This window comes from Carassius carassius, chromosome 48, assembly GCF_963082965.1.
Source record: "Carassius carassius chromosome 48, fCarCar2.1, whole genome shotgun sequence".
NCBI lineage: Eukaryota > Metazoa > Chordata > Actinopteri > Cypriniformes > Cyprinidae > Carassius > Carassius carassius.
This window is the reverse complement of record NC_081802.1, coordinates 3647249-3719337: the sequence shown is the minus strand read 5'-3', so window position 1 is coordinate 3719337 and position 72089 is coordinate 3647249. Positions and strand designations below refer to the sequence as shown.

The 72089-nt window shown below is 36.7% G+C and overlaps 3 protein-coding genes across 4 annotated transcripts; 1 reads left to right on the top strand and 2 right to left on the bottom strand.

Moving 5' to 3' along the window:
• Positions 1-50301: 50301 nt before the first annotated feature.
• Positions 50302-52576, bottom strand: LOC132131363 (SLAM family member 9-like). The gene is made up of 4 exons (XM_059543387.1): positions 52501-52576; positions 50964-51299; positions 50526-50825; positions 50302-50351 (listed from the first exon to the last, which is right to left on the bottom strand). Exons 1-4 carry the CDS (start codon positions 52574-52576, stop codon positions 50302-50304), a joined length of 762 nt encoding a protein of 253 aa, XP_059399370.1.
• Positions 52577-59028: 6452 nt separating this feature from the next.
• Positions 59029-64594, top strand: LOC132131729 (uncharacterized). 2 transcript variants are annotated; one of them, XM_059543822.1, is made up of 14 exons: positions 59044-59097; positions 59774-59934; positions 60018-60231; positions 60531-60606; positions 60889-61163; positions 61253-61390; positions 61868-61947; positions 62092-62172; positions 62250-62464; positions 62652-62745; positions 62829-62991; positions 63078-63178; positions 63310-63460; positions 63823-64594. In XM_059543822.1, the coding sequence occupies exons 1-14, from the start codon at positions 59062-59064 to the stop codon at positions 63946-63948; spliced, it is 1911 nt and encodes a 636-aa protein (XP_059399805.1). In that variant the 5' UTR covers positions 59044-59061; the 3' UTR covers positions 63949-64594. The 2 variants fall into 2 exon arrangements, with proteins under 2 accessions (XP_059399806.1, XP_059399805.1); XM_059543823.1 differs by lacking the exon at positions 59774-59934 and having other exon boundaries at positions 59029-59097.
• A 3-nt stretch (positions 64595-64597) lies between these two features.
• LOC132131732 (uncharacterized) lies at positions 64598-68442 on the bottom strand. The gene is made up of 7 exons (XM_059543827.1): positions 68352-68442; positions 66194-66894; positions 65864-65909; positions 65674-65765; positions 65370-65480; positions 64982-65258; positions 64598-64890 (listed from the first exon to the last, which is right to left on the bottom strand). The coding sequence occupies exons 1-7, from the start codon at positions 68385-68387 to the stop codon at positions 64684-64686; spliced, it is 1470 nt and encodes a 489-aa protein (XP_059399810.1). The 5' UTR covers positions 68388-68442; the 3' UTR covers positions 64598-64683.
• Between the last annotated feature and the right edge of the window lie 3647 nt (positions 68443-72089).

Below are 72089 nucleotides of genomic sequence, written 5' to 3'. Positions count from 1 at the left end.
GTTGAGCAAATCAAATATGCTAAATATAGAAACCTGCATACCTGATGTGCAAGAAATAATGAAGATCATTCTTCCATATCAAGTAAATCTAATGGATGAAAAAAAAGATAATAGAACATTAAAAATAACTCATTTGTGTTCCGAAGATGAATTAAAGTATTGTGTGTTTGATATCACGTTGTCTTTATTAATTTTGAACAATCTCAAAACTCAATAATAGACTAAATACAGAAGTTTAAGTGAGAGTGATCACACAGCTGGAGCTGGTACTGATGGTAATGATCATCTTCTTATGGCAACAGATGCATACTCTACGTGAGTCTCCTCTTCAATTCTCTAAAAAAAAATACATTAAACAACACATCACACAAGATATAATAATAACAAATTATAATGGTAAAAATGTGGCATCCAGAAAATATTTGCGCTCCTGTTTCTGCGAAGGTTATTTGAGGCAGATTGAGATTCTCAGTGGTTTAGCTTCAAGCCTTTTTTTTTAAAGAATACTTTAGACACTGTTTTTTTAACAGTAATTGAAAAAACAAAACAAAAAACTGACAACGAAAGCAAATTCAAGGCCTAAATTTCAGTTTCATGGGGGGCGGGGGCGTGGGGTTGTTTCGGGTGGGAAGCGTGGAATCTGAGATCGCGTGCAGTTTCTGACGCTCACGAAAGCGTGAACTGGCTTTCATATGTGCGTGGTTTTTTTTTTTTAACTTTCGAAATCAATCACGTTCAGTAAGGAGGTAGGGGGGTACGGTAATACATTTGGGGAGGCAAGGCCCACTAATCTTATAATGCGAATTAAGGTATAGAATTATTAAAAGAGCAGATAAATTACTTAATTATTAATTGTATTGTTCATTATTTTTATTTATTTATTTCACAATTTTATGTTAATATGTAATACAAGTTATTTGATAACAAGGGCATAGTCAGGGCCATCCTCAGCTCATGCGGGGCCTGGTGTGAGGTACCTTAAGCACGGGGTCCCCCAAAGGATGGTCCTGGGCTTAGTTTTGCTTTGAACATGGTTGGGGGGGGGTTGAAATGTGTGTATTTTTGTAAGATTGTCTACTTTTTGTAAGACACCTATTAATAACTGGTTAATAACATAACTGCAATAAAGTAATAGCCTAGCATGCAATAACTTTTACAAGATATATACTGTAATGTATTTTATATAATTTGGGGACTCATAGGCTACAGTTTGACTGAATGTTCTAATTCAACATGCCATGGGAGGTCAATCTAACTTAATGTTTTCTCATCTTGAAATTGCTCATGCTTTACTCCTTAACAGTTCACCATGCTCTTGAAGGCCAGGATTTCCCAACACTCATAATTAGAACCCATTTACACATGGCGTACTTGCTCTTATGAAAATGTACTACAGTATAGTACATATAACATTTGTTATAATAACAGAAACAATAGATAAAACATGCCACAGTTGACATACTAATCTAACAGATTGTGCTATTTGTGGATCTCATGTGATTTATATGTTACTGTCCAGCCCTTGTGCCAGTAAACACACCATCATTTCATCAAGTAATAAGTATTCTTATGGTACTATTGTGAGTGTACAAAACTGCACATGTCTAACAGTTTGCAAACATATAAACGTGATACAAGCTGCATAGAACAATTCACAGTTTTTCAAATGTATAAATACCTGCAGAAGTGTGACCGTCTTTGAACAGACCTGTGAACCATTTCATTGGCTGTGAAGTAGCATGTGGAATTTCACACTAGAATTTCCAGCCTGTTAGTGCAAGCTATGTGGTCTGTTATGTTGCATTTTGTTGCAAAATGCATATCTTGCTGGAAAATGCAAATCTTATAGCAACATATGGCAATAAAAAAAAATTCTGTTCCACCGACACATACCATATTTGACATACCATAAAAGGGGAAAGAATGGTGAAAAGTCGGTGGTGAAATGGTGAAAGAAATTGAAATCAGTACTAATCAGATTTAATACCCTATAGATCGATAGAATTGACTCAACACAGATTGAATGAACTTACCGATTGTGCTTTTCTTTTGTAGAAAGTTGGCTCAGCATAAGTGATCATTTCTTCACAAGTCTCAACTGTTCAAACAACAATAAATGCATTAAACAGTCAATCTTAACTAGATCTGTTTTTTACAAAACGTGTCATTATCAAGGCTCAAATGGAAGTATTAATGCATTTAAAAAAATTTGAATGGGAGTATTGAATTTATACAATTGTAAATTATTTTAAGTTCTTAGCAGAGTGCAGTAATTATATTTAAAAAAATGCACAAGTGCGCAAGTTAATTAATATAGATTATCATCATCAACAGGTTGCATACATATCAGGTTGTAAATAAATCATTTTTATTATTGAAATAATGTAGAAATTAATTTCTGTGTGTGTCTTTGCAGTGTTTTTAAGACCGTTTATGTAACTGAGATGAGTAAAGAATGCGATCTAGTGCAAAACCCAATAAGCACACATTATTTCAGTCTCTTATAATAAAAGGAAGTAGATGGCATTAACTACAATATTATTAATTTGAGTATAATAATGTAAAATTTGGGCTATTAATTGATTAAAATATTTAGAGTGCATTTTTTCATATGTCTTGTTTAAAAGCAGGAGGTAACACTTGCCTTCGCTGTCAGTTTCTTTACATTTCCTGCAGAAGGAGAAGATCACGACTGCAGCGACAATCAACAGAGATCCAGCAGCAGAGATCAGCACTGTGTAGAATAAAGATAGACCTTGATCTGTAATTATCAAAACAAACCATTTAGTGTTAGTGAATTAGTGTGTCTGATCTACAACTGACAGTAAACTTTATAAATCAGCTCAGTTAATGAAGTGAAGTGAATTGAAAGTGACATAGAGCCAAGTATGGTGACCCATACTCAGAATTCATACTCTGCATTTAACCCATCCAAAGTGCACACACACAGCAGTGAACACACACACACACACACACACGGGCCACGACGTCCCCATATTATATTAGTCAACATTATTATAAACGCCATCATACCTGCACATGTGTGACAGAGTTGAGTGTCGTCCAGATGTTGAGTCTGGTTGCTGATGGGATTGTTGAGCACACAGCTGTAGCTGTTTTTATCCTGATATTCCACCTCCAGAGGTAGAGAGAGACTGATGCTGAGATCAGACACACTGATGCTGGACAATAAACTGTTTCCTTTGTACCAGGAGAGAGTCACATGACCCACATTCACCACTGAACACACCAGTGAACAATTCTGCTCTGAGGATGAGGATGATGGTGATGAAGAACATTGTGAAGAGTTACTGCTGATGACAGGAACAGACAAACGAGCTGAAAACATGAGAGAATAAAGAGAAACCTTAATAAATCTTATCAAGAATCTTATTTTCACTTAATCACATTAATCATTAATCACATAATGATTTGAGTGAATGTTAAAACTGATATTTGAAGGACAAGACAAAAGATCTCTTCTCACCATAGACGGAAACACGGAATGTTTTTGATGATGCTTTTTTTCCAATTATCATTACTTCATAAACTCCAGCGTGTTCAGTTGAGATGTTTGTGATGGTCAGAGATCCAGTTTGATTGTTCAGCTTCAGTCTGTCTCTGAATCTCCCATCAGGAACATCAGATGTGGCAAGGAATTGCTTCTGTTTGTTAACTTTAGCTATGAGAGTTTCATTTCTAATTTTCCACAGTAAGTGGTCGTTTTCACAGATTTCAGGAAAGTCATTGTGTAGTAGGACAGAATCTCCCTCCGTCACTGACACTGACTGTATTCCATTTGTTTCAGCACCAAACACAGCTGAAGAACATGAACACGGACAAATGAAAGCTTGTTTTGCTTTATAAACCTTGAAATCAGCTGTTTGTATTGTTTAAATATAAGATCAATACAGCAACATATATTTATTGTATTTTAATCATATCTTCTGTACCTTTAAAATCAACGTGTGAAGTTATTAATTTAAAGAATAAATACATGATAATAATTAATACAACTTAATTCATTCTCATAAACAGATCAAGACATAACAGGCGTCCTGCGTCTAAGTCTCCTTTAATTCGCATGGGGTTTCTACAATTGTTATCCAGTGAATTTTCATGACTTCTGCAGGTTTACTGCTGAAAAAATATTTCTTACATATTACTGGAGAGGATATGCGTTTATTATTCTTGAAAAACATGTATGATTACAAAAGATGCATGAGATTTGAAAATGAGAAATTTATATTAACAATAGAAGGCTTTCCGAATTTCGAATTAAAATTCTGTAAAATAAATAAAAATAAAACGGCACTTCTGTAAATAAAACAAAAATAAAAAAAAGACCTCAGCAGATGAAAATAATCTGATCTGAATTTTAGCAGTTGCTTTATTACCAGGAAATAGAAATTAGGCCATATTGTAAAACTGTATTCATAAAATAATAATAATAATAATAATAATAATAATAATAATAATAATAATAACAACAACTTACTGATCAGGTGCCCCCAGCAAAAATGAAGCAAAAATATATGAAACATTTTTTTTAAACTGTTCACAGAAAAGTATGATCTAATAAGACCATCTACTGAAAACTCTCAACCTGTTCATTTGGTTTGTAAATCCTCCCACAACAGCATCGGCCCACCTATCTTACATGCACATGCTCTGAACTAAAAAAAAATAATAATAATAATAATGAAACAAAAGAAAGAAATGTCATGATTTTTTCTTTTTTGGTTTATGTAAGTAGATTTCATGACAAAACAGAGCTCTGGTTTTAAAATGGTTGTGTATACAGAAAATATTTTTTGTTTTAGTGTGTGAAAAAACAGCGCACACAGTTAAGACCATCTGCCATCTCACAATATCTGTTTTACTGACGTTCATCTTCTCAGTCAAACTGAAACCTGCTGTGGTTGATTTACATTTTTTTTTCACAGATGTTTTGGGTTGGCAAACATCTTGTGAGAGTGGAGATTCAGCGCACAAGTGTTTATAGGTGAAGAGTGACTTTGTGGTCTTCAGAAAAAGGAAAAAAAAAAAAGAAAAACATGATGAGACACTTTATTTTACACAAGGGGGAACAGTGATTATTTTGCTCATATTTAATAAATCAAGTGTTAGGTCATGGAGGCTACATCAGTCAAGCTTGTGTAACAGAGTTGAATATAAAGTTAATACATATATACGTAAATATAAAGCTATTTTGAAGACTAAAAGTGCAAGGATCCTGGTCCCCGGTCTTTTTAATCTCAGTACACACAAAAATGTGTATGTCATTTACCTTATTGTGTTTTTTTCACTACAGGAATTAGTGTGAGCATCAGGTGGGCAAGTATGTAACACCGTGGCTTCCTGAAGTGAATAATATAGGTGATTGTGTAGGTTTCACTGCTAACCAGATTTATTTTCTCTTTTAGGAAACTGGAATTTGAGTTTTGCTTCAAGTGGATTAAAATGAAATAAAGAACTACAATAATTGAAAAAAAAAACAAGTTTCAGTATTCTGTCCTGTATACTAATAATGCATATTCCAAAGTGTTCTCAAAACTGCTCTTTCAATATGAATTTAGACCAAGTTACCTTCTGAGTTGTACCAAAGACTAATAGCTCAATGAATGCAAATGGGCAATACTTTATAACAATAATGCAACTCAACAGATTCGGATGAATCAGTGCCTTCTTTTGTTAAATCATTCTTCAAACAAAGTTCAGTGCACATTTACAATACAAACTGAATAATCAGTGTGATGTGTGTAATGAGTGTAGCAGTCAGTTTAATAAGTGTACCAGAAAGAGACTTAAGAAGATGACGAGAAGACTTGCGATGAAAAGTGAAGAGTTGACTTTAGATGAGTAATACAGAACTGAGATGCACCAGCTTTATATGTTACCCTTGGGAGATCTCATCAGGAAACATGGTGTTAGCTTTCACTGTTATGCTGATGATACTCAGCTCTATATTTCTTTGCGGCCCGGTGAAACACACCAATTTGAAAAACTAATGGAATGCATAGTCGATATAAAAAACTGGATGACGAGTAATTTCTTACTGCTAAATTCTGAAAAGACTGAGGTGTTAATTATAGGACCTAAAAACCCTGCATGTAATAACCTAGAACACTGTCTAAGACTTGATGGCTGCTCTGTCAATTCTTCGTCATCAGTTAGGAACCTAGGTGTGCTATTTGATCGCATCTTTCCTTAGAAAGCCACGTTTCTAGCATTTGTAAAACTACATTTTCCATCTCAAAAATATATCTAAATTATGGCCTATGCTCTCAACAGGGCCGGCGATTGCTATAGGCGAACTAGGCGGTTGCCTAGGGCGACAAATATGTTGGGGGCGCCCTCTAGGGTCGCCGTTAAGTTACGTTAGGCAAGTGCGCAGTTGATGAAGAAAATTAAGCGGTCTAATAAACCCAGGGCTTAATTTATGACGGAACAAGCCGGATCCGGATCCGGCACCTCCGAAATTAGATCCGGCACCTCATTTTGGCAAATCCCCCTCCTCCAGGGGCGGCATTTCAGTATGGAAGACAGAGATATATGCCGTGAAAAACTATCCAAAATTCATATCTCTATTATAATTATTGTTTAACCAACGCGCACAGCCTGGAAGAGACAGATCTCCGCTTATTCGCAAAGTTAGGGTAAACAAATAACTTTGAATAGTACAGCATTTCTTTACTCAAACACTATGTCTGTAAAGGCTATTGTTTTTGTGTGTTTGAAGACTGGAGAAGTAGTTTTTTTTGCCATCTAGCCAATATAATTTTGTACGTTTAAAATATCCTGTGCATAAGTGCTTAATCATTTATATCATGGGATTTTGGCCAAGTGTATTAAACAGCAAAAAAAAAAACTTAAAAAAATAGACGTTAGGCCTATATCCTAACCTGTAAAAGGTGATAATGGCACATAATGTGCTGTACTTTCCTCAGATGTGGATAAAACACAGATCTCCTCATTCGCCGGCCAAAGACCTTGTTAACTCTATTTGAGCTTGTTTTTTCATATAGCCTAATGTTAATTACAAGTGTCTGATACATCACCAACACTGACGACGCAGTGTTGTTTAATTACTGATTTGTTCCCCCTATTCTTTCTTTTTCCCCCTGTATTTTAGTAGAGTGTGCCATGAAACTGTTTTATTTGTCAACACCCATCAGACATGGAAACTATGGAAAATAATGTAGTTTGTTTTCATGCGACAAGAGTGAGTCGCAGCGTGCAGGTCACTGATGCGCTGATGAGAAGCGTGCTCTGAGAGAGTTCATGGATTCAAATGACTGATTTAATCTTAGACTTTGTGTGGATTTCTTTTATTATTCAAACCTACAGTACAAGCTATGTTGAATAAATGCAGGATTTTCCCTCATTCTAAACTTGAAAGCTGCGAGATTTATTAAAACCATGTGACACATAGTCCCCCTCAGAAAGGTTTTTAGGCCTGGAAATTGTTGTTTTAAAATCGCATGGCATTTCCATGTTCTTCATGACCTTACAGACCCTATAAAAACAACTGATGCACGCTCTTAATCACTTAAACTGGTCCACCAATGAGATTGCGCGAGTGCTCAACTACCTCTCCCTTCTGTAATCGCATGCCGGATCTGTTGCCCCGTTTTGTTCCGGTACCTCGCAATTTACAAATTAAGCAATGTACGTATTACTAGCAAACGTAAATTCACTGATAACCTACATGGTTACAATTTAATTTAACACCACTGATCTGGCTGTTGCAGCTGAAGGGGCCACATCTAGCACTCCAGGTCCCAGTGAAACACAGACCACTGAGACCAGGGATACTCAACCTGGGGGGCGCAAAACTCAATCTCGCCTAGGACAACCAAAGGGCTAGAGCCAGTCCTGGCTCTCAATGTCAAATGCAGAAATGTTAATCCATGCATTTATGACCTCAAGGTTAGATTATTGTAATGCTTTATTGGGTGGTTGTTCTACACACTTAGTAAACAAACTACAGCTAGTCCAAAATGCAGCAGCAAAAGGAAGACCATATTAGCCCGGTCCTGTCAACACTGCACTGGCTCCCTATTAAAAATTGTATAGATTTTAAAATATTGCTTATTACTTATAAACCTGAATGGTTTAGCACCTCAGTATTTGAATGAGCTCCTTTTACATTATAATCCTCTACGTCCGCTACGTTCTCAAAACTCAGGCAATTTGATAATACCTAGAATATCAAAATCAACTGCAGCCTCAGATCCTTTTCCTATTTGGCACCTAAACTCTGGAATAACCTACCTAACATTGTTCGGGAGGCAGACACACTCTTGTAGTTTAAATCTAGATTAAAGACCCATCTCTTTAACCTGGCATACACATAACATACTAATATGCTTTTAATATCCAAATCCGTTAAAGGATTTTAAGGCTGCATTAAATAGGTAAACCGGAACCACTTCCCATAACACCCTATGTACTTGCTACATCATTAGAAGAATGGCATCTATGCTAATATTTGTCTGTTTCTCTCTTGTTCCGAGGTCACCGTGGCCACCAGATCCAGTCTGTGTCCAGATCAGAGGGTCACTGCAGTCACCCAGATCCAGTACGTATCCAGACCAGATGGTGGATCAGCACCTAAAAAGGACCTCTACATCCCTGAAAGACAGCGGAGACCAGGACAACTAGAGCTCCAGTTACAGATCCCCTGTAAAAACCTTGTCTCAGAGGACCACCAGGACAAGACCACAGGAAACAGATGATTCTTCTGCACAATCTGACTTTGCTGTAGCCTGGAATTGAACTACTGGTTTCGTCTGGTCAGAGGAGAACTGGCCCCCCAACTGAGCCTGGTTTCTCCCAAGGTTTTTTTCTCCATTCTGTCACCGATGGAGTTTCGGTTCCTTGCCGCTGTTGCCTCTGTCTTGCTTAGTTGGGGACACTTCATCTACAGCGATATCGTTGACTTGATTGCAAATAAATGCACAGACACTATTTAACTGAACAGAGATGACATCACTGAATTCAATGATGAACTGCCTTATATTTAAATTTATACACAATTTGGGGGGAAAGTGAAAGTGAAAGTGACATTTGCATTGCAACCTATTTTCAATTTCTTTCCCTTGACCTATTACCTTGATTGTGGGGTTGCGATTTGACCTGCACTTCAGGAACTACATCTTGTTATGTTATAGTGCTCTTGCAGTATATTCTTTTCCTATTCAAACTCATTTGTTTTCTGCTGTATCACAACAAGATCTGGGAATTCTGTTTTAGAATCTGACTGGTTTATGGGCATTGGTTTGGTTTTACATTTCGTGGTAGGTGTTGATTAAGGAAATGTGCAATGACAAATCTAATCATATGTACAACATGTGTTGGACCCCCTTTTTGAGGCTTATTAACAGTGATCCTGCCTCAATACAACATAAAGTGCCCATTCACACTTGTACTGAAAAAAAATTCTGCTGGTATGTTTGTGATTATGTAGCAACACAGAGTCACTCTGTGCTCATGCTCTGGAGGACTTGTGGTCATACACTTTCTTTTGTCTCTTAGAGGCTCTTTCGCATGACTGCATTAGTAACCTCTGTCACAGTCTTTAATCGGCTATGGTGGCTCTTCATTTGCATCCCTCTCTTCTGAGTCCTTTCCACCCAGGACATCCAGTGGAAGATGCAAATGCCTACCAAACATTAAGTAAAATGGGAACTACCGTATGAATGAGTGAACTTGACTGATGTATGACATCACTAACTCTGGTTGGTGAGTTTTCCAATCACTTTTTTCCACATGTGGCAACGTTCTCAGCATATTGTGCATGGTGCGGCTGTACATCACTTGAGCCTCAAAGCATCTTCCCAGGTTGGAGTGCAAACGAACTGGACACCCACACTTAATGAACCGATACTTGATGAGGGGATTTGTGATAGTGCATGCCATGTGGTTCTTGGTTGGGACAGCAACTGTAAATCAGGTAAGCATATATAATATGTTGAATATGTCCTACGGATATTTCCAGCTTGAGCAGTGAGATTTCTGCATGTCATCCGTGCTCAGATTCCTGGAAATACATCCTTTGCAAGGTCACCTCTTTCCTTGGACATATTTAGACATGTTAGGACAGGCAACTTCAGTCCTGGAGGGTCACTGTTTAGCTCCAACCATCAAACACCCCTTGCTGTACCTGTCATGGTTCATGGGATCACGATTTCATTTGTGCTTTGTTTTATGTGTGTGTGTGTGTGAGCGTGGTGAGTGGGTGTGGCTTATTATCATGAGCGATCAGCTCTAGCTGTGGCTTGTGTGCCGCGCTATATAATGTGCTTTACCCTGTCTTGTGTTGTCAGATCCTTGGTGTTTGTCCTTTCACTCGAGGTCGTCAGCTCCTCCAGGGTCTGGATCTTTGGTTTCCTTCCTTCTCCTCCATGAGGATTCGTCGAGGTGGTTGCCCATTTCGTCCCTGCGTTTCGGAGACCACAAGCCCTCAGCGAGCCCTGTGTTGTTGTTTTCCGTTTATGTTTTGGCATCATCCAATGAACTGTTTGTTTCGCATCCACCTCTCATTCCCCAAACACCAGTGGACAACGCTCACCAGCGTGAGCCCAGATTACCCACCCCTGAGATGTATGGTGGAAAACCTTATCTCTGCATAGCCTTTCTGACCAAGTGTTCTATGTTTTTTTTTTCACTCCAGCCTCTCACGTTCGCCACAGAGGATTCCAGGGTGGCCCAGGTGCTCACACCTTCAACAGGGCGATCAGTGTAGTTAATACCGATGGAGCCTGGAGTTTAACGAATACTTCCCTATGGACTCCTCGGGGTGCAATCAGTCATCTACCAGAGGGCAAACCCATGAAGGTGGGGAGAGCTCGGCTTTCCGGGGAGAAGAGAGAACGGTGAAGAAGAAGAGAAATATTCATATACTGTGGGGCTGCAGGACATTTTCTGGCCTAGTGTCCTGTAAAAGGGGAAGCCCGACAACAGCCTCAGATCTGTTGTCAGGCTTCCCCTTTTAAAGGACACTCAGCCAGAAAATGTGGAGTCTCGCTGAACAAAGCCTCATCAAATACTCTCCTGCTGGTAAGAGTGAAATGGGCGGCCCGGGACTGAGAATGCAAGGCATTAGTGGACTCAGGAGCTGAAGGTAATTTTCTGGAAATCTGATCGTAGGATTTCAGTCAGGGCACTCATGGATAGTCTCTACCTTCTGTGACTCACTCCACTAAGCCTTTGATACTTATCACATCAGAGAATCACATGCAAAGGATTACCTCTTTCATCATTGACTCTCCTCTTGCACCCATTGTGTTGGGTCATCCCTGGCTCTTCCAACACAACCCTAGTATTAATTGGGGCCAGAATTCCATGTCAGTCTGGAGCGAGTCATGTTATGCGCCCTGCCTTATGTCTGCTTGTTCCTCTTTGTCTTGTTCTCTGTGCAGGATGAGGTGGTGAACCTGCCCACAGAGTACCATGACCTGAAGGAAGTGTTCAGTAAGTCCAGGGCTGCTTCTCTCCCTCCACACCACCCCTATGACTGTGCTATAGATCTAGTTACAGGTATGTCTGCATAAGTGCAGGTTATATTCACTTTCGGTTCTTGAAAGGGAGGTCATGGAGAAATATATTTCTGATTCTCTGGCAGTGGGCTTTTTCTCAAGCTGGGGCAATTTAATTTTTTTTGTCGCGAAGAAGGATGGCTCTTTGTGACCTTTCATTGACTACTGAGGCTTGAATGACATCACGGTAAAGAATACTAATCCTTTGCCGTTGATTTCTTCAGCTTTCGAGCAGTTGCAGGGAGCATCTATCTTTACTTAATTCGATTTGCGTAATGCGTATCATTTGGTTCGCATAAGAGAGGTGTATGAGTGGAAGTCCACGTTTAATACCCCCAGGGGGCATTTTGAGAATCTGGTTATGCCGTTTGGGTTATCCAACTCTCCCGCGGTTTTCCAAGCACTCGTTGACGATGTGCTGAGAGACATGGTCGATCAGTTCATGTATGTCTACCTGGATGACATGTTGATTTTTGCTTCTAGCGGCTCTTCTGACTTCCTTGACCTCCTCTTAGATAGTGTTCAGGTGGTCCAGTGTAGCCAAGGCTGCATTTTCCAACCTCAAGAGCTGCTTCGTTTCGGCTCCTATTTTTATTGCCCCTGATCCCACACATCAATTCATGGTGGAGGTCGACTCGTCAGACGTGGGGGTAGGTGCGGTCTGTCTCAGCATGCTGCTTAGGATGACAAGGTTCATCCCTGCTCATTTTTTCTCATTGATTATCCCCTGCCGCGTGCAATTACAGAGAGTTGCTGGCCATTAAGTTAGCATCGGAAGAGTGGCATCATTGGTTAGAGGTTTCAGGGGTTCCCTTTATTGTCTGGACCGATCAAAATTTTGTGTGCAACTTTTCTAGTTTCAACGTATATGAAGATTGTTTGGCAACAGCATTGATTACTCTGACACGAGTGATAGGTTTTGGGTCATTTAGTGTTGGTGATTTGGACTTTTGGATTTGGAGTGTTTGGACTTTCCATAGATTTCATCATAAAAGTTTGCAAATGCACAGAAGCTAGATTTTGGGTACACACAAAAGTTTCCAGAGTTATAAAACCATGTGTACGCCAAAATCTGCGCAAAAATCCCAGTCAGGGGAAAATTGTGCGTATGTTCATCTTCACCCCGTCTCCTCCCCAAAATGCCCATATATTGTGTGAAATGAGTGTACCAGTCTAGCAAAAGACTTAAGAAGATAATGAGAAGACTTGTGATGAGAAGTGAAAGGATGACTCATGATGAGAAGTGAAAAGATGACTTTAGATGAGCAATAGAGAAATGGAAGCTTTAGCGCAAGTTCTACTAGGAAGACTTAGGCCCAATCCCAATTCTATTTTAGAATCCTCAAAAAATGCTTACAATGCAGAATGAACAACAGTGTTCTGAATGAAACTCACAGCTCCACCAATTCTCTTTCGTGCCCTCAGCCAGTCTCTTTACACTGTTTACCATTTCTTATGCAATCACCTGGACTTTTGCTTAAATTGTGTCCTGTGGTTTCACATTGCAGTGTTGCTATACACTTAAACTCACGAGACTTGAACTGTCCATCCATCTGTCTTCCAATACAGCTCAGATGTAAAAAAGACTGCTCTCAATGGGGAAACCCATCAAAATAAATGTCCCTTGGAGAAAAATAACTCAATTACACTTGCATCAGCTGACGGTCAACTGATCCATTTCTACCTATAGATGTACAATCACAGCACTGATAGTGATCTTTTCATTAGGTGTGTTCAACTCCATGCGGAGCTGCACATACCATTCCGTGGCTGACTTACAGCAGTGCATGCCGGCTAGAAATGTTGTCTGACTTGAGACATCACTGGAGAAATGTCACTGTAACATACTGTATGGCATCAAAAATACTGTGTGAGTGTTTCGAGAGCATTCAGCTGACTCAGTTGGTGCAGCTTGTCCAGATCGTGGAATTGGCACAATTGGCAAAACAAGCTTTGTGTTTATTCTGACACCTTTAGTTCAACTAATGCTCAAAAATCTGTGCTTCTGTAACAGTAAAAGCTATTTTACTGTAGTTGCAATGCTACATTGAGTCACGTTTATCAAAACCACTGATAAAAGTATACTTTATTGGCATTTAAATAGTATAGGCTTGTTTTGAACTTGATTCTTGAACAGATGGCACTGTATTACATGATTGCTGCTTCATGAAAACATTTCTAAAACATCTATGTATTTGGCAAATACTGCATTTAATTAATTTTATCTAAGCAGAAAGTGTCCGACTTCATGTATCTTCTTTCAACTCTGCCCCTGACGGCATAAAGCAACTCTTGCTGATTGGTCAGTGCAGTGCCTCATGAAGTTGAACACACCTATTTTGTTGCTCAGGTCCTCCTCCATCACCAGCTCCTCCTTTCATCCTCAGTCAGGACTCTTGACATTCAAGCTGTCATTATCTGGATATAAGTCATTACATTTGAGACTGTCCATGATATCTTGTAATATGTTGTTATGATGATTTTATCCAACCAAATCTTCATAGGTTGGCAGGGAGTTCTTATATGTAATGATCAATGTTGGAACCTATGTATATAAATGGGCTTTATGATAAGCAGTTGTAAAATACATCTTTGAGACTTGTAGATTTGTCTGATGAGTGATTGAGTAAATCAATGATTCATCTGTATCTCTCACTAGCACAATCATCAGAACTGCTGTAAGAACTTAAGTTTTAATGTCACAGGTGATAATAACTGAATTGTTAAATGCATTTTCCATTGAGGTATATGTTAAAATACAGTTTAGGTTGAGCTTTTAGCTCTGCATTATAATCACAATGTGTTTATTGTTATAGCAGTGACTCAGCATGACTTTTAGTTTCAGTTTCTGTTTCAGGGACTTTTAGTTTGTATTTCATTTTTTCCCCCATTCATTCATTTAATTCTTGTTTTCTTTTGTTCTTCTTAGCAGTTTGTTGTCATTACTCACTGTCCTTTCCTGCATGTGTCTTGTTTAGGACATTATTTTCTTGTGTACAAATGCCATTGGTTCCTTTCAGTTCAGGATCTGGTGCATTGTTGCTGCAATTAGATACACTTGTCCTTTCCTGCCTCAACGTGATATTCAGAGCTGTTTAATCTCTTTATATGTTGAATGGGGGTTAAATGCAACAATCATAGCCTAGGCAAATGTTGAAGATAATTGAAAGCTGCTTAAAAAGTGAATAACAAATATTTCCTGTACTTCCTTTAATAATATAAAGTGAGTGAAGTGGTGACATTCAGCCAAGTATGGTGACCCATACTCAGAATTTGTGCTCTGCATTTAACCCATCCGAAGTGCACACACACAGAGCAGTGAACACACACACACACTGTGAACACACACCCGGAGCAGTGGGCAGCCATTTATGCTGCGGCACCCAGGGAGAAGTTGGGGGTTCGATGCCTTGCTCAAGGGCACCTAAGTTGTGGTATTGAAGGTGGAGAGAGAACTGTACATGCACTCCCCCCACCCACAATTCCTGCCAGCCCAGGACTCGAACTCACAACCTTTCGATTGGGAGTCCGACTCTCTAACCATTAGGCCACGACTTCCCTTTCATCCACCACTTCCCAAATTATATATTGAATAATCTAATGTTATATGTAAATATGATGGTTTAGCAGCAAATGCTGTTCTTGAGGGATGAATTTTCCTTATGTGTGGCTCAATAATTAATTTTTAATCCAGCAGAGGTAACATTTCCTTATTCATCATTCATGTTCATTTCCCTTAACTTATGTGAATGTTTTCTTATAGGATAGTGGTGCAGAGAACTTTCCTGAACAAAATACTCAAAAAGCTGTCCAGTAATTGCACAGCGGAAGATACAGTGCAATGTAAAAATAATTGTATTTATTTATTTATTTTTTAACTGCTAAAGTTAAAAACCTGTTAAGTTCTATAACTATATATGGAAACTGTAATAGATTTATACATTTACCATAAAATGTTAATATTTAGAATAAAAATGAACAAATCATCTTATAATTTACAGAGAAAATCCATAAAAGAGATGAGAATTCCCAGTTAGTTTTTCCATGACAGCTGTACATAAGGGTTTTATTTTACAACATATGTTGTTATATGAATGTTTACTGCATTATTTTAGTTTTGTGCCTATTTCACTTTGTGTGCACCTTCAGTTTTTTCTTCAGCTCATGGAAAATGTTCTTCAGCTAATCATGATGCACTTTGATTCCTTATGTTGCTTTCACACCCATCCATTTTAACCCGAACTCAACCCGAATCCCTCGAGCGCCCCCTAGCGCTTCCACACAGTTTATTCTCTTCAAAGGACGCCAGTCTCTCAGAGTAGACTTCAAACAATCCCAAACCCATGTGGAGTAAAAGTGTGCTTGAGAGCAGTATGCATGTTAATGCAAAACACCCCATTTCAAAGAATGAACTATTTTTTTAAATGTAGCCTATTGTTCCTTTGAAAAATTTTCAAAACTTTTTTAAACCCATTAGCTACTTATTTCCAGCAGCTGTTATTGTTTTTAAAACTCATTTTTTGAGGAAAAACAAACAACACAACTAGGCTAATTGTAACAAATAATTGTAGCCTAGTGTAATAATGCTCCACACTGATTCTTTCTTCCAATAAACCAGTCACAAGTAGCGTGCAAAATATTTGTAGCTCCATTTGTGGCATCTAATGGCGCGTTATCTCAGAGCCACGCCCTTCACGAGGGTAACTTTTCAATATTCAGAACCCGCAAAGTGAAAGTGAAAGTGAAAGTGAAAGTGTTGCTCTTCACAGCTTACTGAAGTGAGTGAGCGGTTTTCCCGCGGAATTGGGTTAATTTACACTGCACCACTGCGCTGGTTTTGGCGAGTGTCACAGACTGACGGTTGCTTTTCTGTGTTTACGCCTTGGAAATAAAACCAAAGGTTCAAAAATCAAGTATACGAAAAAAAAAAAAAAGAAAAAAGTGAAGCCAATAATCATATGTAGGCTACTTTTAATATTCCTCTTAATGTTTCACTAAAAAAAATTGACATTTGCACATTTTACATTCACAGAGTTGCACAGAAACTGTGAGTTTCGCATTAGCAGCAGTGGAAAAAGACCTTCAACCACAAGCTATTCACACCTTTAACGTGCGCTCACAAATGCACATTAGCCAGTGTTTCATCATAGGCACTCGTATGCACACACTGTTTAAGAAACTGATCAAACCACATCTCTGTGTATATTTAAGGGAAAAAAATCACAACACTCCAAACACTCCCAGTGGGAATTCTGTGAAACAGATCATTTATGTAATTATGTATGTATTTATGTCGGTTTTCTTCAGAAACGTGGTTTGATCTGCTCAGTGGACAGACACTCTGTGCATGAGAGAACTGGTATTTAGGACATGAAGTCTGTATGTGAAGCTTCTTCCTGCTTTTATGCACAACTCTGACACTTTGACCTACAGGACCAGTGAAACATGACGAGAAAGTGTTGTTGACAAAGAGGTAGATGTACGATAAATAATAGAAACACAATGACCATATTTTAACTCTCTCTCTCTCTCTCTCTCTCTCTCTCTCTCTCTCTCTCTCTCTCTCTCGCTCGCTCTCTCGCTCTCTCTCTCTCTCTCTCTCTCTCTCTCTCTCTCTCTCTCTCTCTCTCTCTATATATATATATATAGAGTACAGACCAAAAGTTTGGACACACCTTCTCATTCAAAGAGTTTTCTTTATTTTCATGACTATGAAAATTGTAGATTCACACTGAAGGCATCAAAACTATGAATTAACACATGTGGAATTATATACGGAATTATATACATAACAAAAAAGTGTGAAACAACTGAAAATATGTCATATTGTAGGTTCTTCAAAGTAACCACCTTTTGCTTTGATTACTGTTTTGCACACTCTTGGCTTTCTCTTGATGAGCTTCAAGAGGTAGTCACCTGAAATGGTCTTCCAACAGTCTTGAAGGAGTTCCCCGAGAGATGCTTAGCACTTGTTGGCCCTTTTGCCTTCAGTCTGCGGTCCAGCTCACCCCTAAACCATCTCGATTGGGTTCAGGTCCGGTGACTGTGGAGGCCAGGTCATCTGGCGCAGCACCCCATCACTCTCCTTCTTGCTCAAATAGCCCTTGATGCCTTCAGTGTGACTCTACAATTTTCATAGTCATGAAAATAAAGAAAACGCTTTGAATGAGAAGGTGTGTACTGTATATATATATATATATATATATATATATATATATATATAATTCCATACTGTATCCAGACCCTGGAGCACAAACCAGTCGCTGTGGTATATGTTTAGCATTTGCCTAAAAAAAAATTTTCTGGGTCACAATTATCTATTTTCTTTTATGCCAAAAATCATTAGGATATCAAATAAAGATCATGGTCCATGAAGAAATTTTGTAAAATTCCCATCATGATTATATCAAAACTTTTTTTATCAGTAATATGCTTTGCTAAGAACTTCATTTGGACAATTTTGAAAGCAAGTTTCTCAATATTTAGTTTTTTCTTTGCACCCTCAGATTCCAGTTTGCAAACTCTTAGTAAAGGACCTTGAGAATCATTCACCTGCTGTGCAAAAACAAATAAAATAAAATAAAATAAAATAAAAACCCCAGTTGTATCCAACCTTAAATTCTGCTTACTTATTATGTCATATCTATTAGACAATAAAGACATCATCTACAGTAGTAGATTTTCACTGATGATTGACTGTTGAGATTTGGTAAAACCTCTAAACTGATACATATTATTGACATCAGTGGGTCCATTTTCACACTGTCAGTCAAAATCCAATTATTTGTGCATCCTATTGGAATCACATCTAAATGACTGACTGTCCACACTGTGTACAATATCACACAATCTGATTCATGTGTCTTGTTTTCCAGAATATCTGTATACCAAGTCATCAGTGTCCCAATCTGTAGAGTCAGGGTCCTAGTGCCCCAAATTAATTTACAGGTTGTGCACAATTTCACAGTGTGCTTTTTGTTTTGCAAAACTTCAATACCTTCACTAATTCATTCAGACAGTACACATACACTCATTTATAACGCTGCTTAATTATACTAAAAAGTCTCCACTAGTCTGCACCAGGCCACAGTGAAAGAAGGCATGAAACATTATCACTGGACCACAGACTGTCCAACTGTAAATGATTCAATAAATGCTATATACTGGATGAAAATGTGCACTCTTCTCTTACACACTCAAAAGAATGTACTTTTTATTCATGAAATGAGTACATAATTTTAGGGCAATGTACAAGTAGATTAATTTATTTATTTTAGTGATGCATGAAATAAAATGAAAATTCTGGGCCGAAAATTGAAATCAAAACTGCCTTTTGATCATTTAAATAATATAAAATAATTTTATGAGACTTGCATTAACTTTAATTCAACTCAATCATTTTAATGAAACTGAATTTAAAAATAAATACAAGCCAATAGAATACCCACATTTTTATTGTAATTAAGTCAGTAAACTTAGACAGAAAATATATTAATATTGAGATAACAATGTCCATTACAATCTTTCAAATGAATGATTTTTGAACATTACAGGCCTCTATATTATTACATCCCTTCAGTCATGGCATCAAGCAATGCTTCTTTGCTTTCTCTAGTTCCTTAATCAAGTGTCTTGTGTAAGCAAAATAAAAATAAAAAAAATCTCTAAATGATTCCTGAGCTCTTTGAGTCTTACTGATGCACTTTTGATGGCAGATGGTGGAGTGAATCATGGAAAGGTAGTTCTCTTTCTGTCGGTCATGTTCTACGTTCTACGCAGAGCGGGAATATAAGGAATTTATACACATAAAAACATGATATCAGGGTTTTAAAATAAAACATTTTCAAAAAGAACAACAGGCCTACAGTACGTCAAGATTGTTTAAACCAATGGGCATTAAGCTGTGGGAAAGCAGAAGATCAGAGACATAAAGTGGTCTCTTTAGACAAGCACCCAAAGCACGTGAAGTCTTTTTTTTAACACTAGATGGCGCGATATGTGATTAAATATTTGATATTAAATAATCATCAATATTTGGAAAAGAAAAGGTATTGAATATTGTATTGTGTGGTAATACAAGCAAGAATTGCACAACTATACATTAAATTATAACCTTGACACAAGATGAATAGGAAAAATGACAGTTTTGTAATTAAAAAATTATTTTGATAATAGTTAAATAATTTTAATACTCTCTTCCCTTTAACAGTTAATCAGTATATTTACTTTCCTTTCTTCTGCAGTTATTCTAGTTGTATTTTATTAGTTGGTCCCTGCTGTCTGACACTTTTAATATTTGTATTTATTTATTATAATATGTAATGTGATCCAGCACACTATGAAAGTTGATCTGGCTCCTTCATCCACCTTTAGATTCTCGAAGCCATAAGAAAACAATCATCTAGATGACCTGTACTCAAACGTCTTACACTCCATCGATAGAAAGTTAACCGTAAAAGGGTTTCTTTTGGAACTACATTAGCAGGCGAAAGTTTGTGAACCCTCTGTAGAATCTCAGCTATTTTTTTCTTGTGTACTAAATGTAAACATCTTTATGTAAGATATCTTACTCAGGACAGTACTAAATAAAAAAATAACACGCATTTTGTATGATTTCCTTTATTTTGTTAAAATTATACACATTTCACAGATTCTGCAGGGGTTCACAAACTTTTGCATAGCAAAGAAAATATGTGATACTGATGGATCATTATCATTCAGACAAAAACACAAGCTGAAACTCACTGCTGAAATCATACACACACACACAACATAAATGAATAATAAATGATCTTACTGATGCATGCGCTTTTCTTTCGTAGAACATTGGATCATGAATCATGACAGTAAAAGTGATCTCATCTTCATAAGTCTGACCTGTTTGGACGACAGAAATAGATTAACACTACATGACTCAACTTTTCTTTTTCTTTTTCCTTTTTTGTTCTTGTATGAGTTATTGTTAGGGCTGTCAAAGTTAAAGCGTTAATGTACACAATGAATTCAATAGTTTTAATGCTGCAAATTTTAGAACTGCATTAATGAATTGAATTTAAATGACCTTATTTTATGCTACAAGCAGAGTTAAAACGGCAAATAACAGACTCAGTTTTTGTTTGTGAGACGAGTAAAAAGCTGCACAAGCTAGATCAGTCAACAAAACAATAACCACACACTTTATTAGTAACTAAATGGTGTTACGCTGTCAAAAAAAAAAAAAAAAAAAAAGTAGAGGTACAAAGAAGAAATTAGGGTGAGGACTATTTGTACTCTAAAAGGTACAGTTTTGTACTTTTCTTTCTGAGAGTATACATACATAAATGAAATTACATTATAATATGGGCTATCAATTAATCATATAATCATATTAATCATATAATCATACTTCATATATTTAGAGTAGATTTGAGTATATTATTGTTTGTTATAACACTTGCCTTCTTCATCAGTTTTTCTACATTTCCAGCAGATGCAGAAGATCGCAAATCCAGCGACAATCAACAGAGATCCAGCAACAGAGATAAGCACCATCAGAAACACAGAGTCTGGAGGAACAGAAGAAGAGTAAAAGACTGACGGTCATTAATGTAAGTGATTGAATCAGTCTGATCTACAACAGAAGACAGAGATCAGCTCAATGAATAACTTGTGGAAGAACCTGAACATGTGTGACAGAGCTGAGTGATGTCCAGATGTTGAGTCTGGTTGCTGATGGGATTGTTGAGCACACAGCTGTAGCTGTTTTTATCCTGATATTCCACCTCCAGAGGTAGAGAGAGACTGATGCTGAGATCAGACACACTGATGCTGGACAATAAACTGTTTCCTTTGTACCAGGAGAGAGTCACATGACCCACATTCACCACTGAACACACCAATGAACAATTCTGCTCTGAGGATGAGGATGAGGAGGATGATGAAGAGCACTGTGAAGAGTTACTGCTGATGACAGGAACAAACAGACGAGCTGAAACAAACAGAAATCCTGGTAAATTTAGTCAACAATCTTATTTTGAGCTCAATGTTCAGTGTTTTTACAGTCAGTTTGTGTTTTTATCTCAAAATAAAAAATAAATAAACATTTCAATATGTAAACAGTTATATAAATATTCTGGTTTCAGCACCAGTTAAGCTGACTTGATAGGATTTGAGGCATAATGTAGATTACCAAAAAACAAACAAATAAATAAATACAGTGAAATACTTAGAATGGAAGTCAACGGAGCCCATCAGTAAATGTTAAAATACCGTAGTAAAGACACAGTACATAAACAATAGCTATATAAACAAAAATCACTAAAATAATTTATCCAATTTTATAACTTTATTTCCTAGACATTTTAACTCCTTAAACCTTAAAGTTATACTATAATTACAATTTAAACCGTTTACAGCTGAAATAATACACAAGGTTTAACAAGAATTCATGTAAATGTCTTTATAAAATTATAGCCTTCACATTTCTGTTTTTAAGTCTTCCAGAAATTCATTTGACGTTAGTGCCTTCATCATATTCTTGAGATTTGACAAATGACAAGACAAATGATCTCTACTCACCATAGACAGAAACATTAAATGTTTTTGATGAGAGTTTAACTCCACTCATCTCTAGATTATAATCTCCAGTGTGTTCAGTTGAGATGTTTGTGATGATCAGAGATCCAGTTTGATCGTCCAGCTTCAGTCTGTCTCTGAATCTCCCGACAGGAACATCAGATGTGAAGAAGATTTGCTTCTTTTTCTTCATTCTAACTATGAGAGACTTTTCAGCTCCAAATCTCCACAGTATGTCGTCTCCTTTACGTATTTCAGTAAGATCAGTGTGTAGAGTAACAGAATCTCCCTCCGTCACTGACACTGAATCACCAAACACACCTGATCAACAAACAGAGATTAAAGTAATTACAAAAGTAGGACATTTTAATTAATCAGCTGTTATTATTTCATTTCTTTTTTGACTGACTAGAAGAACTTTTCGGTTTAGCTCTTGAAGATAAAGAAAAATAAATATGTAACATGTCAACTGTTGTCTTTAAACTGCTGCGCTAAACTGTTAACTTCTATCTTTACAGAGAATCAAACAGACAGAGAAATAATTTCAGTGCTTATAGATTGCAGAAATATTATTATAGTTTTAATATGGCAGCAGCATTTATGAAAAAAAAAGAATACAGATGTATTTGTTCTGTTTTGGCTTAGTTTCTTGTCCTGTGTTTCCCTTTTGGTGCCTGTTTGTTCCAATGATTATTATTGCGTTCACCTGTTGTTAGATTAATTATCATATTTAGTCTGTGGATATACAGTATATTCCCTTCTCCCTCCTGTTTTGTGGATTATTGAATAATAATAATGATGATAATAATAACATTCAAATGAAATGCATTACTCCTAAAAGAAAAAAAAAAACATATGTTTGCAGTCATGTAAGTCATGGCAGTTTACTTTAGAGTAATGGAGCACTGGGAATAAACTTAATCTACCTTAAATGTAAAGTAAAACCAGGATCAAAATGGTTTATGGTTTATGGTTTAAATGTACATCTGCTTATTTCTAAACAAAATGTAAAATTTGGTGCAACAGAAAGATTAGATATGCCTTGATTTAATCTCAATTTAAGATTCTTTTTTTTATGGTGCAACACATGCTTACTCTTTAATTTGTTTTAAATTCTCTGCTGTAGAGAAAAATCTATGTATAAATTCACATAATTTATTGAAAACAAATATAACAAATATTATTTTGAACAGAATTTTTAAAAATGGCCTGATATTTGAATGCACCTTAAAATAAGTTTTTGTCATTCTGAGTCTCCATGCAAATCATTTACATTTACATCCCGAAAGGGTGCTATTAGTGTTTAAAATCTATTTTTTAGTACAAAAAGTGTAGCACCACAGTTTTAACCTTTTTTCTGAGTATAACAGAATATTTTATTCTCCTTTATTACTCTGTGTTTTTTTTAATAAACCATAAAAATGTTTTTATAACTTACCAATCAGACGCCAGCAGCACAAACAGAACAAAACAAACATATAAAACATTTTCGTCAGTATTTCAGCGTTTGATCTGATGAAACTATCCGCTGAAAACACTCAAGCTATAATGAATCCTCCCTCAACAGTTTGACCCTCCTAGTTCACACGCAGCATTTGCATATCATATAATGTTATAATTCATCTGGGCCTTATTACCTCTTCTTAATGGACAAAACAATATTTTTATCGTTTAACATACTTTTTGTTAGGTAGCTGCCTGACTTTGTTAAATGGCTAAAAGCAGAAGAATGTTGTGTGAATTGTGTATATAATATATTTCACTGTAAAGAGCATAACTGCAGTTTTTAAAGTTGTTGTTTATCAGTCTTAGTGCTTGCACTGAAAAAAAAACAATAAGTAGATTTATAAAGTTTTATTTTGTATTAAATTAAGTCAAATCTACTAAAATAGGTTAGGTACATTTAGCAAAGGAATTGAGTAAATTTCACAAGGCAAGTTAGAGTTTCATGATTAATAGCTATCTAGCCACTTTGTTAAATACGCACATACTCAAGTACATTACCCTCAGTTACAGATGATATAATTTACTCAAACAAGTTAGCACTGGTTAACAACCATGCTATTAAATCATGTGGTTCTTTTGCAAACATGTAAGTAAGCAAATATACAACTTGTTATCCTTTGAAAATAATATGTCCACTCGATATAATTATTATCCAAATGAACACTGAGACCTCGACACTTGGTACATCATACAAAATGACGCTAACAATCAGTGAATAGTGTTTAAGTATGAATTGGTCATTTATTTAAACCCAATGAAAAAAAATCAACCATAAAACAGTGTAAGTACAGTGAAAAATTTAACATTTGTAATTATTCATGCCCCAGTGCATGATGGGCAAAATGGGATCATAACTTTGATATTTACTTAAAGAATCCTTTGTTAAACATAACAAACAATTCCAAGTATGCTTATAATTTCAATTTTAATTTCAACAAGCTTAAATGGAATAGGAATATATAATTTACTTTATTTTTTTTATTTTTTTTTTTATTAATACCATAATCTAATATAGGAAGAAAAGTGGCCATCACCAGGTATTCTCTAGCGCGAATGAATAAGCATGATTTTGATCTGTAGAGATAGCCAAGCTTTATCTTAAGCTTAGAAACCAGATTGCTAACATGGGTTCTGAAACATAGTTTAAAATCAATGATTACACCCAAATATGTATAACTGTTAACTAATTCAATTTCATTTCCTTCAAAAGTTGAGATGTTTGAAGAAGAAACTGGAAGTTGTCTTGAGTTTGTGAATACCATTATTTTTTACTTTTGTACATTTAAGACCAGCTTAAGCTGTTTTAAACGGTTCTGAACAGTATTAAATGCAGACTGCAAAAGTTCAAGGGCTTGTGCAGTAGATGATGCAGTACAGTAAATAACAGTGTCATCAGCATAAAAGTGATACATAGCATTCGATAGATTTTCACAAAGTTTGTTTATATAAATTGAAAATAATATGGGCCCTAATACTGAGCCTTGAGGAACCCCCTTGGAAATAGGCAAAAATAAAGACACAGAGCCAGCTATCCGAACACTTTGGGTTCTACCTGACATATAATTTGCAAACCAATCTACCGAATGCTTAGACAAGCCAATGCTCACTAGACTGTTCACAAGAATGCCGTGATCAACTGTATCAAAAGCCTTCGAAAGCAATATCAATTTATCACCTTCAATGCTTCAGATATGGCGCTATGTTTTTTCCTAAACCCTGATTGAAAAGGTGATAAGATATAATTTATATTTAAAAATTAATTTAGTTGCTCACCAACCAGGCACTCAAGGAGTTTAGCTAAAATACACAGCTTAGAATTTAATTCTTGCTTGAACTTAATGTAGAAATTACATTTGTTTATAAGTAGTATTTACTTCACCACAAAATAATTTTTATCAGTGTGGAAAAAACAAAGTACAAACACAGTGCCAGTTTTACTGAAGCTCATCTTCTAAGTCAAACTGAAAGCTGCTTTGGTTTGTGTTCTTCAGAAATGTGGTTTGATCTGTTGCATGAATAAACAGCTTGTAGATGAGAGGGGGTTTACAGAGCATGTGTGTTTAGTTTGTAGGTCAAGAGTATCTTCCTGTCCTGGAAAAAAAACAAAAAAAAACAAAAACTAAAAAAAAAACCCTGACACTGTTTTGACACCAAGCTCCAAGAAGTAGGAATGGAAACCCTAAATTAATTATTAAATGAATTACTAAATTTAATTATTATTATTTTTTATGTAACTTTTGGACAGCAAGACTATTACATACTTAATAAACTAGTCAATAAATAAAGTTTGTTAGCAACAGTGCAGCATAGAAGCACTATTTTTATTTTATTTTATTTTTTTACTCAAAACTGATGAAAACTAAATAAATTATTAACAGCCATCAAAAAATAAATTGTAACTCATACATTGCATTTATTCTCAAAATTGACCAGACATTGACAGAAAAATAAGAATATGACCTGTGAAAAAAAAAAGTTAGCAAGAATACTTTGTACAAAGACATATTGAGCTGGAAATAACTTCTGAAACTAGAACTGTTTAACTGCAGGATCACTGCATGAGTATAAGATCATGATGCATATGCACACAAAGTATATATGATACTTTCTTATTCCACAGTAATATCACTGTTTAATTTGAGCATTATGTGTTTAATATTTAGCAGTAAAGCAGATTTTCTGTAGAGCAGAAGTCGACGGTTTTATGTGAGCGGGAATGGAAAAAGCCCTTCAACCACACGCTACTGACAGACACACTTTTCACACCTCACACACACTCACAAACAGACATCAAACACAGACATTGAGCAGTACACATGCTCACTAATACGTTTTCTGTCCAACAGATAAACCACATTTGTGCACACACGTAAATAAAAGAATACATGAGAACACAGCAGGGTCTCATAAGTTTTGTATGTTTTTTTATGTTTTTTAAACACATGGTCTCTTTAAGACTTTAAGAGTCAAACATAAAAATGCTTCAGTGTATTATATGATTTACTTAATTTGTTAAAAGTCTTTGTATTACAAGGCAGATTCTTTTTAAGTGTTTAGGAGACTTTTCAGTCTTTAAGTATAACACGTATCCAACATAGATGTCACACAGGGTCTTGAACTTAGAAAAAGACTGAAGTTTGATCATCTTCTCATTTTGATTGGTGCATAATCCACATGATCGTCCTCTTGAACTTTCTAAAAACACATTACAAAAGATATAAAAATAGTAAATGTGGCATGTTCATCCTGAAGATTGATTGAGATGTAATGTGATATATATACAATAAGTAATAAGTGTTTCTTGCATTGTATAAAGATTGTATGGCTTTTATAAACCTGTATTGTGCTGTGGTGATGGATCATTATACAGGCAAAAACAAGTGCACACACATCTACATCTGCTGAAACGATATAAAGTCTCTCAACATAAATGAATCAATTATCTTACTGATGTCTGTGTGTTTCTTCTGTAGAACACTGGAGCAGCGTAAGTGATCTCTTCTTCATGACTCTCAACTGTTTCAACAAGAAAAGATGCATTAAAACAACAAAACTCCATCCGAACTAACAATCAACCAACAAAAGTCATCATTAGAGATTTAATTTGACTCATCCAGCTGCATCCTTACACATGTAAATATTGTTTATAAATGGAGAAAGCTTGTTATTTTTTTTTATTAATCCAGACTTTTGTTGATGATTTGCCTTTACAGTATTATGATGCAGTTTAATGTGCAGTGTGTGTGTATGTGTGTGTGTGTGTGTGTATCAGTGACATGAATAAAGAGTGCTACCCAGTGTCATTATATACAAATACATGTGTAGTTTAATAATAAATAAAAAAATAATAATAAGTTAAGTCTCTAGAAATGTTCTGTTTATTCTTATAGAAATGATCTAGGGGGTGTTAACTGTGGAATAATGAGAACAGTTTTGACTCAATTCTAATTAGGACTATCACTTGACTAAAACATTTAAAATACACTATAATTGCTAAAGTCAGTCTATAACACTTGCCTTCTTGATCAGTTTTTCTGTGTTTCCTGCAGAAGCAGAAGATCACGACTGAAGCAACAATCAACAGAGATCCAGCTGAGATCAACACGATCAGAAACACAGAGTCTGGAGGAACAGAAGAAGAGTAAAAGACACACAGTCATTAATGTAAGTGATTGAATCAGTCTGATCTACAACAGAAGACAGAGATCAGCTCAATGAATAACTTGTGGAAGAACCTGAACATGTGTGACAGAGCTGAGTGATGTCCAGATGTTGAGTCTGGTTGCTGATGGGATTGTTGAGCACACAGCTGTAGCTGTTTTTATCCTGATATTCCACCTCCAGAGGTAGAGAGAGACTGATGCTGAGATCAGACACACTGATGCTGGACAATAAACTGTTTCCTTTGTACCAGGAGAGAGTCACATGACCCACATTCACCACTGAACACACCAATGAACAATTCTGCTCTGAGGATGAGGATGAGGAGGATGATGAAGAGCACTGTGAAGAGTTACTGCTGATGACAGGAACAGACAGACGAGCTGAAACAAACAGAAATCCTGGTAAATTTAGTCAACAATCTTATTTTGAGCTCGATGTTCAGTGTTTTTACAGTCAGTTTGTGTTTTTATCTCAAAATAAAAAATAAATAAACATTTCAATATGTAAATAGTTATATAAATATTCTGGTTTCAGCACCAGTTAAGCTGACTTGATAGGATTTGAGGCATAATGTAGATTACCAAAAAACAAACAAAAAACAAACAAATAAATAAATACAGTGAAATACTTAGAATGGAAGTCAATGGAGCCCATCAGTAAATGTTAAAATACCGTAGTAAAGACACAGTACATGAACAATAGCTGTATAAACAAATATCACTAAAATAATTTATCCAATTTTATAACTTTATTTCCTAGACATTTTAACTCTTTAAACCTTAAAGTTACATGTATACTATAATTACAATTTAAACCGTTTACAGCTGAAATAATACACAAGGTTTAACAAGAATTCATGTAAATGTGTTTATAATATTATAGGCTCCACATTTCTGTTTTTAAGTCTTCCCAAAATTCATTTGACGTTAGTGCCTTCATCATATTCTTGAGATTTGACAAATGACAAGAACAAATGATCTCTACTCACCATAAACAGAAACATTGAATGTTTTTGATGATTTTTTCGCTCCTCTTATCTCTAGATGATAATCTCCAGTGTGTTCAGTTGAGATGTTTGTGATGGTCAGAGATCCAGTTTGATCGTCCAGCTTCAGTCTGTCTCTGAATCTCTCATCAGTCTCATTATATGTGAAGATTTGCTTCTTTTTCTTCATTCTAGCTATGAGAGACTTTTCAGCTCCAAATGTCCACAGTATGTCGTCGTCTTCATGTATTTCAGTAAGATCAGTGTGTAAAGTAACAGAATCTCCCTCCGTCACTGACACTGAATCACCAAACACACCTGATCAACAAACAGATTTTACACTGATTAAAGTTTCTGAGAGTTTACAAAGACTAAAATCAGATTATTTTTTATGGTTTGCATGTGAACTTGAAAACAACCAGAATAACAGCATAAAAAACAAAAACGAAGTGAAAGGTGAGATATATGAACAGACTACTGTTAAAATCACCACACAATTTTAAATACAGATAAACAAATCAGAGATTATAATTCTGAATAAAACTTGAATCTGTGGTTTATTATGTCCACCATGATGGATTCACCATTAATTAATGAATTAAAATGGCAGCATATTTTTGTGAAAAAATAAATGCTAACCACATATAACAAACTATAACAAGCCTGAGATCCCCTTTACAGTATTATTATCACTAAATGTCTGTTTTAAACAAACACATGACCCAGCAAACAGTAATACTCTGGATTTTCATACAAAAGTTTCCAGTCTATTTAATTCATAAAAACATAAATGCATTAATCTCAGATATGAACTCAAAGCAAACAGGTTTCCAAAAACAGCAGTGTTTGTAATCATACGACTTATTAAGGAGCTTACTTTATAATAACTGAGAGATTAAAGTTAAGCTCTATTAAATGTAAAGTAAAACCTGGATCTAAATGAAGGTTTAAATATAAGTCTGCTTATTTTTATTTTTTTAAATAGTTTAAAGTTTGGTGCAACATAATTATTAGTTATGCCTAGATTTAATCTAGATTTAAGATTAATCGCGATGATGCAACACATGTCAAATCTTTCATTTATTTTAAAGTTCTGTGGTAGATGAAAATCAATGTATAAAGTTACATGATTTATTAAAAACTAATGCATGATAATTATTGAAGATTAAAAGTGCCAGTTTATTTGTGTTTGATATATTCAATACATATTTTAAATAAATGACGCCTTTAGATCAGTAGACAAATCAGCCTCACTGAACCCGTCTTTAATAATGTTCTTACACTGAAAAAAAAAATCTAATTTGAACAGTACTCTGTCAGAAAAAAAATATGAATACATAATAATAATAATAATAATAATAATAATAATAATAACACAAAAGCACTGGGGCAGTAAACTTTCAAAGTGTAAACTTTTGTACCTTATTTATCTTTAAAAGGTGCATAGTAGTATCTCAAGTATCTCAAGTATTTTATACCTAAAGTGTTCATATTAAAGTGTACCGCCTCAGTGACAGTTATTATACCTTTTTACTGTATGTCTCAAATTGTAGCAGCCGCTGTTATTAAAAAAAAAATGTTTTTATAACTTACCAATCAGACGCCACCAGCACAAACAGAACAGAACAAACACGTGAAACATTTTCTTCAATTGTTCAGTGTCTGATCTAACAGAACTATCTGTGAAAAACACCCGAGTATGAATCCTCCCTCATAAGAGTTTGTTCCTCCTAGTTCACACGCTGCGTTTGCATGTGATATAATGATTTAATTCAGCTGGCTGTTATTCAGAATTGAGCTGTATATCTGTTGTGTATTTCAATTATCAGTTTTATTGAATAGAAAAAACCAAAGTACAAAGTAAAAACCGTGGATGGTCTCACAGTGCCAGTTTTAATGATGCTCATCTTCCGAGTCAGACTGAAGGCTGCTGTGGTGATTTATTTAGAGATGTGGTTTGATCTGATAGATAGATAGATGGATAAACAGTTTGTGTGTTAGACTGCTCACTCAGAGCAGAGGTGTTTAGTTTGTAGGTGAAGAGTTTCTTTCTGTCCTGCTACTACTGTATGAACAGCTATTTAAGACTGTTCTGGAGATTTTTTTTTTTAATAATTTTTTTTCTGAGGTTGACAGAGGAAGAAGATGAAGATCCAGCAGATGGCGCCACTCGATATTGTGAATGAAACTGATGAGAGTAGGGCAGTGTAAATATGAGACAAAGATTTTGGCAAAACCATTTCTCAGTCAATCTCTAATAATAGTAATTGTCTGTTTTTATCAATATATTTACAAATCAAGTCTGTCTTCAGGCCCTATAACAGGACTAGCCTGTGTTGTTGTGCTGATGTGATTCACTATCACTGCAGTAACAAGAGCAGGACAAAAAGAAGCTTTTGGAACCTTTGCTTCAAAAATGATTCGAAGCGCTGGAAACTCACGCTGGTGACCCATGCTGGCTTTTTCATTTCTATCTTGCAATAAGCTAATCAAACGGACACTCTCCATATTTCACGTGGTTGGCTATTTGCTGCAGGTCACACTTACAGGTGCACAGGCTCCAGAGTTAAACTCTGGATCAAACTCTGAGCTGACAGAGAGTGTTTTATTGAGCATTATGAAACTGATGAATCTGATCTAAACCAAGTTGGATTTGTTAGGTTTTGTCAACTCTAAACCTACTATGAAAGAGTTCCCTTTTCAAAACTGGTCTCACATGTTGCGTAAAACTCTGTGGGGAAACTCCTGTTTACTGAACACTGAAGTCTGATTGGTTCATGTTTGTGTGTCTAAATGTAAAAATGGCATTTCACCTCACCAAAATAGGAGGAGTTGGCAGGCTATATGGGTTTGTGGTGAGTTACCAGGCTCGAGCGATCTGATGCTGGCACAGGTCCTGCGTGCTTCACTCTGCCCATAGCAGTTTGATTCGCTGGTGCATTTCACACATGAGGATCATTGCCCCTCGTCTGCAGCGACGAGTTTGATCTCTTTCGGCAGATCAGAGGAGGAAGCTGTCGCTGACGGCTTTATGTCACTGGTAGCTTTAGATGCAGACGACTAGGTTTGTTTCGGAGAGGATCCTGGCACCCTTCTCCCCAAAGAGTCACCACGGGACAGACAGTGAACTGATCTGAACCCTCGCCAAGGCTGTGGAGGAACTCGTCTTAGATTGTTTGGCTCCAGAAGAGCCCAGCCACAGCTGCTTTGACAATAGTTCCTGTCAGGACGTTGTAAATGAACTTACCAAGGCGAGGTACTCCCTCTACTCAGAGCAAATCCACTCTTCTGCTTCTGCCACCTTCACCTTGATGGAACTGAAGAAAAGGGATATGACAAGTTCCCCCCTCTGAAGATTGAAAGCCAAGGCCATGCACCCATCCAAGCCCTGCATGACCACTTGCGGGCCATGCTGGCTCAGCGCTGGACATGAAGGCAGTGCTTCAAGTGTTTCAAGCCAAACATCCCTCTGTGCAATAGACGAGTCTGGCCTGAATCCTGAGGATTTTAAGGAGCTGCACACAGCAACTGATCTGGCTCTGCATGCTACTAAGGCTACTGCTCAGGCAATCACAAGAGCATGGTGGACTTGGTGGTGCTTGAGCTGAATCTAACCGAGATCAAGGATGCTGACAATCACTTTTTTTCTCGACTCCCTAGTCTTCCTGTTATTCAGCCCTGCTGTGGACGGATTCGCAGAGAGCTTCACTGCAGTCGTCTACTTGAGTCGTCGCAGTCCATCCACTAGTTCCTTCCTAAATGCTCCAGCTCGGCAGCTAGTTCAAGTCACCAGAAGCCTCTGTCTTCCCAGCCTCTGTCTAACCGTCTCCAGCTCAGCCTATGCCCAGATCAGAGCCTGAGCTCAGACAGCACCCTCAGATAGTTAACCTCCACCTCTTTCCTAAGCGCCAGGGACCCAACAGGTCACTGGTGTCCATATGTATTTCCAAGTCGGGAAAACTATTTTCTGAAGTAAATAAAAAAGTGCTGTTAGATAAAGAGGAGTATCACCATGTCTATACCAGATGAAACACTGTGATCTCTGCAAATCCATTAGCCCTTGTCAGGAGTAACACATGCATGTGGAGTATGTCATAAATAGTTTATGTTAAAGAAAGGCCTGCAAAATTAAATAACCCTTCAACACGTAAACACTGTATATTAGTATTCACAGAAAACCGAGGCGCAAACAGTACAAACACTAATAGTAAATAGGTTAAAAACATCCTATCGTATCCTTTCGATCTGCTCATTACTGAAGGTAATAATAATAATGACGGTTGGGCCGTTATTCAGATGTCTGTTCACTGACTGCCTGCTGCACATTACACACACAACTTTAATCAGCAAGCTTCAATCAGATTAACTGACTTCAACACATCTTCTTGCAACACAGTCATGAGTGATCTTATCGTTTTTCTTATTTTTGGTTGCTGAATCAGTTCAGACTTCCTCCTGTGTCTGGACTGCATTAACAATAATACAGATGAGTTATAAACAACAGAGTTTGCATTCTTATGTCGATTTCAGGATTAGATGCAGTATTTGCAGTCCTAAAACAATTGTCTATGTTTCCTGCAGTGGCAGCACATCCCAACTACAGCAATCATCAACAAAGATCCAGCAGCAGCAACAACAACAACAGGGATCAGCTCTATCCTGGAGGATGAGAAGGATAGTGTGAAAGATTCCACTGGAACGGCTAAAGAGTCTTCAACGAAAGAGATCAGGTCAGTCAAAAATCACTAATATCAGCACTGCTGTACCTGAACATGTGTGACAGAGCTGAGTGATGTCCAGATGTTGAGTCTGGTTGCTGATGGGATTGTTGAGCACACAGCTGTAGCTGTTTTTATCCTGATATTCCACCTCCAGAGGTAGAGAGAGACTGATGCTGAGATCAGACACACTGATGCTGGACAATAAACTGTTTCCTTTGTACCAGGAGAGAGTCACATGACCCACATTCACCACTGAACACACCAATGAACAAAATGATGAAGAACATTGTGAAGAGTTTGTCTGCATTGATTTATGATTAATCCAGGCTTTTGCTTACCTATTTTTACTAGTGTATTTAAGTATTTTTGTCCAGGTTCAAAATGGGTATGTTTTTTTTAATTCTTTTATTTATCACCTAGGCTTGTAAAATGTAAGAATTTATTTTTATTGCTGTCAGAATCTTGTATTTGACCCATCAAAAAAGCCTTTAGAGTGAAATAGAGTTCTTCCCAAGGTAAGATAACCCTGACTAAATACTCATATAGCTGTAGGTACTCTTCCATCTGTCTGGCTTGCTAATTTTCAAATGAAAAATGTAATATTGAGTGCAAGTTTGTTCCGTTATACAGGATAGATCTTTATGTAGCAGGGAAAGCACATCTTGTTTATGTTTCCCCCATGCCATGGCACCGTATTTTATGGTTCCTCTATTGGCCAGTGCTGTGGTTTATGGTTCCTCATGCTGTGTATGGGGGAGAAGAGGGACATGATGCTGTGCTCTGCTTGACAGGATGAAATATCGTCACACTTAATCCTGATTGCTGTGCAAGGTGGCATAGCAGTCAAAAAAATGCAGCACCATGCAGCTTCCGAGTTGGTCAATGCAGTACATTAAGACGAGGAAGTGAAGCTAAGATATGCACATGGAAGTTTGTCATTTGCAATCCTTTAGGAATCATTTTTAAGAATTGGGAATTGATTAGATCATGAAATCAGCCGTGCAAAGTTTGCTAAAAACCATGCCAAAATTTTGGAATTTGTTTGCAAAAAAAAAGAAAGAAATTTCAGAAGAAGAGTAAGATTTTTAAGCTAACATCTTATGCACCAATAAATTGCATCAAGACCAGGATCTTGTGTTAATTATTGATATGGTCTTGATTCTTTGTTCAGTTTTAACCTCAGATCTACTACTAGTATTATTACTCCCTGTATTGCTGCAAAACATTACTTCATCTCTATGTTTAGAGACCATTAAATATTGTTAGCTTACGTAACTAGGTAGGCTGAGGATGTTTGTGTCGATGTGCGTTATCAAATACCTTTCTGCCTCTCTGAAGGGAGCAGAAGAAAAGTGAGAAGGAGAGCACAATCACTCCACACCAGAGAGAGAGATCTCCTCTGGCAGGGGAGTGCATAAGAAGAACAGCTCTAACCTTCCCAGCTGACAGCTTACTATCTGCATGTCTCCTCAGTTCATGTTCAAAAAGAATTTGATTTGAGTGAACCTTCAGTTAGACAGAGGGAATTAATTCCAGCTCCAGCCACTTGGCATCTGCCTTGTCTATCAGTTGAAAGCTGTTAAACTCACTGTGCCTCTTGTCACATCTCTATATTTCAATTTTGCTGATATAAAAGGAAGAAATAGAATATATTTTTTCACCACTGCGGCACTGCAGGCTGTCCTTTCAAACCAGTCACCTTTCAACTTTATGACTAGCTGATGTAGCTGGATGTTACATAATACCAGGTTGACCATGTTTTCTTTTAAAACATGATAATATGACTGCACTTGCAGATCTTCCACATTCTTTTGCCAAAGAGCGGATTCGACATCACACTGACCTGACACAAGCGTTCCAATGGACAAATCCATCTGACGAATGGGGAAACGGCAAAAAAATAAAAAGTGATTCCTGCAATCTTGTAGAATAATTAAACAGGCCTTTATAGCAATACTTTCTTTATCCTGAAATGCAGCTATATTGGTTTTTTTAACAGCTATTTTGGATGAATAATTTGTCACAAAGGAAACTGAATGTATTACTTTACTTTGAGGTGATGTTACAGTGTAATTACACAAATAATTACTAAGCACTAGAGTTTAAGGTGAGTTGCTTATCATTACTGTTATTGTTATAGCAGGTACATGTAAATACATCACCTTAAAACTAAGAGCGTGTTTATGTGTGGATATATAAATGTGACCCTGGACAACAAAACCAATCCTAAGGGTCCTTTTTTTTTTTTTAGTTTTTACATCATCTGAAAGCTGAATAAATCAGCTTTTCATTGATGCATAGTTTTAGGATAGGACAATATTTGGCTGAGATAAAACTATTTAAAAATCTGGAATCTGAGGGTGCAAAAAGTAATCTAAATATGGAGAAAATCACCTTTAAATTTGTCCAAATGAATTACTTCGCAATGCTTATACTAATAAAAAAATAATACGAAATATGTAAAATTGGAACATGATCTTTACTTAATATCCTAATTATTTGTGGCATAAAAGAAATATCAATTATTTTGACCCATACAATGTTTGTTTTTTTTGGCCATTGCTCGAAATATACCCCAGCGACTTAATACTTTTGTGGTCCAGGGTCACAAATCATATACAGTATATGCTAAAGAACCACATTTAGATGGATTGGTTGAATATTTGAAAAGTTTTTATTGGAAAATGTGATTATCATTTTTAAGTGTGACAACGACAATGTTGTTGCATCAGATATGAAAACGAGTTGCATCTGCAAATAAATAATGCTATACTTTTTCTCTAACCTAACTTTTCTTGACCTTTTTCCCCTTTTATTGATTTAAACTACCAGTCTCAAGGTCATTTTATTGGATGTATTATATATTTTGTTATATAATGCAGACATTCATAAATCTTTAATTTTACATTATTTTGGGGGTCACTGTAGGTCAATACATCCCAAGATCCCCCTTTATTAATATATCTCATTGCATGCCAACTGATATTCTACCGCCATTGTGTGAGTTACCCAAAATGAACTTTCTTTTTCAACCTCTCTTCTCTCCTCTACAGGGGGAGGAATTAAAAAGCAGAGCTGCAAGAGTTGCAAAAAAATCTTTTCCCTGCAGCAGTGCTTCTTACGAAACAGATCATCGAGTTGAAGGGAGAGAGAAGGCAATGAAAGGGAGGGGTAGAGCCAAGGCAGAGGGAGGAGAGAAGAGGGCACACGTACCCGATCAGAGCACAACAACCACCAGTCCGCCCTGAGCCTAGGGGAACCGAAGGCTTCTCACTCAGTCAGCAGGACAAAGTACGCTGGACCAGGAGCTTCAGACCGCCGTGCTCAGTCTGGAGAAACCTGCCAGCGAGGCACAACCTCAACACATGATCATAGAGCAGCAGGAAAAGGCAAGACATCATTGCTCTGATTATCTCTCTCGTTCAAGCTTGCTCTCCGCACACACTCTCACTCATTCTCCTTGACGCACACACAGACACACTCCCTCATTATCTTGCATGTGAGTGAGGCTATTTCTCTCCATCTCAAGCAGAAACCTCTGTGCTATTCTTACACAGCTGCAACGTTGCTCCAGCTTGCTGTTCTCAAAGGGGACGGACGACAAACCTGTGCTTTCCTGCGTGGCGTGTCATTTAGAGACTTGTGGTTCAGTTCTAATACTAAAACTTAGTTAAAGGCAAAGTGTGTCTTTTTTATGATGTTAAAACACTTTTATATCCTATCTTCTATAGCTTTAAGACAACTGTCAAGACAGTTTTTTGTAGAATAATTCACAAAATGACTTTGTTGAGCATCCTGACAAGCCCAACATAGCGATATTGACTTAACCAATGGCATAAGTTTGGGACAATACTGACTGTTTGTCGACCAGAGGCAGACGGGATAGTGTTTAACGCTATTATTGTTTGCAGTTTTGGTACCACAGAAAATTTACTTTTAAACTTGTGGTAACTGCCATTTTCCCATGTGTAGCCATGGTAAAAAAAATTGTTTACTCCAAAGATGAAACACTGATACATTTCTATCTTATGTTCTACAGGAATAAAAAAAAAACACATGTGGTTGTGTAAATGATGCAAATAATTTATATATAAATCAAAATACAGGACTGTCTTTTAAAGGTCTTTTTTGCTCACCAAGGCTGCATTTATTAGATTAAAAATACATGAAAAACAGTAATATTGTGAAATAACATTATAATTTAAACTTACTGTTCAAATGTTTTTTAATAAAATATGAAAAAAGCTTGCAAAAAATACAGATTTTTGAGAAACACCCTTTAATCTTTGGGTTTAGTTTGCTGGATATAGCAAATGATCATAACATTTGAAACAAGATAATGGTCTATGTTTAATTTCATGAAGTGTGTGATTAATCACAATTAATCAGAAAAAGTGTGATTTAATTAGATTTAAAAAAACTATATAGATTGACAGCCCTAATATATATAGTGTATGTGGAAAAGTACAAAGTTAACACTGTTTATCATCTCACAGTACCAGTCTTCTGACTCAAACTGAAATCTGCTGCAGTTTGATTTCTTCAGAAATGTGGTTTGATACACAAGTTTATTCTTAAAAGGGTTTCTTTGTTTCTGTTTTAGAAAAGAATTAGTTGGAAGCATATGTAAGGAATTTCTGCTAAACAAACCTTTCACTCCTTCAATCCCGAAACATCTCGAGGTGGTGGGGCAGTGGCAGGGCATCTCCCTACTGCCCCCTGCAGCCAGCCCTAGGATACATTTGTGCTCACATCTCGTCTTTTCTCTGGAATCAGAGCCAAAACTCCCCTGTTCTGCCTCCTCTGTCAGGTCTTTGAGGGCCTTTTTCAGTTTGGAGTCTCTGATTTCAAGAGACGTTGGATGGATGCTCCAGTGAAGCCCCTTCACCTGACTTCTACCGGGAATGTTAATTCCCTCCACCTGGCTTGTGAGCGTACAATGGACAAGTCTGCATACTATTCCCTTTTCAGACTCTATTCCTTCTTCCCATGGCACTGTCAGTTCTGCCAAGATGACCAACACAGCAGAAGTGTACCAGAGCATGATGTCTGGCCAAGGTTGTGGTGATCTCTTGAGGGAACTTCAACTGGGGTTCGAGATTGGCACTCATGTTCCACCACAGCAAACATTGGTCCGACGGCGACATCGTGTGGCCGGCCAAAAATAGTCGGGGTAGGACGGCATAAATCGGTAAAAATATGTAACACAGAACATTTCCTAAAAATGCATTGGCCCTCTTTTCTTTCTTTATCTTCTATTTTATTCTGTATTGCTTTTTTATTCATTCTTTTTATGGTTGATATTATGTGATGTATGTTTATACTTTTGTATGCTTTTGTGTTCTGCATTAATAAAAAATAAATAAAAATAAATCATGACCCTCTGTGAAATCCTTGTGGAATATGCAAAAGCTGTGCTTACACCTTGATTAATATTGCAATAATTAATTAAAGTGCACCAAGTAGTTTTTAAGAGGTTTTAAAGAGGTTGTGAATAGACGTCCACTGACGTCTTTTACACGTCTCGTCATGGTTTGTGAAAAGACGTCCAAGCAAGACTAGCAGGGAAAAAAAATATATACAAAGTAAATATATTCACTTTATCTTGTTAAAAAAAATTATAATCACAAAGAGTGGTTAAGTGATTGCAAAGCAATGCTGCAATTTAATCATCATTTCAACCTGTTTTATGTATTTGTGTTATTATTTTTATAGAATCTATGCATATAAAATGTAAAACAGATATATACCCGATCACAATTTCGGTCTGAGTTGTATGTAATTGCCAAAACGGTGGTGCCAAGATGTAGACACAAAGCATATTAATATATTTCGTGATATTACAAAATCCCGTGATAGGATAGATTATCTCGCGAGATCTCGCTTTTTCCCGGAAGTTCCGGAGCAGGCAACCATGAGGAGAGGACTCGAAGAGGACTCTTGGAGGGAGATGTATCGATTTATATTATATAAAATCTACTGTTGGGTAAGTACATTTTGTATTTGTGACACAAAGTATGCCTAAAATTAGCTAACGTTAGAAGGCTAAAAGTTACTTATATTTATGTATTTTTTATTGGTACGCTTTAATTAATTATTCAGGGGACATCACATCCCACCTGTCTTATCAGAAATGTCCTGTTCTCTTTCTCACAGTTACACACCCAGTTAAGAGTGTTTCTCAACGGCAACACATTAAAACACAACATCTTTTCTGATTACCTTTTTTATAATGTTTCATTCATGATTCATTCATCTTGGTCCAAGGTTTTTTTTTAGCTGTAGACCATAAAGATATTTTGAAAATAAGTGCATGTAATTTATCTCAAATTTTTTATTTAATCTTTTTTTAAAAAGAAATGTATTCTCTTCCCTCAGATGCTGTGAAGAGATAGAGTCTCTGAGACTGATGCAGCGATGGCAGAACACATGAAGCTCGCTCCAGGAAGAGATGAGGGTGGAGGTTACAAGAAATGAGCCAAACAACTGTAGTGTGTTTAAGCGATAGTTCACCCAAAAATTAAAATAGTCATAATTTTCTCAACCTCATGTTACGATCATAATAATTTTTCCTACAATGGCAGTTAATGGATTGAGATCTGCCAGGTTACAAATATTCTTCCAAATATCTTTGTGTTTATAAGACAACGGTGAAAGTCAATGACAAGATTAATAAAGACATGATAAAAAGAAACCATCTTTTAACATTCCAGTAGAAAACACGTGAACACATTCTCAGAAATGTAATATTTGAATTCATGTCGGTTCTATATAGTTTAACATCATTTACGCTACTTTGATTTTATAAATAGCAATGATTTCAAACATATTTAATGATGAGGGTTTTATGTTTTATGATTTTCTTGTCACATGACAACAATGGCTCCTGCAAGGTGTATATGCCACATGTTCGAATATTAATAATATTCTTAATATTATATGATTAAAGTATTTAAAAATAAATGCAATTAATATTGATTTATATTATTATATATTTAAAACATTAACAAACACTGCGAAAATATAAATTTTTGACAATAATAATGGACTTGAATCTAGAGTATTTCAGCACTTTTTATTCAGTGATGACCCTCATTAAATCATATTTCTGATGAAAATTGTAGGCCTGTAAACTTATTTCAGAAATCCAAAATGGATACAAAAATTACATTGAAAACACAAGACTTTTATCATCTTGAAGATTCGTTATTGTCCCAGTAAAGCAAACGTGAAAACAATATCGTCAGAACATAGAATGGTATACAGGTTTGAAACATGAGGATGAGTAAATGACAGAATTTTTCCTTTATATAATAATTCAGTATTTTGTAATTGGTATTTTAGTTTGGTTAATAGATGCTAAACTGTTCAAAAACAATAAAATGTGCTAAATCAGAACGTGCTTCTTTTTGCATATATCCTCAAATAATGTGTTATTATTTGTGATGTGCACTTGATTAAGATGTTTTATGGACGTTCAAGTCTGACTGAACCGATCTAGAACTTTTGTCAAGATGTGTTAAACCTCAAGACATAATTGATTGCCTTTCACGATGTTACACAGTGGGTGTGCGATTATTTTATATGCTGGCTTATATGTACATACACTTAAACTATGCAGCAACGCATTTAAACATCCCGAAGACGACGACGTCAAGAAATCGGCGCATTTGGGCGTACAGAAGACGTCAAAGACGTCGGTTCAACTTTCATTTTGGAACTATTTTTCAACCATGACGGGACATGTCAGACGGACGTCTTTTCAACGGTCAAAAGACGCCCGAATGTTTGCTGGGTACGAACTCCCGAACTGATTCAAATGATTCGCAATCCCCAAACTGACTCAAATGATTCGCGAACCCGCTTTGAACTCCCGAACTGACTCAAATGATTCGCTAACCCGCTACGAACTCCCGAACTGACTCAAATGATTCGCGAACCCGCTACGAACATCCGAACTGATTCAAATGATTCGCTAACCCGCTCCGAACTGACTCAAATGATTCGCGATCCCGCTCCGAACTCCCAAACTGACTCAAATGATTTGCGATCCCCAAACTGAACCAATTATTCGAGAACCCGCTTTGAACTGCCGAACTGACTAAAATGATTCGCGAACCCGCTACGAACTCTCGAACTGATTCAAATGATCCGCGAAGCCGCTCCGAACTCCCAAACTGACTCAAATGCGATCCCCAATCTGACTCAAATGATTCGCAAACCACGAACTGACTCAAATGATTCGCGAACCCACTCCAAACTTCCAAACTTACTCAAATGATTCGCGAACCAGCTCCAAACTCCCGAACTGACTCAAATGATTCGCGAACCCGCTTTGAACTCCCGAACTGACTCAAATTATTTGCGATCCCTCAAAGGGTGTGTGTTTGTGTGTGATTTATTGTGGAATAGATTATAAGGGGACTATATGCACATGTCAGTGTATGGGATGTTCACTGGTCTCCACCCTCACAGCTTTAAGGATGAATTAGACAAAATGAAGCTGAGGTTTTCATTTAAACAATGAGACATAATTTAAACAATCACACCATCTGCGTCACACACCCCTAAAATCGTTTCAAAACCTCTCAGATGAGACTGACACAATACACTAAATACAATATCAGCTACACTGATTCACATGGCATTCTTTAACATGTTTTTCACATTGTAGAATAATGATAAATAAAAAAGTAGTAAAAATATAAAATAACACCTTTAATCTAATTTATCATTATATGATCAGATCTACACAACGTATGTCAGAGAGAATCTGTCAGTTTGGATCTCCTTAAAGCAGCCAAAGCATGTCTAAACTGAGCCAACAAGCTTTCATTGAGACATCTACTTGTAGACCAGGGCCCGGTTCCCCAAAAAGTTCTTATCGCTAAGTAGTTCTTAACCTATTCCTTAACCTCTCCCTTAACGTAGTGACACGATTCCCAACACGTTCGTACGCTAAGTATATCTTCTGTAAGTCACACTTTTGTAAGGTTGGTCTGGACCATTCGTAAGCTCTCTCTTAGCGTTGTTTGAGCTCAAGACGCTAGTCACCTCCACTGTGCAGCAGTCTTTAGAAATCAGCGCAGCGCAGTACAAGTCAAACTATGGTATGTTGACAATGTTGTGGCTCAACAATGATTTTATGTTATGGACATTTTAAGACTAATAATAAAATATGTTCGCAATGGATACAGGCCTATTTATGAAATTGACTTTATGTGGTATCAGAACTAATATGGTGGTAATTAGCCTAGGCTATTTTGTAATGTAATTAAAGCGTTTAAATTGGCAATCACTTTTGGTAATTCAAATCTATCAAACAATTTGGCTCTAAATGGCTAAGACCTATAAATGGGTAAGCATAATGGTGTCCAGTAAGCGACCAACTATGGCAGCGATCCAACGTGTCCTTAATTGAATCAAAGCCGGCACCGGACGCGGAGCCGTTTAGTCCATGTCAAAAAAAAATTTCCGGAAAAACTTAAGCCCTTTTGACATTTTGCCTGACGTGGCTATATTAAAAAAAAATTGCCTCCCAAGACAGCTTATTATGGAGCTGATGGACCTTCTCAGACCTGCACTTGCCAGGCAAACGCGGCAAAATTTTGCTTTAAGCCCCGAAGTTTTTTTTTTTTTTTTGCTACACAGAGCTTCATCGAGGTCGTGGGAGAGGGCTACGGTGTAATCAAGAACTTGGTGTGGAGGTGCATCCACACTGTCACCAACGCCCTTCTGCGCCATGCCGGGAATTACATCCTGGTGGATGGCACACTCATCACTATCGCCAATCCATCAGTGATTGATCAGGCGTACATATCGCGAAAGGGATATGCGGCCATAAACGTGCAGGTTATAGTGGACCATAGGAGTGTGATCTCCGACTTGGTGGCAAGGTCCAGCAAAACTTCAAGTTCTTCTGACGAAAAGCTTGGTGCCCTTTTTTACGTTGCTTCCCCACCATATTCTGTATCTAACTCTCTCTGTTCACTGTAGATATGTTGCTTTTAATGAAAACATTAACAAATGGCAATCAATACCGCATTAAACAGAAGTAACTGCAGCTGCATGCCAATCAATTCTGATTGTAAAGTACCTTACCATTAATATAAAAGTGTATTACATAATTTTTAGAAGTCGTTAAACCCATGTCAAGAAACGGCACAAGTGGCACAACGGGATAAGGAGGGTGGATGATTAGCGAGGGATACCCGGTTCGTCTAACCATCACAACATATCGTGTGAACGTATTACTGACCATTTGATAAAGTAATTTATAGTCTATATTTTACTGATAACTTAAACTGTTCTGTCGTTTGTGTCAATAACCAGTCTGTATGGCTGTTATCTACTTTTTTATTAACACATTCTCAACTACATGACCATTCTCTCGAGTCTCTCAACTCTCGCGATCACTATCCTAGAGCCATCCTCTACACTGACCATTTCAAAGGAATTGTCCGATGTATTCTTCAGCAGTACATAGCGAGTATCTCTATACTTAGAGTCCAGCTTGCTATCTTCCATACTCGCCACATATACAACGTCTCCTAACTTAAAGTTGTGTTCTTTGGCTCGTCTTTTCATGTATGCGTACTGCTTCATTTTCTTATTGTAACTTTCATGATGACTTTCAATGTCTTTTGTTTCTCTTTTGTCTGTTATGAGACTAGGCAACTTTGTATGCACGTCTCGTCCAAACATCAGATAAGCTGGTGTCTCACCCGATGCTCTATGTGGTGTGGATTGATAGGCAAGAAGAATCTTTGAGAGATCTTCTCTCCAATTCCTTCACTCACTTTTAGCTGCTTTGAAGGCTTTCTTCAAGTAACGATGAAATCTTTCTATTTTACCATTACTTTTTGGGTAGTAAGTTGAGGCCTTAATGTGCTTAACTCCACAAGTTCTCAAAAATGCTTAGAAGACTTTATCAACAAACTGCTTCCCGTTGTCAGTAACTACTTCCAAGGGGTACCCAAATCGGGCAAATATTCTCATCATTTCTTTGGAAACAGTCTCAGAAGTAATGTCAGCAATGACTACTGCTTCAGGATATGATGTGTAGTAGTCTATAACAGTGAGTATATACACATTCTGAATAGGACCCACCAAATCAACACCTATCTTTGTCCACGGTCTGGGTGGTAGTTCTAATGGATGCAGTGGTTGATCTTCATGCAAGGGTTGATTCAGAACAAACGCATTACAGTTTTGACCATTCTTTCAACATCCGTGTCCATATTAGGCCAATAGAATTTGCTTCTCAAAAATTGCTTTGTGCGAATGACACCTTGATGTGTCTCGTGTGCAATTCTCAAAGCTCGCTGAACCAGCATGGAAGGAAGAACAATCCTCGCAGCAAAAGACCATCATGGGTTGACAACTCATCTGAGAAGCGTTTGTATGGGTGTAAGCTTTCAGGAATTGTAGCAGGCCACTGTTCTGTCTCCACTATGGAAATCAGCTGGGTCAAGGTAGTATCTTCCATTGTAGCTCTTTTAAGTTTATCAAGAGTCAAAGCTTGTACATCCATCATATTTACAGACAACACTCTGTCCATATACGTGTCCACGTAACTGTTTTCCTCAGTTTCTGGTAAAGGAAGTCTTGAACGTGAGTCTGCAACATTGTCTTTACCTGCAATGTGTTCAATCTTGTAGTCATATCGATACAATCTCAGTCCTAGTCTTTGTATTCTAGGAGGCAAAAGCTTTGACTTCTCTGGATTGAGCATATAAATGAGAGGTCGATGATCCATCCGAAGAGTAAATCTACCTCCCCACAAATATGCTCTGAAGTGTTTCACTGCTCATACGCATCCTAGGGCTTCCCGCTCTATCTGAGAGTAACGCCTCTCTGTGGGTGTCAGAGAGCGGCTTGCATATGCTACAGGTTTCTTAGCTACATCTTCTTGTGTCTGAAGCAAAACTGCTCCAAGTCCGACTGGACTTGCATCACTAATCACAACTGTTGGAGCGCTTATGTTGAAGTATGCTAGGCATGGCTAACTAGTTAATTCTTTTTTCAGTCCTTTAAATGTATTTTCTGCCTCAGATGACCACTGCCACTCTTGACCTTGTCCGGTCAGTTTTCTGAGAGGCTCAGATAGATTTGCATAATTGGGAACAAACTTCATCAAAAATCCACAAGTGCCTAAGAATGAACGTAACTGTGCAACATTTTCGGGTCTGGGAGCGTTACAAACTGCTTCAACCTTTAGCGGATCTGGTTTTATTCCTTCTGCTGTGACAACATGACCCAAAGTCCGAAGAAACATTTTTCTTTATTCAAGGTGATTCCTTTTTTTGAATCTTTGGAAAACATTTCTCAGTCTTTGCTCCAGCTCATTTTCATTTTCAGCAAACACGACCACATCATCCATGTAGCACACCACACCTGGCATCCCACATAACATGGAGTCAATGGCTTTCTGGTATGTTTCTGGTATAGATCTGTATTAGATCTATAAATTAAATATAGTTCATTAAAGTTAAATAGATTAAAATATATTAACGTTTAATATATTTAAATAGATAATTAAATTGAAATAGTATTATATCATATTAAAAAATAAATATTTAACACAGAGATTTAAATGAAATGAAATACAGTCAAGGGCGGACTGGCCATCAGGAGTACCGGGACATTTCCCGGTGGCCTGAAGGTCATTCTGGCCTGCTGGCTGCCGCTATGCAGTCGATCAAGCTGACTATAGGCTGGTATGCAACTGCGAATTAATTGACGGTCTTATGAATGTACGAATCAGGCGATTGCGGAGTGAAAATGACACCACCACATGACCAAACATCAATATTACATTTTAATCATGCTGATTCTTGGAGAAAAACTGAAATGGCACTCTTCGTGTGATATTGATTAACTACATAAAATGATATAAATATATACATTTTCTAACCCCCATATCTTGAATTTTGTGATCATTCACATGCATTCATAAATGCATTAGAAAACACCGAATAATGCTGTGAAAGAACGCACTCAAAATGCACACGCGCACTAGTATGACTTCATCATGTAACTTTACATTAGCCTAGATGCATGCACTTTTTAGGCACGATTTATTTAGTTTTTGAATATTCTTGATACTGTTAAAAGGCACATCATTAAAACCAAAAATACAAGTTCACATATCACACTAAACACGCATGGAAAACGTAATTAGAACTAGCTACTAAATTAGTTAAAAATCCATATACAGCTATGATTCGCGAACCCCCGAACTGATTCAAATGATTCGCGATCACGCTCCGAAAACCCAAACTGATTCATATGATTTGCAATCCCCAAACTGACTCAAATGATTCGCGAACCCGCTCCGACCTCCCGAACTGACTCAAATGATTCGCGAACCCGCTACGAACTCCCGAACTGATTCAAATGATTCGCGATCACGCTCCGAAAACCGGAACTGATTCAAATGATTTGCGATCCCCAAACTGACTCAAATGATTCGCGAACCCGCTTTGAACTCCCGAACTGACTCAAATGATTCGCGATCCCCAAACTGACTCAAATGATTCGCGAACCCCGAACTGACTCAAATGATTCGCGAACCCGCTCTGAACTCCCGAACTGATTCAAATGATCCGCGAAACCGCTCCGAACTCCCGAACTGATTCAAATGATTCGATATCCCCAAACTGACTCAAATGATTCGCGAACTCCCGAACTGATTCAAATGATCCGCGAAACCAATCCGAACTCCCGAACTGATTCAAATGATCCGCGAACCCACTCCGAACTCCCAAACTGACTCAAATGATTTACAAACCCACTCCGAACTCCCAAATTGACTCAAATGATTCGCGAACCCGCTTTGAACTCCTGGACTGACTCAAATGATTCACGAACCCCGAACTGACTCAAATGATTCGCGAACCCGCTTTGAACTCCCAAACTGACTCAAATGAATCACGCTCTAAACTCCCGAACTGAAATGATTTGTGAACCCGCTTTGAACTCCCGAACTGACTCAAATGAATCACGCTCAACTCCCGAACTGACTCAAATGATTCGCGATCCCCAAACTGACTCAAATGATTCGCGAACCTTAATTAATCTTAATTGTGGACTATGTCTATGTGTGCATTTTCTTATCTCTTTGGGTGTTGCACAAATCCTTTGGAAAACTTGCGTATGAATGAATTAGTGGAAAATAACATTGGTTATAAGGAAATTCGACCGTAGTTTGAGGCAAGTCTTAGTAAGATAATCATAGAATTACTCATTCAACTGACAAGTGATACGTTTTATAAATGTGTGAATGACATCATTTTCACAGTTCATCATAACTGACAGTTTGACAGTTTGTTAAAAGGCAAAAGCATCATTCAAGAATGAAATACTGATCTGTGTTATTGGAAAACTGTTCTGCTTTGTTTAACTTTTGTTAGCAAAATAGGACCAAAACCTTCAGTAAATATTACTTTATTGTTTCTTGAACAGCTGCATAAAGCTGTTGTACTTCAACAGTTGTATTTTAAGTTGTTTTCTGTAAAGTAGAAGTCAAACTGTGAGTATCATGAGCAGGAATGGAAAAAAAAAACACACCTTCAACCACACGCTGTTCACACAGACACACTCCTGACGCCTCAGACGCACTCTGGCATCAAACACCAACGCCTAGCAGTAGACATGCTCATGCTAAAACCCGTCTGTACAGAGTGAGTCTAATTTGACTACTTTTGATGAGTAGTATGCATCTATGTTTTTCACTTCAATACACACACTTAGATACACACACAAAATTGAAATCTGTCATCAGATACTCACCCTGTCGCTCCAAACCCATAAGACTTTTGTTCATCTCCAGAACACGCATGAAGGTGTTTAATATTCTCACCGGTTTACATTATCCACTGAAAGTCCACGCAAGCAACATCTTCAAGCTCCAAATAGTTCATAAACACATTATGCTTTTATTCACATATACACTTTGATGCACATGCGTTGAGCAAATCAAATATGCTAAATATAGAAACTTAAACCTGGACACCTGATGTGCAAGAAATAATAAGCATCATTTCTGCGTATCAATAGAACATTAAAAATAAACTAATTTATGTTCCGAAGATGAATTAAAGGATTGTGGGTTTGATAACACGTTGTCTATATGAATTTTTAATGAATGAATGTGGTGATTCTCCCCAATCCCAAAACTCAACAATAGACTGAATACAGAAGTATAAGTGAGAGTGATCACACAGCTGGAGCAGGTACAGTACTTAGAAAATGCTTGATCATCTTCTTATGGCGACAGATGCATACTCTACGTGAGTCTCCTCTTCAATTTTCTGGAAAAAAAAAACAAAACAAAACACAAAAGCATCACACAAGATATAATAATAACAAAATTATAATAGTGAAAATGTGGCATCCAGAAAATAGTTGCGTTCCTGTTACTGCGAAGGTTACTTGAGGCAGATTGAGATTCTCAGTGGTTTTGCTTCAAGCCCTTTTTTTATTAATAATTAAGTTATTGGAGTTTTAAACTGTAGTTACAAAAATTCTTACAACGAAAGCAAATTCAAGGCCTATATTTCAGTTTCATGGGGGGCGGGGGTGTTTCGGGTGGGAAGCATGGAATCTGTGATCGCGTGGAGTTTCTGACGCTCACGAAAGCGTGAACTGGCTTTCATATGTGCGCTGTTTTTTGGTTTTACTTACACTTTCTAAATGAATTATGTTCTATTATTGGGTTGGGGGGGTGGGGGGACAGTAATTAATTTGGGGAGGCAAGGCACGCTAATTTTATAATGCGACTTAAGGTATTTAGAATTATTAACGGAGCAGATAAATTACTTAATTATTCATGTTATTATTCAAACATTTTATTTGTTTGTCTTGTCAAAACTTTATTTTAATATATAATACAAGTTAGTTGATAACAAGGGTGTAATCAGGGCCGTCCTTAGCTCATGTGGGGCCCGGTGCGAGGTAGGGAGTGGGTTTTTCACAGTTTTTCAAATGTATAAATACCTGCAGAAGTGTGACCGTCTTTGAACAGACCTGTGAACCATTTCATTGGCTGTGAAGTAGCATGTGGAATTTCACACTAGAATTTCCAGCCTGTTAGTGCAAGCTATGTGGTCTGTTATGTTGCATTTCGCTGCAAAATGCATATCTTGCTGGAAAATGCAAATCTCATAGCAACATATGACAATACAAACAAATTCTGTTCCACCGACACTGACATACCGTGAACGGGGAAAGAAATTGAAATCAGTTACAGTAATAATCAGATTTAATACCCTATAGATCGATAGAATTGACATGGAGACTCAACACAGATTGAATGAACTTACCGATTGTGCTTTTCTTTTGTAGAAAGTTGGCTCAGCATAAGTGATCATTTCTTCACAAGTCTCAACTGTTCAAACAACAATAAATGCATTAAACAGTCAATCTTAACTAGATCTGTTTTTTACAAAATATCTGTCATTATCAATGCTCAAATCGAAATAATAATACATTTAATTAAAAAATGCTAAAAGTTCTTAGCATAATGCAGTAATTATATTAAGAAATGCACAAAATTAAGTTCAACAAGTAAAACAGGTTAATTAATAGAGATTAACACCAGCAACAGATTGCACATCAGATTGTTCATAAATCAATTGTATTATTGAAATAATGTAGGAATGAATGCGGTCTAGTGCAAAACCCAATAAGCACACATTATTTCAGTCTCTTCTAATAAAAGGAACTAGATGGCATTAACAAAAAAATTATTATTCAAGAATAATAATGATGATTTTGTCTATTAATTGATTAAACTATTTAGAGTGCATTTTTTCATTTGTCTCGTTTAACAGCAGTAGGTAACACTTGCCTTTGCTGTCAGTTTTTCTGTGTTTCCTGCAGAAGCAGAAGATCACGACTGCAGCGACAATCAACAGAGATCCAGCAGAGATCAGCACGATGTAGAATAAAGATAGACCTTGATCTGTAATTATCAAAATGAGCCGTTTAGTGTTAGTGGATTTTATAAATCAACTCAGTTAATCAACATTAATATAAACGCCATCATACCTGAACATGTGTGACAGAGCTGAGTGATGTCCAGATGTTGAGTCTGGTTGCTGATGGGATTGTTGAGCACACAGCTGTAGCTGTTTTTATCCTGATATTCCACCTCCAGAGGTAGAGAGAGACTGATGCTGAGATCAGACACACTGATGCTGGACAATAAACTGTTTCCTTTGTACCAGGAGAGAGTCACATGACCCACATTCACCACTGAACACAGCAATGAACAATTCTGCTCTGAGGATGAGGATGATGAAGAACAGTTTGAAGAGTTACTGCTGATGACAGGAACAGATAACTGAGCTATAAAACATAAGAGAATAAAAAGAATCTGAATGAATCTAATCAACAATCGTATTTTCACTTTAATGTGTTGAATGAATGTTTAGTGTAATTATTTAATAAATCAAAAACATGCAAAGGGCAAGGATCTCTTCTTACTATAGACGGAAACACTCAATGTTTTTTTTGATGATCTTGCTCCACTTATCTGTAGTTGATAAACTCCAGCGTGTTCAGTTGTGATGTTTGTGATGGTCAGAGATCCAGTTTGATCGTCCAGCTTCAGTCTGTCTCTGAATCTCTCATCAGTATCAGGATATATGGGGGAGCTTTGTTTGTTTTTTTTTATTCTAGCTATGAGAGACGTTTCAGTTCCAAAAGTCCACAGTATGTCCTCGTTTTCATGTATTTCAGTAACATCAGTGTTTAGAGTAACAGAATCTCCCTCCGTCACTGACACTGACTGTGTTTCATTAGTTTCAGCACCAAACACACCTGAAGAAGATGAACACGGACAAATTAAAGCTGCTTTTGCTTTATAAAGCCTGAAATCGGCTGTATTTTGTATTGTTTAAATTTAAAATGAATACAGCTGAAAATATTTAATATATTTTAAACTCGTGCTCTGCAGTAAATCTAGTGTGTGAAATTGCTTATATTTAAAGAATAATACATGATTATAATTACGGCTTTAATTTATTCTCGAAGACAGATCATTAGACACAACACGCTCCCTGCATCTGATTGCCTTAATTCGCATGGGGTTTCCACAAACTTTACCCAGTGAATTTTCATGACTTCTGCATGTTTATTGCTGAAGTGTCTTTAAAATATTTATTAGATATTACCGTAGAGGATTTGCATTTATTATCCTTGACATTAATATGTAATTACAAAAGACGCATGAGATTTGAAAGCGGCTTAACGGAAGTTGGGGATTTACAATAACAACAGAAGGCTTGGAAATATGAAATTAAAATGATGTTACCTCAGCAGATGAAAATAATCTAATCTGAATTTTAGCAGTTGTTTTATTTCCATTAAATGGAAATTAAGCTATATTATAATATATATATATAATATATATATTATTATATATTATATATATAAATATATAAAAATATATATAAAACTAGTATAACTTACCGATCAGGTGCAACCAGCAAAAACAAAACAAAAATATATGAAACATTTTGTTTAACTTAACTTGTTTAAGTATGATCTAATAAGACAATCTACTGAAAAACTCTCAACCTGTTCATTTGGTTTGTAAATCCTCCCACAACAGCATCGGCCCACCTATCTTACATGCACATGCTCTCTCAACATGGTTTTGGGGGGTGGGGGGGTGGTGTATACTGTATATATTGCATGCATTATTATTATTATTGTTTTTGGAAGTACAGTCACATGCACAGTCATGGCAAAATGGAGCTCTGGTTTTAAAATGGTTGTATATATATATTTATAGTTTTATTGTATGAAAAAACAAAGCACAGTTAAAACCATCTGCCATCTTACAATATCTGTTTTACTGACTTTCATCTTCTCAGTCAAACTGAAACCTGCTGTGGTTGATTTCTTTTTCTTTTTTTTTTTTCCACAAATGTTTAATCTTTTGGGTTGGCAAATGTTTTGTAGGTGAGGGTGGACACTGACTGCATAAATGTTTGTAGGTGAAGAGTGACTCACAAACCATGTCTCAAATCATCTCTCAGCCCCCACTGTTTTTGTCTTGATACGGCTTCAAGACCCTGGAGACTCCCATCCATTATGAAGAGTCATGTGCTCAGGTTCACCACATGAAAAACATATATATATATATATATATATATATATATATATATATATATATATATATATATAGGTCTTCACTGTCTTTCGAAGATTTTCTTTTTGAACCATTCTGTTGAGGTCACGACATGCTGAAACTGCTGCACTGCTTGGTTCTTCCTGATGGTTTGCAATCTTTTGTATGGCTTTGTGCAACTTTTCTATTGTCGACATATATGAAGATTGTTTGGCACTGTGGTCATTTAGCATTGGTGTCTCTTCTTCTTCAGACCAGGGTTCCTTAGATTTCATCCTAAAGGTTTACGTATGAAAATTGTGCGTATGTGCATCTCCACCCTGTCTCCTCCCCAAAATGGCCATATATTATGTGAAATGAGTGTACCAGTCGGTGGCAAAAGACTTGAGAAGATGATGAGTTGTTTCGCTATGAGAAGTTAAGAGATGACTTTAGATGAGTAATAGAGAAATGGAAGCTTTAGGGTAAGTTCTACAAGAAAGACTTAATGCTACGTCAAAAATTACAATTAGATCTAACATAACATAATATTAAACATAGACTATAGTTCAAACATGACAACAAACATGGGATTTTTTGTTAACATCATGCTAGCAACACAGTAATCATGTTAGCATCTTGCTAAAAAACATGCTAATAACATGCTAATCATGTTAGTATGACATTGGCAAAATGCTAATTGTGTTTGTTACTCGACACAAGAAATATATAAGCTCTTTTCTCACCTTTCCTTTTGTTTGCAGAAACTGACAGTGACGTTCCCCTCCATCTTATTGTCCATGCAGGGGGTAGGCTCCGCCCCTGCCTTAGTCTTGACAGTAATAGCTGAATCTTCAACCAGATTCAAGCTGCAGATGGGGCCTACGCCAAAGAATTCTGTTTTTTATTCTGTTTGCATCAATCTAATAGGTCTTTGCATTCAAATGATCAATTACATCAGATGGTTCCTCGATCTCGTTTAAAATGCAAAGCTGCTCCAAGGCTTTGGAATGACCTTCCTCTCTCTGTAAAATCTTCTCCTACACTTCCTGTATTTTAGAGTGCGCTTAAAACTCATTTGTTTTCATTAGCATTTAAAAATGTTTTCTAATTTGTTCTTTGTTGTTGTTGTGGTATGTATATAATGTTTTATGCTTGATTTTATTCATATGTTTTTATTTAGTCTTCCTGTACAGCATTTTGGTTTCCACATAGTGTTCTTAAAAGTGCTTTAGAAATAAATATAGTTGAAGTAGTTGAAGTTGAGACTATCAAAATAAAAGTCCCTTGGAGAAAAACGCCTCTATTACACTTGTGTCAGCTGACGCTCAGCTGATCCATTTCTACCTATAGGTTTATGATCCCAGCGCTGCTAGTGCTGCTTTCATTAGGTGTGTTCAACTTCATGCGGAGCTGCAGCAGTGACTTACAGCAGTGAATGCCGGTTAGAAATGTTGTCTGACTCGAGACAGCACTGGAAGAATGTCTGAGAGTGTTTCGAGAGCATTCAGCTGAGTTTGTGCAGCTTGTCCAGAACATCTGTGACTGGCTCAATTGGCCAAACAAGCTTTGCATTTATTCTGACGCCTTTAGTTCAACTAATGCTCAAAAATCTGTGCTTCTGTAACAGTAAAAGCCTTTTTACTGTAGTTGCAATGCTACATTGAGTCACGTTTATCAAAACCACTGATAAAAGTATACTTTATTGGCGTTTAAATAGTATAGGCTTGTTTTGAACTTGATTCTTGAACAGATGGCGCTGTTTTAAGCAGTACATGAATGCTGCTTCATGAAAACATTTCTAAAACATCTATGTATTTGGCAAATACTGCATTTAATTAATTTAATCTATGCAGAAAGTATCCAACTTCACGTATCTTCCTTCAACTCTGCCCCTGACGGCATAAAGCAACTCTTGCTGATTGGTCAGTGCAGTGCCTCATGAAGTTGAACACACCTATTTTGTTGCTCAGGTCCTCCTCCATCACCAGCTCCTCCTTTCATCCTCAGTCAGGACTCTTCACATTCAAGCTGTCATTATCTGGATATAAGTCATTACATTTGAGACTGTCCATGATATCTTGTAATATGTTGTTATGATGATTTTATCCAACCAAATCTCCATAGGTTGGCAGGGAGTTCTTATATGTAATGATCAATGTTGGAACCTATGTATATAAATGGGCTTTATGATAAGCAGTTGTAAAATACATCTTTGAGACATGTAGATTTGTCTGATGAGTGATTGAGTAAATCAATGATTCATCTGTATCTCTCACTAGCACAATCATCAGAACTGCTGTAAGAACTTAAGTTTTAATGTCACAGGTGATAATAACTGAATTGTTAAATGCATTTTCCATTGAGGTATATTTTAAAATACAGTTTAGGTTGAGCTTTTAGCTCTGCATTATAATCACAATGTGTTTATTGTTATAACCATCTTATAATTTACAGAGAAAATCCATAAAAGAGATGAGAATTCCCAGTTAGGTTTTTCATGACAGCTGTACGTAAGGGTTTTATTTTACAACATATGTTGTTATATGAATGTTTACTGCATTATTTTAGTTTTGTGTCTATTTCACTTTGTTTTAGCTCATGGAAAATGTTCCTCAGCTAATCATGATGCACTTTGATTCCTCATGTTGATTTCACTCCCATCCATTTTAACCCGAACTCAACCCGAATCCCTCGAGCGCCCCCTAGCGTTAATGCAAAACACCCCATTTCAAAGAATGAACTATTTTTTTTAAATGTAGCCTATTTTTCCTTTGAAAATGTTTAAACCCATTAGCTACTTATTTCTAGCTGTTATTGTTTTTAAAATCCATTTTTTTAGGAAAAACAAACAACACAACTAGGCTAATTGTAACAAATAATTGTAGCCTAGTGTAATAATGCTCCACACTGCTTCTTTCCTCCAATAAACCAGTCACAAGTAGCCTGCAAAATATTTTGTGCTCCATTTGTGGCATCTAATGGCGCGTTATCTCAGAGCCACGCCCTTCACGAGGGTAACTCTTCAATATTCAGAACCCGCGGAGTGAAAGTGAAACCGTCAGCAGCTGGAGGAACGCTGTTGCTCTTCCCAGCGTGCTGAAGTGAGTCAAGGGTTTTCCCGCGGAATTGGGTTAATTTACACTGCGCTGGTTTTGGCGGGATAATCCTTTAAACAAGTCACGAGTGTCACAGACTGACGCTTCGTTTTCTGTGTTTGCGCCTTGGAAATAAAACCAAAGGTTCAAAAACCAAGTATACAAACAACTAAACAAATTAAATAAAATAAAAAGTGAGGCCAATAATCATATGCAGGCTACTTTTAATATTCTTCTTAATGTTTCACAAAAAAATATATATATATTACATTTGCACATTTTACATTCACAGAGTTGCACAGAAACTGTGAGTTTCGCATTAGCAGCAGTGGAAAAAGACCTTCAACCACAAGCTATTCACACCTTTAACGTGCGCTCACAAATGCACATTAGCCAGTGTTTCATCATAGGCACTCGTAAGCACACACTGTTTAAGAAACTGATCAAACCACATCTCTGTGTATATTTAAGGGGAAAAAAATCACAACACTCCAAACACTCCCAGTGGGAATTCTGTGAAACAGATAATTTATGTAAATTATTAAATTTTTATGTCAGAATTTGTGAAAAGTTCAGAGTCTCAACCATACCGAAACTTCATCAAAGATCTAAGATCACATTTATAAACCATATGCCAAATAAAAGGGACTTCTTTACTTCGGAAAAGATTAAAGTTTCATCTTCTTATGCATATAGGTGCATACTCCACACGATTCTCCTCTGCAGCTTTCTGTAATATTAATTTAATTAAATTAAAAAATTGAATTAATTCAATTTATTCAATACATTATCAACAGCAACAGCTATAATACAGTACAATAAAATACATGCATTAAAAACAAAACTAAAATGTAATTAATTTAATGGCATCATACTGGTGTTACTGCAATTCAAAAAACCCCAAAACTGTCCTAATTGCAGTTCTTTCTCAATTATTGTAGTAATACTTGCCTTCTTGATCAGTTTTTCAGTTGATTGATCATGCAAAGTGCATGAGAAGTGCACATCTCATGCACTTTTGTTGTGAGTGTGTTAGTTTGAAGGTGTCTAGTGAAAAAAAAAACAGGGTTACTACACTTTTACTGTCATGAACCCATGGTTCATTTCTGTAAGGGAAGATGAAATTCTTCACATCTGTTTGCAATTTATTCTTTATTTCCTATTTAAAACATAGAATGCATTGCAGAATGCAGAAAACATTAAAATGCATTAGAGATCAAATGAACTAAGGCACATTTTGGATTTCTCTTTCATCTAGTCCAGCTAACGATTTTTGGTTCCCTGAATGTTCTTCAATGGTTGCTCAAAATAACCAAAAGGCAACCATAACATAGCATTAGGGGAACGTTCTGTGTTGATGGACACACACCTGAGTCAACTCATCAGCTCATATTTAGCCTAGAGACTGCGAGACCCAAAATGAGTGTTTGACAAAATATGTGGGTCTGAGGAGAACTGGTTTCAATCATTAAGTCATTTTGCTGCATTAAAATAATAATCTGTCTACTTTAATCATGTCCGAGTAGCCTGTAATATGGATAGGCAGAGTTTACGTGGGCACTGAATAAATACATTCATACATACAGTACATACATATTCCATTATCTACTGAAATATTTGAGGTGACAGCAATTATAAGAGGTGTCCAAAACATAGTTTAGACCTACTATCGAGTGCACAATGGAGCATGATTATGTAGCTTTCACAAAGCAGTCACAATAGGACTTCCTGTTCTGCATTCGCCCGTTCAAACCACAAATGTTGCCAGGCGAGATGCAGCTGAAGCAAAAATGACATGAGCCGTGTTTGTTGTTTGTTTTACACTTGTTTCAGAGCTTCGGTGTCGAACGTCACATTACTAGCAAACTGAGACAAGCTTATTGTTTTGACACCGACTTCTCACTCTAGGTTACTTTCGCTTTCACTTTAGCAATATGTTGACTTAAAGATTCAACTGGTTTAACTATATGTATGCAAACCCAGACACACACACACACACACACACACACACACACACATATATATATATATATATATATATATAATTTTTTTTTTCTTGGTGTTGATAGAGATATATTACCAGTGTCAGTGATGGAGGGAGATTCAGTCACTCTATACACTGATATTAAAGTAAAGCAGCAGAGCAGAATTAGATGATATTTTATTTGTATATCTCATGTTAACGGAGATCTCAGTTATATCTGTACAGGTGTTGAGTGTAATGAAGGAACTAAGAGATTCAGAGACAAACTGAAGCTGGATCATCAGACTGGATCTCTGACCATCACGAACATCACAAACACAGACTCTGGACTTTATAAAATATAGATCATCAACAGCAGAATCAGTCAAAATGCCTTCATTGTTTCTGTGTGGTGAGTAATTTATTCAATTCTAAAAGCTTATTATATAAATATATAAAGTTTTAAAATATCATTTTTTCCAGGTTTTATTCAAATTTATCCATTTAAAGCACATTTGCTGTACTGAATTATAGCACATAAGTACAAAAAAAAAGAAAGAAAAACATGAAAAAAAGATCATGGGATCTTAATTTTAAACTACCCAAGCTACTAAACTACTTTTATCAGAGTAGTCAGATATAAGAGCTGAACAGACTTATTTCTGTTATATCTTATTAGTATTATTCTTTTTACAGTGGAAATCAACTATTTGTGACCCTAAACCAAAAAAACAGTCTTAAAGGGTTAGTTCACCCAATTTGCAAAATTATGTCATTAATAACTCACCCTCATGTCGTTCCAAACCAGTAAGACCTCCGTTCATCTTTGGAACACAGTTTAAGATATTTTAGATTTAGTCCGAGAGCTCTCAGTCCCTCCATTGAAGCTGTGTGTACGGTCTACTGTCCATGTCCAGAAAGGGAAGAAAAATATGGAGTAAAAATAGGGACGTATATATCTGCAAAATAAAACAATGTTTTGCAAAAAAAAAAAATGTTTTGCAAAAAAAAAAATATGTTTTGCAAATAAAAATAGAGTATTGAGAAAAAAAAATGCTTTTTTGCAAGTAAAAAATATAATTGCAAAAGAAAAGTTAACCACTGGGAGAAAAAAATAAAGTTTAGCAAAGTAAAACTTCAGCAGCATTGACTTTGCAACACATATTTCCCTTTGCGCCGCTCCTTTAAATCCGCGTTTCAGTCATCTGTGCCTCTGCGGCGCAAGTTTTCCTTTGCGCTTCATTTTTCTATGTGCCTCGCTTTGTGTCCCTGATTTGACGTGGGGGAGGGGTCAAGAGGTTGGGGTGTGTCTCAGAGCCGTTAGGGTGTGTACAAGGGATGAAGGGAAGGCGCGTCCTTCTTGTTACCGTCATCAGCGCGAGCCCCAGACCGAGTGGATCGATCGAAATGGCAGAGCAGAGACATGCGGGTGATGGATCACAGGTATGTATTATTGATCGCTTTCTTCAAGTTCACTAGATAGACTGATAACTATATGTAACTATGTGTATCAGCGCGTTTGCTCAAGTTAAGTAAGTTAGAGATCAATTAATGTGGCGATTAGCTAATCGCCGACGCAACGTTAAGTGTGTCGGCGGCTGTACATTTCTCTCAATATACACACCTTTCACGTTGATTAATAAATAATAATTATTATTCTCCACGCCCTAGTTGTATTATGGACTATAAGCGATGCCAAAGGTGTTTCTCAAAATATACTGTAAATTGAAAACAAATGCCTTGTATGTGCAAACATAATTTGAAATAAACCTCTTTCTGATTCCGAACAAGTTGATTTATATACAGTAGGTCACATCCCTATAGACTATGTTTAAAAGCTGTGATGTTTATATGATACATTGTTAATGCACTTGTTCTAGATCAGTTGTGTGAAACTCAATTCCTGGAGGGCCACAGCTCTGCACAGTTTAGCTCAAACCAGCTCCATCCCACACCTGTTTGGAGGTTTCTAGTAATCCTGAAGATCTTGATTAGCTGAATCAGATGTGTTTGATTAGGGTTTGAGCTAAACTGTGCAGAGCTGCAGCCCTGCAGGAACTGAGTATAAAACCCCTTATCTAGATAATCCTATATGATTTTGTCATGACATATTTAACAGAGAGAATATTCAGATGTCTGTACAGCTGCACAGAATTTAATAGGTCTTCTGACCCAAAGCCTTGGTCAGATTCAGTCAGCTCAGGGTCAGCAGCAGCAGCCACAACAACGACAGCAGCCTCCTGCTATTTCTCAGCCTCGAATAGAGCAGGATATGGCCAGGTTGCCGCATCCACATCTAATTATTTTAACAATTGTCTTTTGAATGTTTAATATTATAATTAACATTGTTTTATTATTTGTAGATCTTTTCCTGGGATGTTTAAAAAATCAAAGAAGAAAACTCCAAATCCACAAATACATGTGAAAGCCACACCTTGGAAACCATTTGCTGTTTCCATATATTTAATGAGCAGCAACACTGACACCTCACCCACACCTTCTGAAGAGCTTGAACTACTCCAGGCCGGACTAGGAAAACGGGTGATTACAATTTCATCCAATGTGAACCATTCGGATGTAAGTTCATTTTATAGTACAATCTAATTTGTTAGTTTGTGCCATCTGATTTTAGAGCAGGATTATTTCTATATCACCCTGCGAATAATATATAATTAACTGCTTCAAAGTAATATTCCACTTTCAAAACATGCTGAGATGAATGAACATAATTTGCTTAGGCTAAACATAGTAAAATGTGAATTAGTATGTATAAAAATGACAAACAAATGCACGTAAAATTTTCAATGTGATAAAGATTTAGTTTTTACTTTGTGTGGTTGTTTGAGAACCCTTGTTCTGTTTCATGTTTATTTCAGTTATGCAAGCTCCTTGAAGCTGAATTTCCAAAGATGAAGTCACTTACTGGAGGGTGGTTACTTTATAAGGCACCAGGTATGCTGTACTGTCTACCAGAACAGACACAAACATGAATATCTGAGTAGAGTATACTGTAGTGTAAGTAATTTCCATAGGTAGTTATTAATTGAACATTTCCCCGGGCATTCTAACCTTAAATCCCAGGCTACATCCTTTTTTAATAATAGTACACAGGGAAGTGTTAATAGAATATGGGAAGCACTGTTTTTTGACATCGTTTTAACTACAGTATAAAGCCCAATTATATAGTAAAGACCTTTTATTGCTGGATTTGTTAATGTGTTTTTAAATTATCAGGTGGGAATGGAAGAAGAAAGCTTACTGTTGTCCCTCCAGACTCAGAGGGTTATACAGGCAGCCTTCTCAAAATGGCTACCACCGCTGGAAGAACAGCACTGTATATGGTCCCTCTTCAAGATGAGTTATGTCTTGATCCACTGCCATTCTCAGCAGAAGAGTTTGCGAAGATGCCAAAGGTTGAGTGTCGTACTTGTAAAACCACAATGCCACTACCAGTTTTGTACTTGCATGTTAAATCTTGTGGTGGCTGCACACAGTCAGCTAATGATGAGGTATGTTGTTTACACAACATTTACACAAATGTTGTTTTTCAGTTAAGTTTTCTTTTAGGCAGAATATATATCTCGTTTTGTCATTTCAGACTACTGAAGATGATGATGATGATGTAAAAGTAGTTGGTGAGATTACCAGAGCAGTTACCCCTACAGCCCCAGCTTCTACACCTACACCCACCACTTCAATACAAACTTGTTCTCCTACACCCACCACAAGTTTTGAGGTGAGGTTTTAATTTTAATATAAGTGCATAAGGACCGGTGCAGTTAGTAAAATTAATTAGATGCCAAGTTAAGATTTTATTACTAACGGTAATGGTATTTTCTTTGTAGTGCCTTATTGTCAAGCACTTTTGATTAGTTGATTGTAATTATACTGTCTCTCATTGGTACATAAAGACCATTTTGCAAGAGGTAAATAACACTGGTTGAGAAGAATGCCCTATTTTTATAGTTTTAAAACACTACACAAATGTTAGAAGTCAATACAATTTACTAAACATTTAGAACTGAATCAGAATGTTTTTTGTAAAGTTAAAAAAACTGAAACAGCGAGTGCTTGTTTAGATCTTGCAAAATACTTGGTGACCAAAGTATTTAAAGTGACCAATTAAACAAATTGGATTTTGGAAATAACCAATTGTGTTTTAATTGGGATTTTATTGTATAATACTTAATCAGTTGTCCTTTTGCCATTATAGGATGAGGGACAGTGTCCCATTTGTTTAGACACATTTTCACAGACAGAGTTGCCCATGCATGCAAGTGTTTGTGGAGATAGGTAATTTTTAATGATTTGAAAAGTTATTTCATTTACAGACATTTAATAAGGTATGTATTAAAAACATGTTTTAGGTATTATAAGTGTATATAACATGTTGTAAATGTTCTAAGAAGTCAATCTAACCATTGGGTATATACTCAGTATATTACAGACACTGGATTATGAGAGCAGTCCTCCGTGTGGCACACCAGTACAGCAACACCAAGGCCCAGACATGAAATGGTACAGTCTATTTATTACATTTTAACAACCCTGAGACATCTGAATTCTTTACTAATCTTTTTATCCTGTTTTTATAGTCCAGATGATGTATTGCGTTTGTTGGCAAGAAGGGTAGATGACAGCAAGGATTTCAAGATCTGTGTTTCTCGAACTGACTTCTATCAAAGAGCTATGGTGCAGTGGCAAAGACAAAAGAGAGGAACCCCGGGCAATACTTTGCGTGTAACATTTTTGGGGGAAGCAGGTGTTGACACAGGTGCCATTCGTAAGGAATTTCTTTCAGGCAAGTTAGGTTCACAATCACATTATTAGGTTTTTAAATTCATCGTAACAATTTAAAGTTTAGAAAAACAATAAACAGTTACCACATGTGTCATTATGAGATTTGGTATGTTTTAATGTGCTTATAATTGTACAATGTAGTAAATAACATTCTTTTTTAACATGTACATTTGTATATTTGTTTGTAGATTTGATAGGTGAGATTGAGAAACACCTCTTTGAGCATAGAGGACACCAGAGAGGGAAGAGCCCCATCTACTCCCTAAGTAATCTGGAGAATGGATTTTTTAAGTTAGTAATATTTTACATTATAGTAACATGTCAGTTGTCATTTTTGCATACAACTAAATATTACTTTGTATTTTTTCTTTCAGGACTGCTGGAGAAGTGTTTTCGGTTAGTCTCGCTCAGGGTGGGCCTGCCCCCCGTTTCTTGAGGCCGTGGTGCTTTGATTATCTCTCATCTGGAGACTTGGATGAATCAACTCTCACTATAGATGATGTGGATGATGCTGAACTTTATCATTTGATTAAAAAGGTAGTAATTTTTTTCCAAATAAAATCTGATTTCATAAAAGCTTTATTTCTACGCAAGCACACCATTTTACGTGTTTGTGTTTTCAGGTGGAGGAAGAAGAAACCGATCTCTCTGCATGGAATGATCAAATAATTAACTGTGGTTTTACTGGGGCCATTAAACCTGAGAACAAAGAGGCCATAATAAGGTCAGAAAAAGTGTTATAACTTCTTTACATTTGAAACCTTGCAAACGGTTTTAATTTTGCTGCCTACCAGATATACTGATTAGCCACAACACTGTCTATATTATGCTAGAATTTCCTGGTTCTTTTTTCAGATCAATTGTGCTGCATGCAACTCTACGTTTGTTCCCTTTGTTGAAGCAAATCCGAAAAGGTCTTGAAGTCTACAATTTCGTGGACATCCTGGAAAACCATTCAGGACTTTGCCACCAGTTCTTTGTCCCTGATGTGGATGATGATGATAAGGTATCACTAACTGGAATAACATTTTTGCCTATATCTTGTATTTCATTTTAGAAATGGTTTTATTTTAGGAATATTATATATAGGAAAATTATTATTTGCTAAGTTGAAAAATAGTCAAACACTTTGTTCCTTACAAAAAATAATAGTAGAAAATGGATTGCTCTTAATACCTCAGTAATGGTTTCCTGTAGCTTATTGGTTAGATAACAGTGCTAGCATAGCCCAAGGGCTTGGGTTCGATCTCAGGGATTGCACATACTTAAAACAAATGTTATTATAGTAATAAAGTAGCTTTGGATAAAAGTCAAATGCATATGTGTATATGTACCTGAAAATGGAATCCCCCCCCCCCCCCCCCACAGGCTGATGCAGACTTCATCATGCAGAACATTCTTCCGAAAATGTCGGAGAAGGGATCAGTACGAGAGACTTATGAAACAGCTATAATCAACTTTCTGCAAGACTTTCTCCAAGAAATTGAAAGCTGACAGTTGATTTAGTATAAATATTGTTAAAAAAAACTGCAGATTACACAAATTAATGTTAAAATGTAATTGATCTAATTCAGACAATACCAACCCTAGAGATAACAAGTTCTTTTGCTTGTAGAGGATAACCCTGACGGAGACATCCTGCCCTTAACTGTCCCCGGTGTTATGCAATGGCTCACTGGCCAGGGACACAAACCTCTTCTAATGTCAGAACTTAAAGAATTCAAAATTTCTCTTCATTTTGACCATGAGTGTATGCAGAGGATGCCAGAACATAAAATATGCTTCCCAGTTGTAAGTGCCTGTGCCAGAAAAATTACATTTCCCACAGTACACATGGGTGACTACAGTTCTTTTAAATCAGTCATGTTGCAAGCCATTCAGTTTGACGACGGTTTTAACAGAATTTAAAATGCTGCTTAATGTATGGAATTGTACATTTTCAGGAAAAAAACCTTTTATACATTGGTAAATGTTCTTATGGTTTTGAAATTTACTGTGTATGTGTAGAGAACACAACGTGTTACATATTGTAAAATTTTATATCTTAATGCATGTGTTAAGAGAACACAAGTTGTTATACAAGTCTTTTTCTGCTTTAAATATAGCCAATACAAAAAATAAAACAAGCATGCAATGTCAACTTGTTTGTTTTTTATTGAATTGGATGTTAATTTGCTTCTAAATGGATCATTTGGTCACTAGTCATTTCAATGATTGATTTAGTGTCAATTAAGAATGAAGCAGAACAAAATTCAAAACTTCTAAATACTTGTCTCTTCCATAGTTTTGAGAGTGTGAGGTTGGGTTAAAAAAAGTTTGAATTTGGGCCTTAAGTTCTTCAGTTAAGGGGCATTCGACTGGAGGAACTACAATTCCTGTCCACGGCTGGTCAGAGATACTGTCTGTGTCCCAGTCAGAGTCGTCGTCTTGTGCAATCTGTTAAAAGTTGGTAATAGGTTATGGACATTGGGGCAATATCTTGCTTGAACACATTACATACATTAAAAGACACAAATTCTTAAAATACCTCAGATTGGACTGGAGGAGGGACAGGGTTTTGCAGGAGTCCAATTTCCCACAACTGGTCTGGGCTTCTATTACTCTCTGTGCGGAGAGGATGGTTATTCCACCCACTAGTAAAGGAGTCAAGGCTGGCCTGGAGACGAGGCAGGAACACAAACTGACAGCAAAAGAGGTGAAGGCTGTTGGTTGGCTCTAGTAATCCTTCCTCTTCAAGGCTGTGCAAAACATCATAATAGATGTTTGTAACTGCCATCCATATGTCACGCCAAAGGCGCTCAATGCTAAAAATGGAAGAGAAAACAGTGTGTAATGTTGAACACAAGTCATCATTCTTAGAAACAGAACACTTTAACATTCATATCAAACTTTAACTAATTTATCTAGCTGCTTACCGCTGGTTATGCACGCTTTTTCCTGAGATGTAGCTTCCCCTGCCACAACCACGCACAGAAAACATACATCTGGCAATCTCTACATTTTCAACTCCTTGGTCTCCTCGAACTCTAAATGCAAAAAAATTAAATATGACAAGGTATTTTAGAAAAGAAACCTAACAGTATTTAAAAAACGTATGTTAACCATGTTTAAACAAGCAGGGATTCATTTACATTTAGCTTACGCTTTTATCCAAAGTGACATTCACGTTACTGGAGGTAGCAAAGCATTCATACACACTCATGATGTAAGTTGTCTTACCTCAATGGAAACCCATGTCTCTCCACTGACTGAAGGAAGAAACCGAGGGCAGTGGATGCCTTGTTATCGGTTGCAGGTCCAAGGTACATGATCTGAGAGACAAAGTAAAGTTAGACTTATGCATTCCATCAGAAATTTGATTTGTACAAAATTTATAGGCCAACAATGCATTAAAGAAAGAGAAAAATACCTTTCTGGAGTACCCATCAATGGCACCGAATATCACAAGGCCATATCTGATAAAAGATAATCTGTTATTACCAGTTGAAATGCGTATGTAAACTGTAGAGAGAAACTCACATGCATAATAAGTCATTTTTAAGGATTAAAAATATCAAAAAAAATCTTGGGCATTACTTATATTCCTTAATACATTTTCAAAGAATTTAAATAGAATTAGAAAACTCAGAAACTCAAAAATAATGACTTCACATAATGTAATGTGATCACAATATGTGATATTTTCACAGAAAGCGTCACATACTTTAATCAGTAGCATTACAACAATGGCTTGACATACCTTATCAGCTTATGGTTTGTGTCTATGTGAACAACATGAAGAGGGCCCTTGACGGAATAAGTCCTTCTGACTACACATCTCAATTGTGTAATTCTTGCTAGTATTCCAGCAGAGTCCACTCGATGCATGGAATCCCAAACTCTTGTCCATGGCACACGATGACCCAAGGCTTGTAAGTGTCCCTTCATCATTCTATGGCCTAGGTGTGGACTTTTAGCTTTGATTGACCTCACTAGGTTGTCAAGTTCTTCATCTGTGATTTTACTGTAGGTGTCCTTTAGAGAAATGCCATACTCAGTGAGGCGACGTTTGATTGTCCTTGTTGACACACCAAGAAGCTCGGCAATACATGGAACAGATAGCTGCATATTAACTAGGTACTGAAGATGTTCTCTGGAAATAATAAACTTTGGGGGCCCCTTAACTCCAAATTCCACTTCAAGGGCAGTAACAGGTTCATTGTTATTGTCAATATGCCTATCCACTGTGTTTTTCAAGGTTGACAGTTCACCAAGGAGTTCCTCTGGGACTGAAATTTGATCATAGACTGATGAAATGAAGAGAAGCTCATGACTGCATAAAAACTCCAAATAATCTAAATCTAGGGGTAGGCGACTCATTGTATCCTGCAGTTTGGATAGCAGTCTTTCCATGATCATCCTTCCCAGCTGGTGACTTGTGGCATCATTAGGTCCATGGACCTAAAGATAAGAATTTATTTGATTAAATGTATAAAAAATGATTTACAAATTGATATGCGAGTCAGCTAAAGTTAAAACACTCTTAGGAGTTTGGCTGGTGTGTGCGTGTTGAGTTCTGTGCATGCATCTGTGTGTGTTTTGTGCACGATTGTTTCTTATTTGAGTGTTTTCATGATTCTGATCAGTAGGAAGTGCTGCTCTATGTAAAAGCAGTTCGAGTTTGAATCACTTATAACGTGCATTTGAAAAAGCAACACCAGTCGAACATCCTCTCCATTATTATTAATATACTTTATTATCATGAAAATACCTGAGAAGGTTTTAGGAATATTGATAAAATGATGTCCATATGCATCTCCTATAATTAGTTATGTGTGTTATTGTCTTCCTCTACTGCGCTTATTTTGAGTTTTCGCACGAGAGCGACCTCTAGCTTTCGGGTGCAACAGTATTTTACCTATTTCACCCACAAGCTGTTCATAAATCATGTACAATATAATGTCTGTTAATCGTGGCAGCCTTATTTGTGCTGACGCCTAGGTAAAGGTTGCAGCAGTTACTCTTAAAGGAGAACTCCGGTCAATTTTAACATTGAGCTCATTTTTTTGTCAATTTGGAGTGCTGTCAGTACAGAGAACAACGACAAAAATCGGTGTTGCCAACACCGTGTTATCCTCTTTTTAAAATTTGCACCCTGTTGACTTCAATGGGACAATATTTAAACCTGCTTCTAGCCTCTTAACATCCTTGATGTGTCATTACAATTGCACAGGTCATGTGAGTGATTCCTTCAGAGTGAATCTGACTGCAGTAGATGTGAAAGAAATGGATAAAAATGATGTTATTTAAGCCAGCGCATCCTGATTTCGGTTGAAGTCCAAAGTAGTCGATTGTCGAGTTCACGCGCATAGGTTTAGTTAACAATGATCACGCGCGTGAACTCGGCAATCGACTACTTTGGACTTCAACCGAAATCAGGATGCGCTGGCTTAAATAACATCATTTCTATCCATTTCTTTCACATCTACTGCAGTCAGATTAAAAAGAGGATAACACGGTGTTGGCAACACCGATTTCTGTCGTTGTTCTTTGTACTAACATCACTCCAAATTGACAAAAAAATGAGCTCAATGTTAAAATTGACCGGAGTTCTCCTTTAACGTCTCAGGTCAAAGAACTACGGGTCACATGACAACAGAAACGTATGTCTGAATACTATATTGTGCCTTTTTTGCGGATTACATTTAAAGATTTCAGATGCAAAAAGCCTCTACAGGCCCATAAAAAAATGAGATTATGATGTTCAGTGAAAGCTCTCCACACATAGAGCTATGTGTTACTCAAATAATTTTACTTCAAAACCCCGCTAATACCACGCTCTGGCCGGCCTGAAGTATCTGTTATTAATAATATAGGAGTCTAATAATAATAAGAAGAAAGCGATCAATAATACATACCTGTGATCCATCACCCGCATGTCTCTGCTCTGCCATTTCGATCGATCCACTCGGTCTGGGGCTCGCGCTGATGACGTAACAAGAAGGACGCGCCTTCCCTTCATCCCTTGTACACACCCTAACGGCTCTGAGACACACCCCAACCTCTTGACCCCTCCCCCACGTCAAATCAGGGACACAAAGCGAGGCACATAGAAAAATGAAGCGCAAAGGAAAACTTGCGCCGCAGAGGCACAGATGACTGAAACGCGGATTTAAAGGAGCGGCGCAAAGGGAAATATGTGTTGCAAAGTCAATGCTGCTGAAGTTTTACTTTGCTAAACTTTATTTTTTTCTCCCAGTGGTTAACTTTTCTTTTGCAATTATATTTTTTACTTGCAAAAAAGCATTTTTTTCTCAATACTCTATTTTTATTTGCAAAACATATTTTTTTTTTGCAAAACATTTTTTTTTTTTTGCAAAACATTGTTTTATTTTGCAGATATATATGGCCCTATTTTGACTCCATAGAAAAACATCATCAAAGTAGTGCATGTGACATCAGAGGGTCAGTTAGAATTTGTTGAAGCATCGAAAATACATTTTGGTCCAAAAATAGCAAAAACTATAACTTTATTCAGCATTGTCTTCTCTTCCGTGTCTGTTGTGAGAGAGTTCAAAACAAAGCAGTTTGTGATATCCGGTTCGTGAACGAATCATTCGATGTAACCGGATCTTCTTGAACCAGTTCACCAAATCGAACTGAATCGTTTGAAATGGTTCGCATCTCCAATACGCATTAATCCACAAATGACTTAAGCTGTTAACTTGTTTAATGTGGCTGACACTCCCTCTGAGTTCAAACAAACCAATATCCCGGAGTAATTCATTTACTCAAACAGTACACTGACTGAACTGCTGTGAAGAGAGAACTGAAGATGAACACCGAGCCGAGCCAGATAACGAACAAAACATTGACTCGTTCACGAGTTTTTTTTTTTTTAATACATTAAATACATACAATTAGAAGAATATGGTTTTATATAAAGCCTAACTCTAAAGTTTTAAAAATGGTTGTATATATTCAATGTATTCAATTGTTGTGTATGGAAGAACTGAAGTACAAAGTTACAAAGTGTCTGCATCTTGCATTACTAGTCTTAAAGTTCAGCTTCTGAGTCAAACTGAAAGCTGCTGTGGTCGGTTTTCTTCAGAAACGTGGTTTTATCTGCTCAGTGGACAGACACTCTGTGCATGAGAGAACTGGTATTTAGGACATGAAGTCTGTATGTGAAGCTTCTTCCTGCTTTTATGCACAACTCTGACACTTTGACCTACAGGACCAGTGAAACATGACGAGAAAGTGTTGTTGACAAAGAGGTAGATGTACGATAAATAATAGAAACACAATGACCATATTTTAACTCTCTCTCTCTCTCTCTCTCTCTCTCTCTCTCTCTCTCTCTATATATATATATATATATATATATATATATATAGAGTACAGACCAAAAGTTTGGACACACCTTCTCATTCAAAGAGTTTTCTTTATTTTCATGACTATGAAAATTGTAGATTCACACTGAAGGCATCAAAACTATGAATTAACACATGTGGAATTATATATATAACAAAAAAGTGTGAAACAACTGAAAATATGTCATATTCTAGGTTCTTCAAAGTAGCCACCTTTTGCTCTGATTACTGCTTTGCACACTCTTGGCATTCTCTTGATGAGCTTCAAGAGGTAGTCACCTGAAATGGTCTTCCAACAGTCTTGAAGGAGTTCCCCGAGAGATGCTTAGCACTTGTTGGCCCTTTTGCCTTCTGTCTGCGGTCCAGCTCACCCCTAAACCATCTCGATTGGGTTCAGGTCCGGTGACTGTGGAGGCCAGGTCATCTGGCGCAGCACCCCATCACTCTCCTTCTTGGTCAAATAGTCCTTGATGCCTTCAGTGTGACTCTACAATTTTCATAGTCATGAAAATAAAGAAAACTCTTTGAATGAGAAGGTGTGTCCAAACTTTTGGTCTGTACTGTATATATATATATAATTCCATACTGTATCCAGACCCTGGAGCACAAACCAGTCGCTGTGGTATATGTTTAGCATTTGCCTAAAAAAAAATTGTCTGGGTCACAATTATCGATTTTCTTTTATACCAAAAATCATTAGGATATCAAATAAAGATCATGGTCCATGAAGAAATTTTGTAAAATTCCCATCATGATTATATCAAAACTTTTTTTATCAGTAATATGCTTTGCTAAGAACTTCATTTGGACAATTTTGAAAGCAAGTTTCTCAATATTTAGTTTTTTCCTTGCACCCTCAGATTCCAGTTTGCAAACTCTTAGTAAAGGACCTTGAGAATCATTCACCTGCTGTGCAAAAACAAATAAAATAAAATAAAAACCCCAGTTGTATCCAACCTTAAATTCTGCTTACTTATTATGTCATATCTATTAGACAATAAAGACATCATCTACAGTAGTAGATTTTCACTGACGATTGACTGTTGAGATTTGGTAAAACCTCTAAACTGATACATATTATTGACATCAGTGGGTCCATTTTCACACTGTCAGTCAAAATCCAATTATTTGTGCATCCTATTGGAATCACATCTAAATGACTGACTGTCCACACTGTGTACAATATCACACAATCTGATTCATGTGTCTTGTTTTCCAGAATATCTGTATACCAAGTCATCAGTGTCCCAATCTGTAGAGTCAGGGTCCTAGTGCCCCAAATTAATTTACAGGTTGTACACAATTTCACAGTGTGCTTTTTGTTTTGCAAAACTTCAATACCTTCACTAATTCATTCAGACAGTACACATACACTCATTTATAACGCTGCTTAATTATACTAAAAAGTCTCCACTAGTCTGCACCAGGCCACAGTGAAAGAAGGCATGAAACATTATCACTGGACCACAGACTGTCCAACTGTAAATGATTCAATAAATGCTATATACTGGATGAAAATGTGCACTCTTCTCTTACACACTCAAAAGAATGTACTTTTTATTCATGAAATGAGTACATAATTTTAGGGCAATGTACAAGTAGATTAATTTATTTATTTTAGGGATGCATGAAATAAAATGAAAATTCTGGGCCGAAAATTGAAATCAAAACTGCTTTTTGATCATTTAAATAATATAAAATAATTGTATGAGACTTGCATTAACTTTAATTCAACTCAATCATTTTAATGAAACTGAATTTAAAAATAAATACAAGCCAATAAAATACCCACATTTTTATTGTAATTAAGTCAGTAAACTTAGACAGAACATATATTAATATTAAATATCAATATTATTTTCATTCAGTTCTGTGCAACAGAATCAAATTTAACAGATTTTTTTTTTTAATTATCCAAATAATGTATAGTCTTACAACGCTATTATTATCAGAGCATGTGAGCCGAGCAGAGCATCATGAGAGGGCATTGCCCATTCAGTAGGCAATATTCATTCATTTTGTTTTACTTTTTTTGTTGTTTATGATTCCTGCAGAATTATTTGTAATTATTTTTGAGATAACAATGTCCATTACAATCTTTCAAATGAATGATTTTTGAACATTACAGGCCTCTATATTATTACATCCCTTCAGTCATGGCATCAAGCAATGCTTCTTTGCTTTCTCTAGTTCCTTAATCAAGTGTCTTGTGTAAGCAAAATAAAAATAAAAAAAATCTCTAAATGATTCCTGAGCTCTTTGAGTCTTACTGATGCACTTTTG

Bases quoted from the DNA above. Each gene is read 5' to 3' on its own strand.
- LOC132131729 (XM_059543822.1), top strand. From the start codon at position 59,062: ATGGCAGAGCAGAGACATGCGGGTGATGGATCACAG. The intron at 61,391-61,867 runs GTGAGGTTTTAA...TTGCCATTATAG, and splicing joins CACCCACCACAAGTTTTGAG to GATGAGGGACAGTGTCCCAT. The intron at 62,173-62,249 runs GTACAGTCTATT...CTGTTTTTATAG, and splicing joins CAAGGCCCAGACATGAAATG to TCCAGATGATGTATTGCGTT.
- LOC132131732 (XM_059543827.1), bottom strand. From the start codon at position 68,387: ATGGCAGAGCAGAGACATGCGGGTGATGGATCACAG. The intron at 65,259-65,369 runs GTAAGCAGCTAG...TTCCATTTTTAG, and splicing joins AAAAGCGTGCATAACCAGCG to CATTGAGCGCCTTTGGCGTG. The intron at 64,891-64,981 runs GTATTTTAAGAA...AACTTTTAACAG, and splicing joins CTCCTCCAGTCCAATCTGAG to ATTGCACAAGACGACGACTC.
- LOC132131363 (XM_059543387.1), bottom strand. From the start codon at position 52,576: ATGGATGGGAGTCTCCAGGGTCTTGAAGCCGTATCAAGACAAAAACAG. The intron at 51,300-52,500 runs GTTTGTGAGTCA...CATCTTCTTCAG, and splicing joins GAGAGATGATTTGAGACATG to GTGTGTTTGGTGCTGAAACT. The intron at 50,826-50,963 runs GTAAGAAGAGAT...TATGTTTTATAG, and splicing joins ATTGAGTGTTTCCGTCTATA to CTCAGTTATCTGTTCCTGTC.